Genomic DNA, 72,089 nt, shown 5'->3' on the forward strand with positions numbered 1-72,089 from the left:
TCCTACACAACTCGTAATTTATCCTACACAACTAGTAATTTGTTTACATTTTAAATTAAGTTGTTTTTTTTTTTAATTTGGAAAAAGTATATATTTTGAAAAAGAGTTACAAATTTAATTTTGTTAGTTATTAAAGGGGAAGAATACAAATTAATGATTTATGTAATTTTACCAATATACCCTTATATTAAAATTAAATGTAAATATTAGATGAAGTAAAAATAAAGCATTTTTATTAGTTGAAACTTCTTCTTTTTTCTTTTTCTAAAAAATTCTTCTCATTTGAACACTCTATAAGAAAATAAATATTTAAAAGGAAATTAAAGCAACAAAAATACCATTGTGAACTCTTTTGAAATCCAACAGTTACCTTGTTACATGAATCCACATGGAGAGTCTCTGAACACATCACCTTTTAATTTTTGATAAAGGCAATTTGGAATAATACAAACTTACGTTATAAAAAAGTTATAATTGGTTATCATTGTAAGTTACATTATTAAATACAAGAACATTGTGATAAAAATAACATAAATTTTTTAGTTTAGTTTTAACATGCTGATCTTTCTTTTGTTCCTTGGTTTTAAGTTTTAAAATTTAGTTTTAAGTCACGCACCACATATCATTCACTTGGTTCGAACTAGGATTTCATCTATTTATATTTATATGACACCTTATATGAGATGCACATGTAATAAATTAAAAGATATGTATAAGAAATAAGAAAAGTATACACTCTTTTTTACTTTATACACTGACTTTAGAAAACAAATAAAAATTATAGAAAATTGTATAAATATATTAAAATAATGTATGTGCCGGTACCCTAATAAACGATAGCTTTCGACAAAACAATATCTGAACGCTCTAGAAATTCCCACCGCGTAGCGTGGGGAATCCCGCGCTAGTTATATATTATATATCAATATTAGTTATAAAACACGTAACATATATACTATTCTTATAAATGATTTATTCATTTTACTTTGAGTCAGGCGGGCCGTCGAGTCAGGGTTGGTTCAGGTCGGAACAAACCATCTTAAAAAATGATTATTTTCAGTTCTGTCAGGTTAAGTCTGTATCAGACTAGGTTCAGGTCAGAAAGGGTTATATTGGGCTACAAAATAGACTGTTTAGGAATTTTTGGTGGGTTATATTAGGTCGGGTTTAGTTATTTGGTTCGGGTAATTGGGTCGGGTTTGGGTGAAAAAGGTTGGCCCTACCCATCATGCCATACAGATTACCAAAAAAGAGGCCAAAGCTAATTACTTGGGATTGTTTTGACATCTCAATATTGTGTATTTTAAACATATTTTTAGGTGAAAAACTTGCAATCTCAAGTGGATATGTTGCAAAACAGAGTTAGAGAGGCTCAACAATAAGTAAGAGAAGAAATGACAAGAGGAAGTGCAATGAAAAATAGCCGAGCTACTGAAAAATTTGGTTATCCAGGTAATCCTTCACCGTTGTCTAGTTTAAATTTATCATCTCTTGTGGTTGAACTTGTAGTTTGATAACTGTGTCGTATTTTTGTGGGGAACTTGTAATTTGACAGTGGTATCATATTTTGTGGGTAAGCTCGTAATTTGATAACGTGTTGTATTTTGTATTTAAACTTTTGAACATAATGTGATAATCGTATCTTAGCTTGTAGATTAATGTTTTAAACATGATTTTTATAAATTTTTCTGCATTTTTAGCAGAAAAAAATTGATTTTTTATAATCAAATTTGTTTTGGCGGAAAATAGTAGGAAACAAAGGTCGGAAAACTGTAGGAAAAATTTGGAAATGCTTGGTCGGAAAATAGTAGGAAAAATAGGTCGGAATTTGTCGGAAACATGTAGGAAATGATCATCGGAATGTTGTCGGAAAAATGTTGTTAGAAATTACTCGGAATTTTGTTGGAACTTTTAACATTGTTTTTTGTCGGCAATATGTAGGAAATAATCATCGGAATGTTGTCGGAAAATTTTACCGACTAGATTTTTCCGACAAAATCCACTTTGTCGGAAATTGGTCGGTAACACCGTTTTCCGACCAAAAGCTTAGTCGGAATTAGGCATGTTTTTAGTAGTGTGACCTGATGTTTACGATGAACTAGTTTGTTGGTAATACGGAATAAATACTTAAAAGGAAATTAAAGCAACGAAAAATACCGTTGTAAGCTCTTTTGAAATCCAACGGTGATTAGCAACCGCTTCTTATGCAAACAAGTTTTAATAAGCTTTGTCGTATATTAGTGGGTTGGTTTAGGTTACACAAAACCACATTAAGTCATACTCAATCATTTTAGTGTTAAAAACACGTGTATGATTTATTTTACTTTGATTGACCTTGTCATTTCTAGCTAGTTGGTAGTTGGTTTAGGTTAAAAAACCACATTATGTCATTAACAGTCATTTTGTGTTAAATGGCATGTGTATAGTAGCTATACACTAATTGGAATAGTCACATGTTAGTATCTTGTTTAGGTTACATGGGTTTGTGGGTTGAGGTACAGTATGTGAAATGAAACAATGTTAGCTTTGATTTATACAGCCTCCGTAAGAAAAAGTCTGCTACGATAACCCTTTTCTAATTTATAAATTAATTCAAAGTTGAATTTAGGAAGTTGTTACTTTGGCTAAGATCCATGTCATCACCTCTATAAATGGAACCCACCCGATCACCTCACATCCCAATTAACTCCATATTCTAAGTGTTTCAAACTTCCTAAATAATGGAGAACTCTCTACGCTCATGTTACATGGTTGCCTTTATGGTGCTCCTACTATTAGCCGGACACCTTCAACCGACTGAAGCGCAATCCGGATGCGATTCAGTGCAGCTCAGCTGGTGTTTGCAGTCCATTGTCTCAAACACGCCCCCGTCCCAAGACTGCTGCCGCAGGCTCAGGGGCCAGCAAGCTTGTCTTTGCCGCGAAATAAGGGACCCGACATTTGGTGGCTATCTTAGACATCCCGGTGCCAGGAGGGTAGCCACCGCATGTGGTGTAACATTCCCTAGATGTAACTGATCGAGTTCGTGACAGACGGTGGTATATTATGGCAGTTATGTGTTATGTGCGTGTAAACTACTTTTGTTGTTTCTTTGTTGTCATGCCTATGTAATTGTTTCCTTTCTGTTGTCTGGTTTTGTACGTCTTGTATTGATATGGTGATTTGACATGTACTAGCTGTTGTAAGTTGATTAGATAAAACTTTGAATATATGCTAGATGTGTTAAGACATTTGAATAGATGAAACTTTTGAATATATGCTGGATGTGTTAAGACATATTTAAAAAAAGTTAATATAACTAAAAAAAAAATACCTAACCACACAATCAAATTTTAAATTCTAAACATTGATTCCCTATTGGGGATGGTTTCTGGGAAGTTGTCATGTCGATATGTGACTAAACTGGCGTGTGTAGCGCGTTTGGTACTCGCAATGGGCCGCACCCATTGGTTCGGCCTCCGTTAAGTCGCCTACGTGTAGTTAAGGGGCATGAAAGTAGGGCTGTTCATAAAGCTCGCGACTCGTAGCTCGGCTCGTAGCTCGCTCGAAAGAAGCTCCAGAAAAACTAGCTAAAAAAACTCAATTGAGATGATGTGAACCAAGCTGGCTCATTTTGTAACCAAGCCCAGCTCGAGCTAAGCTCGGCTCGGCCCATGGTTTGGCTCGTTGGCTCGTTCTTAGGCTCGTTTAACTCTGACGTAAAGCTCAAGCCAAGTTTAACCGCCTGAATTAATTTCGAGCTTGAGCTCGACCCCACCCTGGCTCGACTCGACTCGACTCGTTTACAACCCTACATGAAAGTATACCCCATAGCCTAATACTAATAAAAAACTCTACTTAATGTCACATAAGACATTCTCATACTAAGGCTGGAGGGTGTGGGAGGGGCTTTATCAACGCCACGTCACACAGGGACTTTAAGGCCTCTCCCCTTAACTTGAAGGGTGTGGGATAAAGCCCCTTCAAGTTATAGCCCCTCCCCCCCCTTTAACCAATCCTTCATTGATAAAGCCCCCTTGCCTCCGTTACCATGTTGGTGAAACCACCTATGGCGCCCCTAGTTGAATTGGTGGGTGTGGGTCGATGGCGCCGGGTGACGCTATAGGGGCTGAGGTGGCCCTGGTGACGCCTCCATACCCTCCGACCTAATAAATGAGTCTAGTTAATGCCATATGACATTCTTTCCTTCCATTCTTTATTATTATTATTATTATTAATTAATTAATTAATTAATACAAAACAATGAAAAATTCCTTAACAACTTAATACTAATAAATATTTTATTCTTTAGTTAGATATTAATCATTAACTTTTGATTTATCTATAATATATAATTAGTTATTAGTAACAATTCTACTTAGGGGTGTTCAAGATTGGATATCCGATTTTCGGATTTCCCAAACGGATATCCGAATTCATAAAAGAATTCAAAAAATTCGTTTCGTGCATAGATTGAAACTTCGATTTTCTAAATTTTCAACGTTAGAAACAAAGAACTTTTATAAATCCACATCCAAATCCGATTATTTACTATTTTTATTATATTTCAAGCTAAACATAATACTCATATAGTATATATATTTAAAAAATATATTAGTTTTCGGATATCGGATAATCCGATTATCCAAAAATTTTAGAAATCAATATCTGATTCGGAATCTGAAAATTCGGATTATCCGGTTTTCGGATATCTGAACTTTCGGATATCCGAATTTTTGGATATTTCACATACAAATTTTTGAATATTTCGGATTCGGATCTGGATTTCTTTGAACACCCCTAATTATACTTATAATAAACAATTTAAAAAAAATGTCAATGTGATAACACATTCGTATTCTTTAAAAAGATTTTTTACTATATGCTTAAAACACAGAAAAGTGCCCGGATAGTCCATATGGTTTGCCCAGATTTCACCTATAGTCCCTACATTTTTAAAATTACAACTATAGTCCCCAAGTTTTGCAAATTTGTTCTCGGATGGTCCCTTGCATGGATGGGGGTTAGTTTTCTGAGTTAAGTGGGTGTGAAATGACAAGAATGCCCTTATAAACCCAATCCCATCTCCACCCAAACCTACCTTTCTCCTCAGATCTTCATTTTCTCCATGTCCATTCTACCAAACCCTAAAATCCACACCCCATGTACACTTCAATCACCCACACCTGCTGCACACTTCAATCGTCGGCCGCTACAACACACCACTACACCCGCTGCACACTTTAATCACCCAAATCCGTAGCCTTTCATCCATCAACAACACCGAAGCCCTAGAGTTTAAAAAAAAGACAAACCTTATTAATTGCCTTTATGTATCCAATGATGATATCACTGGGATGCAGTCCCATCCTAATGAGTTCTTCTGCACTCTGGAAAAGCTCCCCGGCAAAAGAAACTACTAAGTTGGCCCCATCACCAATTTCCTCCTGCTGTGCTTTCCCTGCCAATACCAAAATGTTGGCCGCAGGACGCTGAACCTCAAGCTCGTTCACAATGGTTGCAGTATCGCTTGTCACAAATAGCTTGTCCAGATGGTTGATAACCATTTTATTTATGCCTAACACACAACAAATAAGTTATAAAATAAAACAAACACTTTGCAACAAACTTAGTTACAATACTGATGGAGAGTGTGAAACCCGTGCCTTAAAGTGTATTTTATTACGTGTTTTAATGTGTTTTACGTGATTATATGTATCGAATGTGTTAACTACGAAAGTTTATGGTTTTGCAGGTTAATCACGTAATTCGTTAAAGTTGGAGAGCTTAGTGATGAAGCCGAACCGGGAATGATAATCAAGTGAAATACATTAATCGGGAGTTGTTTGGGTCGAAGAGATAGCTATATGCAAGAAACACAAAGGAATAAAGTCTAGAGGCTTATGAGTAATTAAGGGAAAGTTGAAAGCAAGCTTTTAGTGGAGTCACAACAAGTAAACGTAGCCTACGGTCACATGTGTAACCTACGGCCAAGGAATAAAGAAAAGAATCACAAAGAAACAGAATGTTTCCTGCGTAGCTTACGGTACGTAACCGTAGCCTAAGGCATTTATAAAAAGGCAGCGAGCACATGCAGACTTATTGGATGATATTTAAAGACATAGTGGGCCGATTGAAACAAGACTTTTGTCACAACAAAAAAAATAGATATCATCATGGCGGATTAGAGATGGGCCGCATATGGATTTTTGGATTGGGCCGACATATATCTCGTGGACACTTTGGATTATCATCAACACTTGTGACGGCAAAAGAAAAAAAAATAGAATCATCACATCATCGACGGCAGGAGAGGAAGTCAGGGAGAGACATAGAGGGGCACGAAGATCAGTCAATCCACATGAGCGGCTAGTCTTTTATGGTTTCCTCCGGATGGAGGGTTTTTGTAAGTTAGGTAATACTATGTGTTTGCTATAGTCGTTTTAACTTGGTGATCTAAGCATTCGATGCTTTTCACCTTTGTTTTGATTTCTTGATTGTAACCAATTGCATTTATTTAAACCTTAATTTCTAAGCATTCAGTTCCCGAGAGTTCTAGTAATTGGGATATATTTGACATGGGGTTAGGGTTTGTAATTGTAATTGATAATCATTCGATAACCTCCCGTTATGTATTGACCGGAGTACTTAGTCGTTGATTATCACAATTAGTTAATCAGGTTTAACACCTATGTCTATGTAGGTAACGATTAAACGCATAGTTGAAGTTAACTGGAAAACCTGAAATCTGGAGGAACCATCTTCTCTCCTATTGATTTAAACTTCACTTTTAGTTTGTAATTTTTAGATAATCAATCAAACCCACAACAAAGTTTTACTTTTAGCATTAGTTAATTAATATTTAGCATCATAACACTTTCCACAATCCTCCTCTGGTTCGATATCCGACTTATCCTATCTACATAGTTTAGTTGGTTTTTGCATGTCCTTAACGACATACATCAAATACCATCATATTATACATACAATTCGTGCAAATAATCTTATCTTACAGATTACAATAAGCTTACCCTTTTGCTTTCTTTTCCAATTGGACTAATGCATCTACATTCAATAGTGGTGGTGGTACAACGGTGAGGGGCTTTTGAGTGGAAGGTGAAAAATGGATGGTGTGTAACAAAGGTGAAAGGTGACGGTGGAAGGATGGTGGGGAACGACGGAGGAGGTCAGAGATGGGTGGTGATATGAGGGAAGGTGTGGAAGGAGGTTGGATGTTGAAGGTTGCATTGAAGAAGAGGTGGGGGTGGGGCCATAAGGCTTTTGGGAAAATTACCAATCTAGCCAGGAATTTAGGTTGACCACCAAATTAGCCAGCTCATGCCTCCTTGGAGTAGGGCATCCACCATTTAATGCCTCCGCCAGTGGTTGCTTCACACGTGGCAAAAATAATTTGATAGGTCAGCCGCCGACGCATCCAGTCCAAAAAGTAGGCTGATGCGTCCGGCTTAGCTGCATCACGATGCAAATGGCTGGCTCGGCTCTGTCTCGTTGAGTGGCTCGTTGGAGGAGCTTTTAGACGCGAAGTGGGGCATTGGGATCTGTTCGATGCATGGTGGCGCATGGGGGCATCGGTTTCTGTGATTTTCTTTTTCTTTTTTTATAACAAATTCATTTACATTTTTTTTATTTACATTCCTCCCTACTATATATATAATGAAAAAAATCAGATATATTTCAAAATTTTCTCTCCAAACCAACTGATTTATAAAAGTCTTTATAAAATGCTTATGTCAATGTATCCGCCATTTGATACTCTCCAAATAAAAATGAAGATGTTTAACAGTGTTGAAGATGACGTTTTCCTGAGCTTTAGAAGTGCTAGTGTTTATGGGTGACGGGACCTGCCACTAGTGCCAGAAGTGATCGTCGTTGCCATTTATTGTAGGGGGTTTAACGAAGAAATGCGAAGAACTCACCTACAACGGGAACGTTGGATCACTTCGTGTTATCGGATTTCCTCGTCCACGTCCTCTACCGCTCCTCCAAAGCCACCAAATTATTCAAAAACAAAGAGGAATTGGAGACCGAACTTTGTGGAGGAGTTGGATCACTTCGTGTTATTGCTTAAAAAAATATATTTTTTATTATTTTTTTTCGTTTATTTTGGTTTACTTTGTAATTTATTTTAATTCTGTAATTTATTTTCTTGGTTTTTTTGGTTTGTTTTTTTATTAGGTTTATTTGTTTAGTAAATAAAAAGTTGTACGTTTTTTTTTATTTAACATTATTATCCATATGTCCATCTATATATTTAAAATTTTGTAACTAGTATATCACTTTAGAAGAGATGGGTGGTGGTGAATTTGAAGAATTTGAACCCTCGGGTTATTGCAACCCACCACCATGCTACCCTTCATTGCCACCAACCTACCGTGACCCGCCAGTAGCCTGCCGTTCACCGCCAGCACGCTGCCGTGCACCGCCAGCAGGCTGCCGTGCACCGCCACAACCCCACTGTACACCGCCAGCAAACCACTATACACCGCCACCAGGCTGCCGTGCAATGCCACCAGGCTACCGTGCACTGCCACCACCCCGTTTAAATCCTAATTTATTCAACCCGCCGCCTGTGAAAACCGATGATGAGTGGGACGGTATCACCGATGAAGAAGCAAGCTTTGCTTACGATTGTGCCATGGCAGAACTCCAGTTTTCGTGTTTGCGAGTTGGTGGTAGTCAGTCAAACTACATGGATTGTGGGAAGCCCAAGAAAAGTGACCAGCGTTTAAATTAGGAAAATAGTTATTAATGGTATAATGTATGTTAATGTTATTATGTAATATTTTATGAAAAAGTAGTCCAAATTTAAAGTGAATAAAAAACAAATTTTATATTTTATATACATTTCAGTAATTTCTTATGAATACACATAAATATAAGAATCTGTTTTTTTTTTTAAAAACATGCAAATATTTTGTAAATTTTAGATATTAAAATGTTAATATGTTATTAAAGAAATTCATATTTTAGGTGATTTGTTATAAAAGAGAAATGAAAAACCAATTAAATTATATTTTGTGATTTTGTTATTTTTGTAGTATTAATTAAATTATATTTATAATGGAATTATTACATAAAGAACAAAAAGTAAAACGATCATGAAGATAAATTAAAAAGGCCAAATTTTGTTAAAAATTACATATTAAACTACGTTAGGACGTGGTAAACAACGCCAGAAATACAAATTATCTGCCATGAACCTTCTATATGACTTCCTTTTTTGATTGATATCACCGGTGAGATTTATCGGTTTATCCGTAACGAGATGCTCCATCAGCATGCATAGATACGCAGCTTCGTTTCCAGTCAAAGAGGAGTTTGACACGACAAAGTCATCATTCATTTCAAATGAAATGATTGTAGGTCCCTCGGAGGATGAGGTCAAACCTTAACCTTGTTATGTGAAACACACTAGTAAGTGCGGAATCCAAGCTAGAGTGCAAACCGAGATGAAACAAGCACAAACACAAGACACACAATATTCACCGATTAACACCACTTGTATTAATGCGTATGAAAGGTTCGGTTACAAGCTCTATGTCTACAAATCTGTTTTGCAAACTCTCTAAGTGTGTGTGTGTGTTCTCACAGAAGTGTCTCTGTCTATCTTTCTTGCTTGTCTAAACTGAAGTGAACACATTACACGGGTATATACCCAACACAGATAGTCTGGTCGAAGGATCAGATAGATTGATCGAAGGATCATCTATCGACCTGAAACCTGTCGAAGGATCTACATATACCTCGAAGGATGATCTATCGAGGTCCATCAACATCCATCGAAGGTTCATCTTTCGAGCTCATCGAAGGATCTAAACTATCCTTCGATGAGTCATCCTTCGACACAGACATATGATTATCATGCACTAACTGTTTGGCCAAGTCAAACCAGGAGGATGGTTGACTTGGTCAAACTTACAAGACTAACAAAGGACATCGTTTTATATCGTGACAACATACAGACAAAGTACAGACACAAGTGCACCAACAAACTCCCCCTTGGCTGTAGCTTTGTCTCGATCTTTGTTTCTTCAAGTCTCTGACGTCCTTTCAAGTCTTCAATGTCGGAGGATCTTCAAAGTCTTCACGTCTTGAAAGCAGAAAGTGTATCAACAAACTACCCGTATCATGTAGGAAGTGTGTTGACAAACTCCCCCTTAACATAAGCTCCCCCTTGAGTTATGCTCGTGAATGACTTGATCTTCAATGCTTAAGATCCTTGTGGTGTTGATGATGGTCAGCGGCAACTCGATCATCTTCATCATTTGAGTGCCTTCACGTCGTGTCTTCATTCTGAAGCTTGTCATCGACCATGTTCTCCTTGCCTTTAGAATCTGCACATGCAAGAAATCTAAACGCGTAATGAGAACAACTGCTTGGAATATAGTTAGTATAAACAAATGACACACGAATGACCATGTCACAATCAAACACCGTCCGACAGCTTGAAAGTTTAATAAATTTGTCAATTTTAGTTTCTAACTTTCAAAACTTGCAAATTTCGACCGTTTATGAAGATATAGTCAATTCGGTTTTCAGTTAGGTTTCAGGTAACGAAGACTTGAGATCCAACATCGTACGATCGAAAATAAAGAAGAAATAAAGTCTTTTTGGCTTTTATAAAGTTTATATTAAAACACACCTAAAATCTTTTTGATATTTTTGAAATTTTCAAATATAAAGACTGAAAGCAGTAAATAAATATATACAGACATTCTTTTTGCGAGTTTCGAGGGTAAGAGAATCATATCAGTGTACGGTCATGCCAAAACGCTCTTGTTGTTCAGTTAGTTGACGGGTGGTCCTTTGGACAACCCTTAAGCATGTTAAAAGACGAAATAGTCCTCCACTTAATCGTGTAATTATCTTGAATTAGATAACTACGGTGCTTATGTTTCAGGTGCGGTTTAGGAGCTAAAAGATGGATTAAACGCAGCTTGGGAGGCTTTGGTGATGAACGGGTCAAGAGTGGAACAAAAGATGAAAGAAAGAAGAACATTCAGGTCATCACCGTAAATTACGGTCCCACCGTAATCTATGGTGGACCTGAAAAACAAATGGTTCTCACCGTAGCACAGTTTATTCCCACCGTAACACTTTGTTGTTCACCGTAAATTATGGTGGTGCCGTAATTTACGGTGGAGTCTGCGAGAAAAACTTGTAACTGCCACTATTAAGTTGGTTTTGGGGTGTCTTTTCATTATCTATCATCATTGGACGGTTGTGGATGAACATTGGGGCGAATTTTGGCTACTTGCTTGGTTTTGTGAACATTTCTTATCATTCGGTTTGTATTTTCGATTCGTATGAACACTAGTTTGATTATGATGATGATTCACCGAGCCATGTCCGGCTAAACTCTTCGGTGATCATCTTAGGTGAATGTTTCTTGAACTTTTGTGTGTTTAATTTCTGAATTTCTAGAATGATAACTTGCGTTGCTTGAATGTCATGGTGTATGTTTGATTGTTTGTAGTTTGTTAATCAATATTGCAATTTCTAGTCTTAATCGTACGTTCTTGGTGCCGTTGGCAATCGAGATATCACGGGAAGGGTTAGGGTTGGTTATTGATTAATTGGTCATCGGGAAACAACCTCGCGTTTATATAATCCGAGTACTTTGTTCCCTTTTATCACTTCAATCATCTATACACGAGTTATGTCTATGTAACTCTTTCTAGTTGAATTACACACAATTGTTTAAAGAAACTGAAACCTAAGGTGATCATTGTTCTCTCCTAATTTGTTTTACAACCAACTTTGATTTGAATTAGTTTTTAATTTACTTTTCTAAAACAACAATCCAAACTTTTGAATTTTAATTTTCTGCAATTTAGTCTAATAATTAGTTTAAGTACAAAGCTATACATTCAACACATCTTCCACATACTCCCTGAGTTCGATACCCTACTACCACTATCTATAGTTGTTTGGGGATTAAATTTGCGTGACCCACGACATCACGTCAAATTTTGGCGCCGTTGCCGGGGAGTAGTGCGCAACGTGTGTTAGTTTAATAGTTTTGTTTTAATTTTCGGGTTTACGTTGGTTGTGTTTAGTGTGCAGGTACTTCAGGTGTATGCATACTAGAGGCTCTCACAGGTCATCACCGCTATCGTTTGATCCGGAAATTGAAAGAACGCTAAGACAAAACCGAGTTTTAGTGCGAGAAAACAAAATCATTGGTTCACCCACTTCACCCATCACACCGAGAAACATAATGGCTGATTCTCAAATTCCACCTACAACCAGTCAATCATCCTCATCTTTTATACCTACTTCCACCCAACCATCACCAAACACTACATTACCTAATACCACCGCTGAATTTACACCATCCAATGTCACCCAACCAATCACCACTCAAACTGAGCCTACTGTCACCTACAATCCATCCACCACAATCCCACCATTATCTCACTTCTTTCCCCCAACTACGGGTCAATCATCATCCACCTTCACAATTGCACCCAATTCAACTATCGTGCATACTACTTCATCTTTTAGACCACAACAACAACAATCGGGCTTCCAGTATTCGACCATCCCATTTGGGCAGACCTCGGGAATTCAAGGAGATGGTTATGATGAGGGATTTGAAGATTATGAGGGCTATGAAGATGATGGATACGGTTATGGAGGTTATGGTGATCAAGGGGAGTTTGGGTATTTGCAAAGTCAATCTCAAGGGATGGCAAGTGTTGGTGGAATGCCACAACAACAAATTATACCACAACACATTCGGCCTGACCACAAGGGCCACCAATACAACAACCTATTCCATTGCAACAAGTTCGGCCACAACATGTACAACCACAATTTCAAAGGCCGATTCAATACCCACCGATGCCCCAACAACCAATTGCACCACAAGGGCCTATACCAAGACCAATGGGTCCTATTCGTCCAAGGGGTCGATTGGGTGTTCCAAGAAGGCATCTTAGGGAACAAGCAAGGGGAATAGAGGCACATTTCAGGCCGATCATTACTCAAAACCCTTCACCGGTGGTTATCCCTCACAACAACCAAGGGAGAACTTTTGAAGTAAGAACAAACTCGTTGCAAAGTTTACCGAAGTACAAAGGGTTAGCAACGGAGGAGCCGTATTTCCATTTAGAGGCCTATGACTCAATTTGCAATACTTTTGGGAGTCAAGGTTTTTCGGCCAATGAAGTCAAGTTGGTCTTATTTCAGTTTTCTTTGGAGGATAAGGCAAAGAAGTGGTTCTACACTTTGCCTTCGGCATCTATTTACACTTGGGGGGAAATGCAACAAACTTTCTTAGACGAATTCTATACCGCCCAAAAGACCAATGATGCTAGAAAGGGGTTGAGGAGCTTCCAACAACAACATGGTGAGATGTTCCATGAAGCGTTTGAACGATTCAATATGATGATTAAAAATTGCCCTCACCATGGGATTGAATTGTGGGAGTTGATGAATGCCTTTCATGAGGGGTTGAGTGCCGAAGACGCACGTGATTTGATGTCTATCACCGGTGGGACTTTTGGAACAAACTATGAGAATGAAGATTGGGAGTTCTTGGAAAGCATGGCAACTACGTCAAAGAGGAAAGCTCAAGCTTCAAGAAGAGCCCGACCGACCACTACCTGACCGCAAGTGCACGCCATAGATGATGGTAATGTTCAAACCACTAACCAAATATATGATGTTTGTGCTTTGTGTAATGAAATAGGTCATGCGGCTGAAAATTGCCAAGGGATGTTGGACGGGCAATACGAGGAAGTCCATGCGGTTCAAGGTCAAGGTCAAGGAGGAGGTGGTAGGAACTACAACAACATGAATTCTAATACCTACCACTCCGGATTGAGGAACCATCCGAACTTTAGATATGGGAACCCTTCAAATCAAGCAAACCCAAATTTTCAAGGTAGCCAAGGTAATTTTGGTTCACGCCAATCTTACAATAATCAAGGTGGATACCGAGGCGGAAATAACCAAGGTTATCAAAAGCAATACCAAACGGGTCAAGAACAAGGGGGGTCTTCGGGTGGAAACGAGGTGATGGAGATGCTAAAGAGCATGCAAATGGAGATGCAAAAACGGAACCAACTTGATGAAGTGCGAATGCAAAAAGATGAGGTTCGTGATAAAAGCATCCAATCACTAACAACCCAAATGGGTCAATTAGCAACCGATGTGGCGGAATTGAAGAAAGGAAAGGGTCAACTTCCAAGCGACACTAAGGTAAACCCTTCACATGGTTCGTCACGAGGTAATGTTAACATTAATCATGTTAGTGTTTTAAGAAGTGGTAAAGAATTTAAAGCCAATTTGTCACCCGAATTGGTTGAGGGGGTGGTTGAGGATATCACGGGAATTGAAAGTGATGATGAACTTTCACCAGTTAAACCAAAAGAAACAATTGTTAAAAAACCGGGTTTGGGTGAAAGTGAAAAGAATGAAAAAGTTGAGGGTGAACCGAGTCAAGTTCCATTTCCATCGGCCCTACTTGACCCGGGAAAGAAAAATTTTATTGTGTCGAGAGGTCCTCAAAAAGAGGAGATGTGGGATATGTTCAAACAAGTAAAAATAAATCTCCCACTCCTCGATGCAATAAAACAAGTCCCCGCTTATGCAAAATTCTTAAAAGAATTATGTACACAAAAAAGGCAAAACAAGAAGAAAGTGCCTAAGCGGGTGGATTTGACCGGGCAAGTAAGTGCGGTGTTGAATGGAGAGCTTCCTCCTAAGCTCCAAGATCCGGGTACGCCATTGATTAATGTACAAGTTGGTAATTTTCAAATGGCTAAGGCGTTGCTAGATCTTGGAGCCGGAGTTAGCATTTTACCGGGGGGCTTATACGACCAATATGACTTTGGTCCATTAGCAAGGGTGGAGACGACGGTTGTTTTGGCCGATTTGTCTCATAAGTTGCCTCGGGGTATGGTTCAAAATGTTATTGTAAAAATTGATGAGTTTTATTACCCGGTGGACTTCTTAGTCTTGGATTACTCATTGGCGGACCCTAAGCAACAACAAAATATAATTTTGGGTCGGCCATTTTTAAGCACCGCACATGCTATTATTGATTGTAGATTTGGTACAGTTGATATGACGTTTGGAAATCGAAAAATGCGTTTGAATGTTTTTACTAACAATTCTAATGCTAACGGTGTTGATGAGTGTTTCATGGCAGACATAGTAGATGGATGCAACCCGCATGAGTATGAGGAGGATGGTTTGGATATTTGCCTGTGTGACTTTTCTGAACAGGTACATGCTTATGCACTACGGGTTGAAGAGGAAGCACAAGATGCTATGGCAATGAAAGAAGGTAGACCACCATGGACCCATCAATTCGAGGGTTTACCGGTGGAGATCGATTCGGGTACAAAACCATCATTGGAGGAAGCACCAAAGTTGGAGCTCAAGGACTTGCCTAACCATTTGAAGTATGTATTCCTAGGGGATAATGACACTTTACCGGTCATTATTGCCTCTAATTTGGAGTTGGCACAAGAGCAAGCATTGATGGAGGTTTTAAAAGCGAACAAGGGTGCTATTGGATGGACGATTGCCGACCTCAAAGGAATTAGTCCATCCATTGTCATGCATAAAATCATCACAACCGAAGATGCCAAACCGACACGAGAAGCTCAAAGGCGGTTGAACCCGAATCTAAGGGAGGTAGTTAAAAAGGAGGTAATTAAATGGTTGGATGCGGGAATCATCTATCCGATTTCGGATAGCGCTTGGGTAAGTCCCACCCAAGTTGTGCCTAAGAAGGCCGGCATTCAAGTAGTCAAGGATGAAAGTGGTGAACAAATTGCCACCCGACCGGTTACCGGGTGGCGGGTGTGTATTGACTACCGAAAATTGAATGCAGCCACTTCTAAGGACCATTTCCCGCTACCTTTTATTGACCAAATTATTGAAAAACTGTCGGGTCAAAAATATTATTGCTTCTTAGATGGGTATTCGGGTTATAATCAAATCGCCATACACCCGGATGACCAACACAAGACCACCTTCACATGTCCATATGGCACCTTTGCGTTTAGGCGAATGCCATTTGGCTTGTGTAATGCTCCGGCAACATTCCAACGATGTATGATGAGTATTTTCTCGGACATGGTTGGAGAGTCGCTCGAAGTATTCATGGATGATTTCTCCATTTTTGGCACTACTTTTGATAATTGTCTCAACGAATTGCAAAAGGTTTTGAAAAGGTGCGTTGAGAAAAATTTAGTGCTAAGTTGGGAGAAAAGTCATTTCATGGTGCAAGAGGGCATTGTGTTGGGGCATGTGATTTCGGAAAGGGGGATGGAGGTGGATAAGGCAAAGATACGGGTAATATCATCTTTGCCACCTCCTAAAAATGTTAAGGGTGTAAGGTCATTCTTGGGACACACGGGTTTTTATCGACGTTTCATTAAGGGTTTTAGTGTTATCACCAAACCCTTATGCAATTTGTTATTAAGAGATGTCCCGTTTGATTTTACTAACGAGTGTATGCAAGCTTTCACTGTTTTGAAGGAACACTTGGTCAAGGCGCCTATCTTGCAACCACCCGATTGGTCAAAGCCGTTCGAGATAATGTGTGATGCGAGCGACACCACTATTGGTGCAGTTTTGGGTCAACGGGTTGACAAGAAACCGGTGGTTATTTACTATGCAAGCAAAACTTTATCCGAAGCGCAACTTAACTACACCACAACCGAGAAGGAATTACTAGCGGTGGTGTATGCTTTGGATAAGTTTCGCTCGTATATTTGGGGAAGCAAGGTAGTGGTTTATTCGGATCATAGTGCGGTCCGGTACTTGATGGAGAAAAAAGATGCGAAGCCGCGTTTGATTCGGTGGGTCTTATTATTACAAGAGTTTGATCTAGAGATCCGAGACAAGAAGGGAAGCGAGAATGTGGTAGCGGATCATTTGTCTCGGATTCCGGTGGAGGGGACCGGTGATGTGAGTGAAATTAATGAAAGTTTCCCCGATGAGCAACTTTTAGCCGTGTCCACTTTCGTTGCACCGTGGTACGCTCATTATGTCAACTATTTAGCCACGGGTGCCATTCCAACTCATTGGACCAAAAAGCGTCGACAACAATTCATGGTCCAAGTAAATCAATACATTTGGGATGAGCCGGATCTCTTCAAGATCGGACCGGATCAGGTTATACGGAGGTGTGTGCCCGAGACGGAAGTGTTGGAAATCTTAACGCATGCCCATTCGTCCGCTTGTGGGGGTCACTTTAGTGGGCATAAAACAGGCTATCGGGTACTTTCTTGTGGGTTTTATTGGCCCACTATTTTCAAGGATGCAATTGAGTTCGCCCGGAATTGTATAAATTGCCAAAAGATGGGTAGCATATCGAAAAGGGATGAGATGCCACTACAACCAATCTTGGTTGTAGAGATATTTGATGTATGGGGTATAGATTTTATGGGTCCGTTCCCGAATTCAAATGGTTTTCTTTACATTCTTGTGGCGGTGGATTATGTCTCGAAATGGATTGAGGCTATTGCTACACGAACGAACGACCATTCGGTTGTTTGTAAATTTGTTCAATCCAACATCTTCTCTCGCTTTGGAATCCCGCGGGTTATTATAAGTGATGGTGGTTCACATTTCAAGAACTTCAACTTCGGAAAATTATTGAAGAGGTATAGCGTGAACCACCGAGTCGCCACACCTTACCATCCGCAAACGAGTGGACAAGTCGAAGTGTCCAACCGTCAAATCAAGGAGATTCTCATGAAGACGGTAAGAACGGATAGAAAGGATTGGTCGAGCAAGTTAGATGATGCTTTGTGGGCATACCGTACGGCCTACAAGACTCCGATTGGCACAACACCTTACCGGATGGTGTATGGTAAGGGTTGTCACTTGCCAATGGAGTTGGCGCATCGGGCACATTGGGCGATCAAGACAGTCAACGCGGATTACGATGAGGCGGGTAAATTGAGAAAGTTGCAATTGAGCGAGATAGAAGAGATTCGAGATGAGGCGTACGAATGTGCATCGGCTTATAAGGATAAGCTAAAGAAAGTACATGATGCGAAATTGCGCAAGAAAACGTTCGAAGTGGGGCAGAAAGTTTGGTTGTACAACTCACGATTGAAGATGTTCGCGGGCAAGCTTAAAAGAAAATGGATGGGTCCGTATGTTATTCGAAGAGTTGGGCGATTTGGTGATGTAGACATCCAAGACGAGCAAACATTGAAACAACAAACGGTGAACGGTCACCGCTTGAAGCCGTACTTGGAGGGAAATGACATCAACAACTTGGAGCTTGACAAAGCGGGCTACATCTTACGCCCGGTCGATGAGGAACAACCATGAGAGGCCCAGGTTTGGTGGTAGTGTACATAGTAGTATTTTGTTTTGTTTTGTTTTGTATAATTGCACAATTGCCATAGTTCCTCGAAGTCCGTGTTCGAAACAAGTGTGGGGATGTTCGGGTCACGAATTGCTCTTACATTGTGTTGAGGACAACACGGGATTTTTGAGGGGGTAGGGTAATTTTTACAAGTTTTTGAAAAAATTAAAAAGCATAAAAAAATCAAAAAAGTTAAAAAAATCTAAAAAGTTTTACATAAAAACTCGAATTTTGGAGACCAAAACTGCCCAGTATGCACCGTAAATTACGGTACGGCCGTAATTTACGGTGGTGGTTGAAATAAGTTGAGCTTTACGGTGATATTCTACTGAGTTACGTCAGAGAATTGTGGTTCAGTGTTTACCGTAAATTACGGTATGTAAATTACGGTCATACCGTAATTTACGGTGGAAGTTGGGATTATTGGGGTTTTACGGTGTAAGTCTACTGACTTACGGTGAAAATTGATGTTCAGGTCTCACCGTAATTTACGGTGAGACCGTAAATTACAGTACGCAGAATCTTGCTGTCGGTCGTTTGGGGTTCCGCATATATATAAAAAAAAATATAAAATATAATAAAACAAAACCTGGTCACGTGAATACTTCCCCATCCACCCATTCTCTTTCACTTTACCATCATTCCTTCCTTCTCTCAAGACCCACCACAACTTCCATAGTTCTTCTTCTTCCCAAACCTCCCATCCTCCATAACTTTCCAAATTCCTGTCCAAATCAAGTGAAATCTTGGTCTAACTTGACTAATTTTTCACAACCTTGTCGATTGTGAGGAGAGATTTCAAAGAAAACGCACTTTTGGGGTCCGAATTCGAAACCCTAGTTTGAGATAATTTGGGGGTTTTGGAGTTTTTGGGTTCACAAGCACTCTTCCATCTTTAAAGAAGGTATGAAAGCTTATGTTGTTATATTTTGGTGCTACATTGTGAAAAGTAAGGTGATTTAGGTTATTTGCTCTTGCCCACTTGCTTGTTGTTAAGATATGATTATGAAATTGATTATTGAACATGGTTTGTGGTTGTAGATGTAGGATATGTGGTTAAAGTAGTGAACTTTTGGGATGTTCTACATTGTAGAGACACCATGCCCAATTTTTGAAAAAATTCTTGATACACTTTTAGTTCACTAACATCTACAACCATGATAACAAGCAAGTGTGGGGATGATTTTGAAGAGAGGGTTTAATTTGGTGTTTACTTTTGTTGCTTGTCTCATGTGTGTAGGTAATGGCTAAGACAAAGGAACAAGCGGGATCAAGTTCATCATCATCAAAAGGCAAGGGCAAACAAAAGGAGCAACCACCAAGAAAGAGGCAATATATGGGTAGGGTTAGTGAAAGCGAAAGTGAAGGCGAAGAAGAGAGGGCGTTAGACCCGAGTGAAAAGCCGGTATGGAACTCGGGGTCTTTGGATGATCAACCCGAGATTTGGCAGCCAACACTTTACAATGATTGCATGAATAAGTTGAAAAACAAGGCAGCCGCGTTTATTTGTGAGAAAGAAGTTGATGAGCCCCAATTTGGCCAGTTCGGGGTGTTTGCTAAGTTTCGCGCTTTAGGTTGGGAAGGGGCGCTTAAATGCTTCGACAAAGACAAGAGTAACCTGTTTATGACAGAGATTCAAGAGTGGATGGCAACCTTACAATGTCACAATTTTAACAAGCCGTCACAGATGAAGTTGATTGGGAAGGTACATGGGGTACCGGTGGAGATGTCATTCGACACGTTGAAGAGGCTGGGGAAGTATGACAGTCTCCCGGCTAAGGAGTACATGATTCCCACACTTGATGACTTATTGCTTAAACCAGAAAAGCATGTGAGATGGAACGACATGTTGGCAGCATTGTTTTTGCCCGGTAGATACAGTGGTATTCTATACCGGAAGAACTTGAAGATTGAAGCTAAATTGCTACATACAATCTGCCTTCTCAATGTCATTTCAAGAAGGGGAGACAAAGAACAGGTGAGGTACCCAGAGATACCCGTTCTTTATTCGTTGATGCATGGGTCCCCACGCTTCCCGATACGTTACCTTATCATGCTCCACTTATGGATCTGCCGGAACAAATATGGAAGAGACATCGTCCCGTATTGCCGCATAATTACGGGTTTGATGAAACAACAGAAAGCGCTAACATCCGAAGACCGAGGTTTGACAAAAAGGCACCAGCCTTTTACATTGGATAGGTTGGGGAATGTTTGCACGTATACTCAGTCGGAACGTTATCATAAGTTGAAATAGGAAGGTCAACGGTGGAGGGCATTAAAATTGGGTGCAAGAGAGTTGTTACCGGGAGAGCCGGAAAGTGATGTAGAAATGGTTCCGAGTGGGGACGAGGATTATGCGGACGAGCCGCATGGTGGTGCAAATGTTGGTCTAGGGGGTTTTGGTGGAGGTCACTGTGGTATGTTCTACGACTATGCGCAGCAACCTTATGAGCCGGGGTGGGCCTATAGTGGTTCAATGAAAGAGGTGATCGAAAGTCAACGTCCGCCGGCATCTATTTTTGATACATGGTCGGGGTCGGAGAGGACGTTGTATGATCAAAACACGAGGAATAGTGCAAGCATAGAGCGGTCGTTAAAACATAGCTTCGATCGCCATGAGGCATGGAACCGTACCTTCGCATATTCTCGAGAGGTGGATACTAATAATAGATATCATGATGATCAAATGAGGCGGATGCATGTGGATTGGCATGCCGGAAGGCCGGTGGTTGAGGATCCACAACATGTGGATTATGCCTCATTGCCGCCTTATGATGGTAGCATTTCATATCCGACTCCACCACTCCACCATTCTCAATGGCTTGACCCAAGGCAACAGGAGGGAGCGCAACAACAAGCAGGGAGTAGCAGTGGCGCATTCGGATTTGGAGAGTGGAATGATATGATGTCATCCATCTTTGGACCTCCAGGACCGCGCTACTATTAATCAGGTGGTATTCCCTCTTGTGTATAGTTTGTACATATTTTTTGGTTTATGTTGGTTATGGTAGGGAGGATGGGTGGTGTTTGATTATGTGGTTGATTGTTGGGTTGGTGTTTGTTGGTGGTGTCGTGTTTAAAAAAGAAAAAAAAATATAAAAAGAAAAATACAAAAAGAAATTTGGGGTTTGAGAAAAAAAGCTTTTGTTGATGGTGATTGAGTTTAGTGATCAAAGCCTCCCAAAGCCATACATTGGGGTCAATGTATCCCAAGTGTGGGGATGGGGGGAAATTTTGAGGTTTTTGAAAAAATTTTGAGCCAAGCGAAATGATGTGAAATTTTGAACGCCCTAACTTAACCCCAAGTTGATGCACCGGCAACCCTTGATACCTTTTTCGTTCTTGGTGAGAGTTGTAGCCACACTTGTACATAAATAATTGTCTTTGATGAGAGTGGCTACATGTGGGGGTGCATTAGAACTTGTGCTTGAATGCGATTTGAATCCTTAGTTAAACATGAATGTAGAAAGGATAAGGGCATTAGGTAGCCTCGTCGTTGGTGTGAGCGAGTGTGGGACTTGGGGGGTTGGACCTCATAAGTATATATATGAGCATGGTAGTGAGAGGGGCGGGGGTTTGGACATTTAGTTGCCCATTTTGTGCCTGTGAAGCTTATCATTTGTTTCCCCTAGCTACTTCCTTAAAATTTACCCAAATTTGACCCGGTCGGATAGTGTTAGTGATAGTATTAGTAGTTTTGCTAGTTTGAAGTAGATATGGTTAATGCGTTATCGTATGGTTGTTTGTTTGAAAAAAAAAAAAGAGAAAAGCAATGAAAAGAAAAAAAAAGGGGCTTAATTGTCTTGTATATAATAGTGCGTTTGTTTGTTAGTTTGTTTTTGTTTGTAATAAAAAGACCGGGTCGAATTTTCGCTACTTCATATATATTCCATTTCCTACCTATACACCTAGCCGCGTTACAACCTTGAAGTCCCTTTGATTTGCATTCATGTTTGACCCATTTTAGGAGAATGATCGATTCAGGTACAAGCTTATGATTGTGCAATCACCCGTTTGCCTAGTGTGTGTCTAGCTTATCTTTGCTAGTTTCACTTGTAGCCGAGAGGAGAGAATTTGAGAGGGGTGCATTGCTTGGGTGTTAAAAAGGGGTTGGTAAAGAGATTGCATGCTTTGCTTGGTTTAATTTGATCACTTGTGTTGAAATCATTTTGATGAGTTGCTTGGGACAAGCAACGGTTAAGTGTGGGGATGTGACGGGTGGTCCTTTGGACAACCCTTAAGCATGTTAAAAGACGAAACAGTCCTCCACTTAATCGTGTAATTATCTTGAATTAGATAACTACGGTGCTTATGTTTCAGGTGCGGTTTAGGAGCTAAAAGATGGATTAAACGCAGCTTGGGAGGCTTTGGTGATGAACGGGTCAAGAGTGGAACAAAAGATGAAAGAAAGAAGAACATTCAGGTCATCACCGTAAATTACGGTCCCACCGTAATTTACGGTGGACCTGAAAAACAAATGGTTCCCACCGTAGCACAGTTTATTCCCACCGTAACACTTTGTTGTTCACCGTAAATTACGGTGATGCCGTAATTTACGGTGGAGTATGCGAGAAAAACTTGTAACTGCCACTATTAAGTTGGTTTTGGGGTGTCTTTTCATTATCTATCATCATTGGACGGTTGTGGATGAACATTGGGGCGAATTTTGGCTACTTGCTTGGTTTTGTGAACATTTCTTATCATTCGGTTTGTATTTTCGATTCGTATGAACACTAGTTTGATTATGATGATGATTCACCGAGCCATGTCCGGCTAAACTCTTCGGTGATCATCTTAGGTGAATGTTTCTTGAACTTTTGTGTGTTTAATTTCTGAATTTCTAGAATGATAACTTGCGTTGCTTGAATGTCATGGTGTATGTTTGATTGTTTGTAGTTTGTTAATCAATATTGCAATTTCTAGTCTTAATCGTACGTTCTTGGTGCCGTTGGCAATCGAGATATCACGGGAAGGGTTAGGGTTGGTTATTGATTAATTGGTCATCGGGAAACAACTTCGCGTTTATATAATCCGAGTACTTTGTTCCCTTTTATCACTTCAATCATCTATACACGAGTTATGTCTATGTAACTCTTTCTAGTTGAATTACACACAATTGTTTAAAGAAACTGAAACCTAAGGTGATCATTGTTCTCTCCTAATTTGTTTTACAACCAACTTTGATTTGAATTAGTTTTTAATTTACTTTTCTAAAACAACAATCCAAACTCTTGAATTTTAATTTTCTGCAATTTAGTCTAATAATTAGTTTAAGTACAAAGCTATACATTCAACACATCTTCCACATACTCCCTGAGTTCGATACCCTACTACCACTATCTATAGTTGTTTGGGGATTAAATTTGCGTGACCCACGACATCACGTCATTAGTTAACATTAAGATAAGCATCCTATAACAATTATCGGTATTGTTGTCCACTTAAGCTCAACTTATCAGATGTAATCATGGCGAGGGGATACGTTAAGGTATGATTTATACTTACCGACCGGTGTTCATCCACATCACGACACATTCCCGTATCAAGGTATGCACGAGGGTTCATCTTACCGGTGAGTATACCGATTATCATCTGTTTGACCGTATATGATGTGAGATTCTCACTTATTTTATTTGAAAACAAGCCCTATGTGATAGAATCACTTATTGATGAGAAACTTGATTTTCATATGCATGAGGGCACAAGAGCAAGTCCGTGAACAGGTCAGTACTTCCGTACAGCAGAGAGACGAACTTGACTCCCGGATAAATGTGATATTTTATCACTTATTTGTTTGGACATGTGATTGTTTATCACTTATTGAGGTCGAATGCAGTATGTACACGTATGTATAGTATCATGGAAGATCTAGACTTGCGTCCCCGTTATTTTTCGGTAAAAGAAACAACCATGATACCCAGATGATAAGCAGCATAAAGACCGAATATCTTAGAACCTCGGCAATCTATCAAACGAAATTTCGGTACTAAGACCATATGCCAATGAATGGTTCCCACCTGGTCTTCAGTCGGTTTAAGATTTATATCACCCTGCACACTTTAAAATGATTGTGAGCCTACCGATACATCTTATATAGAGCTGCTTATCGTTTTTCATTTAAGGTTTAAAGAGGTTTGGATAGACCACTGATGTACTATCATTTTCTCTTTTGCTCGCCAGGAAACTCATTTTTGTTTTTCTATTGTTTTTGTGTTTTTGAAATTTTTCGATGTTTTTGGATTTTCAGATTTTTGGATTTACTCCCCCTAAAATCAATAAACTAAGATAAAATTTAAAAACACAAAGGTATTTACAAAAATGATTTTCCGATGTTGGTTTACTCTTGCTTGACCTTGATGCCGTTTACCAATAATAAAAAGTCAAATCTTGATTTATCAAAGGCTTTGGTAAAAAGGTCGGCACGTTGGTCATCGGTGTGGACCTTAACAACATCGATTAGCCTTTTCTCAAAGCAATCACGTATGAAGTGATATTTGATTTCGATGTGTTTGGTCTTTGAGTGCTGCACAAGATTTCTAGTGATCTGTAAAGCAGCAGAATTATCAACGTAAATAGGAGTAGTTAGGAATTCAAAACCGTAGTCGCGTAATTGTTGTTGGATCCAAAGAACTTGGGAACAACAACTCGAGGCAGCAATGTATTCAGCTTCGCATGTAGATATAGCGACGCATGTCTGCTTCTTGCACTGCCATGTGACTAGGCGATTTCCTAAAAACTGACATCCAGCCGTTGTGGATTTGCCGTCGATTTTGCATCCGCCAAAATCAGAATCACTGAATGCGATCAAGTCAAAGTTATTATCCCTAGGGTACCATAGACCGGTGTCAGGGCAACCCTTCAAATAACGAAAAATCCTTTTTACAGCTGCAAGATGTGAGGCCTTCGGGTTGACTTGATATCTAGCAAGCAGGCACCTTGGGTACATTATGTCTGGTCTTGATGCTGTGAGGTACATAAGAGATCCGATCATTGCGCGATAGTATGAGGGACTAACAGCTTCACCCTTCAAGTCTGGAGTAATTCCGTGATTTAGTGGCAGTGGGGTACCAATGGGCGTTGCATCAGACATCTGGAACCGGCTCAAGATGTCACCAACATATTTAGTCTGATGGATGAATATCCCAGACTCAGTTTGTTGCACTTGTAGGCCCAAAAAGAAAGTCATTTCCCCCATAGCACTCATTTCGAATTTATCCTGCATAATGCGCTCGAAATTCCTACACAAGACATCATTAGTAGAACCAAAAATAATATCATCAACGTATACCTGTACCAGAAGAAGATCTCCATCTTGTTCTTTGATGAAAAGAGTACAGTCGATAAGACCTCTTCGAAAACCGTTCTCCAGCAGATAGTTAGATAAGGTTGCATACCAAGCTTGCGGTGCTTGATGTAGACCATAGAGAGCTTTGTTGAGCAACCAAACCCGACCGGGATGGATAGGATCTTCAAAACCTGGAGGCTGTTCGACGTACACCTCTTCTTCAACCACACTATGTAAGAATGCACTTTTCACGTCCATCTGATAAACCTTGAATCCTTTGAATGAGGCATAAGCCAGAAAGATCCGAATTGCTTCCAGACGTGCAACAGGTGCATAGACTTCGTTGTAGTCGATTCCTTCTATCTGACGAAAACCTTGAACGACTAAACGTGCTTTGTTCCGGATAACAACTCCGCGGTCATCCTTTTTGCATTTGAAAACCCAACGGGTACCAATCTTCTTGTAACCAGCAGGTTTCTCTACGAGTTTCCAGACACCAAGCTTCTGGAATTGTTGCAGTTCTTCCTGCATTGCTTCAACCCAAGAGTTATCTTTCATGGCTTCTTTCCAAGTTCTTGGCTCTTCCTGTGAGACATAACACGCGAAAGACCAATCGTTTTGTTGGCCGGATTCTCGAATAGCTGCATACAGGCTTGCATTGTTGTTGTTTCGCAACATGTTTCTTGTTTGAATGCCACTTTGCACATTTCCGATGATGTTTTGTTGAGGATGGGTATTATGAATCCTTGTTTCTGGATTATCTGGAACTGGAATATTTATACCCAGATTGTTGAAATTCAGATCAACAACTAAATCAATGCCCGGAATTGACGAAGAGGATGATGCAGTTGCTTCAGCTGTTCTATGGGTATCCACTGGAGGAGTACCCTCTGAAGTACCATGTACTGCTGTTGTTGGAGCTTCTTGATCTGCATCTAGAAATTCATCATCCTCTGAAGATTCGTTCAATTCGGTTGCATCATGAAAATCCTCATTTTCGAGAGTATTATTGTTCACCGAAGATGGTTCTTGATTGACAAGAATTGGACGCACCACCGGTGAAACTGTTGCATTGTCACTCTCGAAAAACATCCTTGCCGCAGCACTTTCTTCAACGGCTTCAACATTGATCGAATTGAAAAAGTCATCGTACTCAAACATCCAAGGCTGACCACGACATTTGACTGGCGAAGTGTGCCTTTGTACTCTGACCTTAGACCATTCCTCGAACCTTTTAGTCTCTAGATTCCAGACTCGCAAGTTAGGGGTGGCATACCCAAGAAAGTATCCGTCAATTGCTTTTGCCCCAAACTTTCCATTAGGATCGATGATTGTACATGGAGCTCCAAACGGTTCAAGATAAGACAAATCTGGTTTCCGTTTTTGAAGAAGCTCAAAGCAGGTCTTGTTGTGCCTTTTGACTGTAAGGACTCGGTTCAATGTGTAACATGCAGAGGCCACAGCTTCAGTCCAGAATGGAATGGGCAACTGCGACTCTACCAACATAGTCCTAGCAGTCTCGATCAATGTGCGGTTCTTACGTTCAGCGACGCCATTCTGTTGAGGAGTATAAGCTGCACTAAACTCATGAAGAATACCCTTTGAAGTGCAAAACTCCGCCATGGCATGATTTTTAAATTCAGTACCATTGTCGCTACGTATCCGCCTAACCTTCAATTTATACAAATTCTCAATCTGAATGATCAAGTTTTTGATAATACCAAAGGTTTCACTCTTGTGTGCCATGAACGCCACCCAAGAAAATCTTGAATAGTCATCAGTAATCACGAGACAGTATTGATCATTCCGAATACTCTTGTGCTTGACAGGACCGAACAAGTCCATGTGCAAACGTTCAAGAGGAACTGCCACCGTGTTGATCTTCTTAGTAGGGTGTCGTTTCTTCGTTTGTTTTCCTTTCTGGCACGAAACACAGACGTCTTGAAGATGGAAGTTTTTAAGAGGAACACCATTCACCAATTCATTTGAAACCAAATGATTCATTTTGCGTAAGTGAATGTGACCCATTCGTCTGTGCCAAGAGATAGAGTCTTTTTCTGTGGCTTTGGAAACGAAACAAGTTGCTTGTGCAGACGTAGTAATAGCTTGGCTCATATCAAGGACGTACAAATCATTTATCCTTGGAGCTGACAAGAGAATCCATTCTTTTGGAATTTTGAAGCCGGGTTTCAGCACATAACATCCATTAGCGTCAAAGTGTACTGAGAATTGCTTGTCACAAATTTGAGAAACACTAAGAAGATTGTGATCAAGTTGTTGCACAAAGTTGATCTTGTCAAAGCTGACAATCCCGTTGGATATAATTCCTTCACCCGTAATATAACCTCCCTTATCTCCAGCAAATGCAACATAACATCCTCTAATAGATTTGACGTCGTAGAGAAGCTTCATGTCGCCTGTCATGTGCCTGAATGCCCCACTATCAACAATCCAATGACTACTGATAGTTCCTCCTGGAACACCCTGCACATGAACTTAATTGATTAGTTGGAGATGGGGACCCAAGCCATTGTGGTCTTGGGTCTTCCATTTTCATCAATAACAATAACTTCTTGTCTTTGATGATTGGTAAATTGTGATGGTCCCCCTAATTCAGTAACCGTTTTTGGTTTCCAGGTCTGTTTTGTTTTACCAGTGTTATTCTTTAAAATTTTAACTTCATGGTTGTCTGAAGTTTTTGAATTTTCTGGTTTGACAGAAACAGATGTTTTGTTAACCACATCGGTTTTAATCGCCTTTTCAATTTTCTTGACCTGTTGGCGTTTCTGTTTCTTTTCCCTTTCTTTTACAAGGCGGGGATCTTGTTTTACCGAAACAGTTTGCCTGCGGTCAGTTTGGTCACGGGGAACATCAACTTTGCCTTTTTGTTTATGAAGATATGGACAGTTTCGAATTATATGTCCAATTGTTCCACATTCAAAACATGATCTTCGTTCAAAAAACCCCGAAGTATCATGTGATCGTCTTGCCGATGATGCTGAACTTTGTGATCCCGAGGTACTAGGTTTTGAACTACTTGGTTCATTTCTTTTCTGTACAGTTGCTTTCTTAACAAAATCTAAGTTAGATTTGTTTTCAAACGTTTCGATTTTGTCCGTTCCCGTCGATTTCACAAAGTTTACATTTTTGTTCTTCTTTTGATTCGGCTTCTTTTGAGCTTGAGCCGGTGATTTTCCTTTTGGCTTGGTGTGATTTTGTTGTTTTTGCACTGTTGGATGTTTCTTATTGCCATATTGTTTTCGAATTTCGGCCTTTGGAATAGGAGGACACTGTGTAACTGTAACACGTGGTCCTGTCTTTCCTAAAAACTTACTTGTCGAATTTTCAAAGACTTTACTTATTAAAGATTGATTAACATTCTTAATAGGAAAATCTTTGTCAGAGTAGATTTTATCATCACCAACAAGAGTGTACAGTAAGTTCACACTCTTCGACTCTTTTTCAGACGAGGACTCGATTGCAACAGTCTTAGCGGTTTTTGCAGGAGGATCACATAGAATGTGATTCTCAAGAGGTATGTCCTCTTCTTTGATTTCCGCATCAGACTTTGCTGGGGCAGCATCATCAGATTCATCATCAGAAGAATCAGCATCCTCAGTAATGACTGGAGGATCCTGATTCAGTTCAGCAGAAGACACACATGCATCTGCTGATACATCTGAATCTGATGATACTTCTTTCTTGTATCTGAGCCCTGTAGCAAACTCTTTTACATCTAGAGGAACCGATGGTTCAAAGAACACTCTATCCTCCTCGTCAGGCATTGCATCATAATTGTGTCTCACTGGTGGTGGACATTTCTTGTAACCTATGCATGTGACATCCCGTTTCTCTTTCTGAACATCAATGATGTGATCCAACACATAGCTAGAGCTCAAATAACTGTCTAGCTTAAGTTGGATCGCCTCACTTTCGGTTTTCACACAAGCCATCTCTTTTTGCATAGTCTCAAGGCGAGATATATACAAATTAATGTCAGTTTGTTTTCTGGAAACCATTTTAGTTAGCTCGGTTTTATCTTTCTTTAATTTTTCAATTACCGATTTATACTCCTTTTCATGATTTTCATAAAACATATTGGCTTCAGTGCATTTTGAGAGATCCACGGTCAGCTTTTGATTGTGGATGAATGTCACATCATACTTCTCTTGCAAAGCCTCGTGTTTGCTTTGCAATTCACACCACTTGGCGTTCAAAGAAACATGTTTGTCTTGCAAGTCAAACAAACTAGCTTGTAAAGCATCATGTTTGCCTTGCAACTCAGACATATTTGCCTCTAAATCAGCACATTTAACATGCAAACTATCACAATTATCACAATTAATAGCAGTGGGTTCATCGACACATACCTGACTTGATGAACTGTCGACATTAGCCATAAAGGTTGAATGGAGAGAAGACGAAGAATAAGCAGCTTGATCCACCAAGATAGATCTTCTCTGAGTTCCTGCTGTAGCTTCCTCCAAAAGCTCATCAATATCTGCATCGACTGACGCATTTGATGTCTCACCCACATGATCATCGCCTGAACTTGAGGATTCTTCATCTGAACTCCTGCTATATCCCGAAGAGTCTTCATCCCCAGAAGATTCACCACCACTGGCGGAAGATTCTCCACCACTGGTGTGAACTACATCCTTAACCACTTCAGCAAAACATGTTGTTCCATCTGGAGCATCACCCCTCAACTGGATTGACCAGTCGCAACCTTCATCCACTTGAACCACAAGTGCCCGGTTGGCATTTGATGTTCCAGCTTGGCTCTGGTTGTTGACAGGTATTAATGTACGCTCATTGTTCCTGTTCTGGTTCTGCTGGTTGCCTTGGTTTCTGAAGGGATTCTGGTTCCCATGCTGTGCTGGCTTTGTACATTCCCTTTTAAAGTGACCCCGTTCACCACAATTGAAGCACTTTACTGCCTGTTTATCGAACCCATACTTGGTGTCTTTCTTGCTTTCCAAGCTGGTTCTGCCAGTACTTTCCATGAAATCCTTTGCCCTTCTCACAGCACTAGCAAAGGCCCACTTGATATCCATCAAGTCCATCTCTTCCTTATCAATCTGCCGATAGTCTTCTTGTGTCAGATTAATGTTGCCAATCTGACCTTCCACTAACCCACAGTACGCGCTCACTATAGTGTTAAGCAGCTCCATGTGTTCCCTTGCTACTTCTACACTGACCTTAGAGAGGCTTGAAGTGTCGAGCTGTACTGTATTTGGTTTTGATTGCTGACCAGCAGATGATGTCCCTCCATAACACGCTTGTTGTTGAGCAGGAGGAGGAGGAGGTGGTTGTATTGGATTTCCATACATGTCTGTGGTGGGAGCTGGCTTAACAGGAACTTGTACTGGATTGCCATACATATCTGTGCTTGTGACAAACGCCGTTTGAAGTGGAGCATGTGGACCGGTTCTTGCAGATGAAGAATTGGAAGTTCCATAATACATTTCTGGATTTTGTGGCACTGGAACTCTTTTTGCCTTTAATGTTTCCTCCTGATCCTTGTTTTCTAAAAGTTGCACGAAGTCGTTGATGTTTGTAGTTCTCAAAACTCCGTTATACTTCAAGATTTCCAAGAAACTATTCCATTGGGGAGGCAATGCATCAGCAAACTTCTTCACCACCTCTGCTGTAGTTGTCGCTACTCCAAAATTGTTCAACTCTGTAAGCAAGTGATAAAACCGGCTTGTCATGTCTCCCAAAGACTCCTTATCCATGCACGTGAAACCGTCAAATTCTTTCTTGAGAAGATCATGACGCAATTGGCGTGTTGCTTCATTCCCTACTCCTCTGGTTTTCAACCCGTCCCACAACTTCTTCGTTGTCTTGAAACTGACAAACTGGTGGTAGATATCTTTGCTTGACGCCTGAGTGAGAATGGCGTATGCTTTCTTTTCCAGATCATACGTTTTCTTTTGATCTTCAGGAAGATCGGCAAACGTAGCAGTATCTGAAGCAGCAACCTCTATAGCTTGATCGAAATCTGTAGTGAAACGTATCCACAGTTCGGTATTTTGACCAAGTACGTATGTACGAAATCTATCAACCCAGCCCGGATACTCGTTTAAGTGCATCAACTTTGGAGGTCGATTCAAACTTCCGGTTTCGCTTTCGCTCAATAAAATACTTTGAATGCTCGGAGTTTGATTTGATACTAATGCCCATTGACCTGACGATATGGCATTTGCTTGCGAAGATGTCGACACCGGAGACTCGGCCCATGAAGGAGATAGACTTGTATTTGTGTACTTTCCACTATCTGGAGCCGGTGTACCCCACCATGAGGGAGTGGAACCTGTACTTGTGTATTTTCCACTATCTGGAGCCGGAGTTCCCCACCAACTCGAATTCATGTTGGATAAGAAAAATGAAGTCTATATGAATATCTCGAAAGGTGACAGACAGCCGAAGGATCCCTTAATCGAAAGACAAGACAACACAAACTTGTTAAATTTAAACAGACAAGAATCGAAAGATAATACTTGTTCGAAGGATCAACAGTGTTCGAAAGATCACTGTTGAATTTCGAACAATGACTTCGAAAGATTCTCCAAGACGAAGGATCCTTATCTTTCGAATAATAACTGTAGCTCGAACAATATATCCTTCGGAAAGATTCCTTGGCTCGAAAGATAAATCACAGACTTCGAAGGATGTTCGAAGGATCAATATCTGTCGAACCTCCTTTGATCGAAAGATGATCTTTCGACTTCGAAGGATATCTTTCGATGTGAACTGACATAGCTGACACAAAGATGACAGGTTGGTGAAAAAGGTGATTGGTTGGTAGACAACTTTCGGTAGAAAGGTATGTTCAGACCATACCTTTTCACCAAAACCAATTTGACCAATAAAATATGCTTAAAATGGAAAGTCCTTATCCAGAAACCGGTCACCGGAGTAAGCCGGAATTTTGGCCGGAAATCACCAAGTTTCTTAAAAACAAGTTTTAAGTTACCCAACCCGTTCTTTAACACACCCGGTTAGTTTAGAACACGTTTTTACGTTAAGAAATGCGAGAAAAACACTAAAAACGGGTGCTAAACCATGTGTCCAAACACTCCAAAGTCTTGTATAAACTCGGTTTTACCAAGGAAAAGAGCCAAAGCTCTGATACCACTTGTAGGTCCCTCGGAGGATGACGTCAAACCTTAACCTTGTTATGTGAAACACACTAGCAAGTGCGGAATCCAAGCTAGAGTGCAAACCAAGATGAAACAAGCACAAAAACAAGACACACAATATTCACCGATTAACACCACTTGTATTAATGCGTATGAAAGGTTCGGTTACAAGCTCTATGTCTACAAATTTGTTTTGCAAACTCTCTAAGTGTGTGTGTGTGTTCTCACAGAAGTGTCTCTGTCTATCTTTCTTGCTTGTCTAAACTGAAGTGAACACATTACACGGGTATATATACCCAACACAGATAGTCTGGTCGAAGGATCAGATAGATTGATCGAAGGATCATCTATCGACCTGAAACCTGTCGAAGGATCTACATATACCTCGAAGGATGATCTATCGAGGTCCATCAACATCCATCGAAGGTTCATCTTTCGAGCTCATCGAAGGATCTAAACTATCCTTCGATGAGTCATCCTTCGACACAGACATATGATTATCATGCACTAACTGTTTGGCCAAGTCAAACCAGGAGGATGGTTGACTTGGTCAAACTTACAAGACTAACAAAGGACATCGTTTTATATCGTGACAACATACAGACAAAGTACAGACACAAGTGCACCAACAATGATTTTTTCTGGCTTTCCAGTCTTTTTCCAATACCGTAGATTAACTAATACTGCTCCAAAGTATACGCATATTTTTGTTAGCCTAGGGATGACAACCTGTCTGTATTTTTCGCCTGCACAAATGTCTTGACCCGGGAACATTACCAGCTGTTGGGTTGCCAGCTCGAGACGTAGCATTAGCCACTCTTTATTTTCTAGCGGGATCGGGAAAAAAACATAATCAATGTCAAAAAAGGAAGGAAACGGGCTTAATTTACCGTTACAGTAAGTAGACGCGTTTTTCGTAACCGATTCCAATAAACAATCATAAAACTTTGGTGGTAGTATTGTCCAACGTAGATTTAACAAGGAGTTTTTTGAATTTTTCTACTTCTCCAAAGCATCAGTCTTCCAACCCACGCTTCGATATGCTGTAAAAACTGTAGTGTTAGTAAAAAAGTTTTTAACAAAAATATAGTTTACGCAAAATTGTTCATATAATTTACTGTGTCGGTGAGATAGCCGTTGAAACGAAATCCCAATAAGGTTCCCCAAAAGTTTTTGTCAAGCTACACTGATCTATTAAAAACGGTTGAATAACAGAACGGTGCATCGCCTCTGTTGTAGAATTCGAGCACATCTTTCGACCAATTTTCTGTTTCATCGTCTGGTATCGCCCATCTACCGCGGTTGTGCTGATGTAGGCTATGTCTATTATGTAGACAGTCTTCACCTCCCATTTTTTGGGGGTTGGATGATGTTCTGCTTTCTGCTGCAGTCACCGGCTTCCTCCATCGATTAAGGATCCAACTTGAGGATTTTTTGGCAGGTTGAGAGCAGTATTCTTCATCAGCTAATTCTTTTCCCCGCCGTTCGGACATGGTTTTTTTTAGAATTTACCGAACCACAGAATTTTTATGTGTTTTGGCACTTGGAATAAAAGTTAATTATATAAAAAAAATTTGCATTAGAAAAAAAAAAAACAAAAAACAACATAAAGGAGATGGGGCATCCAAACGCATCCTATGCGTCAGAGACGCCTAGAAAGTGCCAATGAGTATTTAATTGATTTATTGAAATCAAAGTTACTTTAGAGGCATCCAATGCAGCGACACTTTCATCGAGGGGTCCATAGACGCATCCGGTGTTAGGCGTCTCCCATTGCAGGGACCACCACATGCGGTGGTTACACTGTTCCTAGGTTGCTGCTTCCGAAGCGGGTAACAGGGACCACCATTGCCGGAGCTCCGAACCATCTCTCCTCAGTAAACCACACAATCCGACCCGATTCCGTTAGTCTCCGACCCGATCCGACCCGTTTTTTAACGGAAGCACGCGCAATGAATCAGAATTATTGGGAGGATGACTCGATCCCAAACTTTAACATCGAATTCACTGTAGAAGATATGGTTGCTATGCTGGACAACACTCGTCCGGATACCACTAAACTGGTAATTCTTAATCTTGATTTTTTATGTTAGTGTTATTGTTTTTTTAGTTTTTCTTGTAGTCTTTACCATTCATTATCCCACTGATGTAGGCTAAGGCTCCTAGAATTAGAGTTAGAGCAGCTTGGACGGTTCTAGATAGAATCAAGAAGAAAATGACGGGTAATTTAGAACATAGGCTAAGGCAGACGGTCTTTGGTCACTATTTGGATCTTGAGTCTGTCATTTGTGAAAGCCCACTTTTGCTTTGTGTTGCACGACATCAGATTCCCAGTGATAATCCTAGCAACGGAATAAGTTATGTGTTTGGGAATGATTTTATTCATTTTACTCCAATCCAATTTTGTCTTATCACCGGGTTTAGATTTGGGCAGATTACAAATACAATATTTAATGGGTCACCTAGTTCGTTCAGTTCAAGAAATTTCCCGGGGATACGCGATGTAAAGTTACCTCATTTAGAAGATGCATTTGATTCGGGCTGGTCACAACTCAGTGAAGACGATTGTCTTCGTATCTGTCTGTTGATGTTACTAGAGTTAGGTTTTAAAGGTACCCAACGGTTCGAATCAATTGACAAAATGGTTCTGAATTTGGTTGATGATTTAGAAGCATGGAACAACTTTCCGTGGGGTAGCTATCTTTGGCAGAGCACGTATGTGCATGTTTATGATTTGAGTCGTCGACACCAACAGGGTAATGCTGGGTTCTCGTTGCCTGGTTGCGTTTGGCCGTTCAAGGTATAAATTTTGAATTAATCTAATGCAATAGATTGCAACTACTTACTTAAAATAAAATAAATTAAATTTATGTATATGTGTAGATGTGGATTTATGAAGTATTTCCAGAATTTAAGGAGATGGTTTCATTTTTTAAAACCGAAGCAATTCCAAGATTTTAGGGTTGGGGGCCTGGAAAAAGGGTTACAACTGCCACCGTTGAACGCATTTTTCAATCTGCCCAAAAGGTAATTGCTGCTGTTTGTTATTTTATTTTCAGTTATATAGTAAGATTAGAATATAGTGATTGATAAAACTTTCCATTATTCAATTCTTAGAATGAACGTTATCGTCCGATTCAAACCATATTGCCCACCAGTCAGGAGATGCAGACTCAGTGGTACATATCGAGTGTTTAGTATTTAGATAGTATTCGTATAGCAAGTGAGGTACCCCGTAACATGCAGCCCAATTCTGATACGATGCACGACAGTGGTGATATTCCAAATGATGGCGTTGCTGACGGGTTTGAAGGTTATGCAACGTTGACCCCCATGGCCACCCAAACAGCAGCCACCCAAACAGCAAGAAAAAGAAGATCTGCAATTCATGATGGGGGAAATGTTTCAAATACGGATGAATTACAATCGGCTCTTGTTGAAAAATTTATATCAATATTGGACCTGAACAATGAGAAGCTAAGTTCGATAATTGATGCAAAGTTTGAGGCAAAGGTGAGGGTGAACTTAATTAAACCTTAAATAAATGTGTTTTATGTGATAGTGATGCTAATATGTCTATTTCTTATGCAGCTAATGAGTCTAAGTCTTCATCATGGTAGAGTTCATTCAGTCGGAAAGGTAATGTTGTATGGGATCCCATGTTGTATTGCTAGGATTTAAGCAATTCAATTACATAAACAATAATATATACTAATGTTCGTTATCACTTAAACTTGTGTCTGTAGCCGGAAGTAGACTCGTTTGTGAAGTTCAATGATGTTGGTGATAATGAAGTGGCAACTGTCAGCTTGCAACCGTGTGACGATCTTGTCTTTAATGATACAGAACAGTTAGTCCACGATGCCCCGACAGCCGCAGTGCGGCGATCAGAGAGGTTAGTAAAGCCCGGTCCGTCTATGCTATCACCTTTTGTTTTGTTCAAGAATGTGTCAAAGAGAAACAAGAACAAAGAAGATAGTACGTGTACGGATAAACAGATTCAAAAGATCCGAGATTGGTATATGATCGAACGTTCATTGGTAAACAAGACGGATTCAAGGACCCGGAAGCTTGGAAAAACGATGGCGGGTGAAGTTGGTCCACAATTTTGGTCTTCGTTGCTAGGTGACGACGGGTCCGGTTGGTTAAGTGATGATGTAAGAAATTATCAATTTTAATGCTTTCAAATTATTTATATTTTCAAGTCTGTTATTTAAAAAAACTTTCAAAACAGCATTTATACGGTTGGATGATTAAGATGTACGAGCAGAGGAACGACACCGATCGTTGGAGCATTCTACCACCCTATTTTCAATTGACCGTAATTCAGTGTGATGCACACCGGAGGATGGAGGGCTATTTCAATGGGTCCTTGATTCCTATTCCACCAATTTCCCAAGTTGACGAGGTAAATTATTTTTGAATGCCGAAGTATTTATATATATTTCATTTAAAAATAACGTGCATTGGATTTTGGGGGTGTTTATATAAATTATTTTTGATAGGTTTATGTTCCGTTGAATATAAAAAACGTGCATTGGATTTTGGGGGTGTTCCACCTTCGCAATCGGACGCTCACAATTTACGACAGGTTCGTCATATCGTATATATACTACCAATATAGTGCATTGAATTTCTTACAATTTACATATTCCTACATGCGTAGTTTATTCCAATGTCAAACATTGGTTCAAGACAGAACGGAAGTCATTTACCACATCAATTTTGCCTTCGACATATGGCTACGCATCAACGGGTACTATTCAGCCGATGAGCCAGTAAAGTTGTCGTTGCCGTTCAAAGTCGTTTACCCGAGCCAAGTTCCTCAACAATCAGGGAGTTTAGGAGATTGTGGTGTATGGGTTTGCATTTTGATGGAAAGGTTGATCAACAAGGAACCCATTTCTCGAGAAGAAAACACCGCAAAGGCAGCTTACCAAATGAGACAAAGGTTGGCTATCATGTTCTACGATAGCCTGTTACCGGAAAACTTTGATCTTGTCAGCACTTGCCAGTCATTTGAAAATGATGAGGATGAACAACTTCATGAAAAAGTTGTGGATCCATAAACAAGGTATTATGACATTGAACATTTTGCATTGGGCCGGCCCATTTGGGGCCCAATTCTGATTGGCCACATCCTATTTCCACTCAATTAAATTTGTTCGATTTAAAAAAAGGTGATTGGGCTGGCTCAAATCTGGTTATGCCCATTTACATTACAATATTTTGTTTATTGTTTCTATTTTTGTCTAGCCCATGCACCTGACCCATTATTACGGGATGGGCCGGCCCAGATCTGAATATCCCCTAGCTAATTTGGCTCATTAATGCTACTTTTTGCATATTCTCAAATTGTACACAATTATTTTTAAAAAAACACTTATGTTTAATGTAAAAAAAACAAAAAAAACTTGTTAACCAAAAAAAAAAAAGTTTTAATGCACTTTTTTTCTGGCCGGCCCAAATCTGGTTATGCCCATTTACATTACAATATTTTGTTTACGGCCCAAATCCAGCTGACCCATTATTACGGGTTGGGCCGGCCCAAATCTGATTATCCCCTTTTTGACCCATTACAATCCAGCTGACCCATTATTACGGGTTGGGCCGGCCCAAATCCAGACTATGCAAAAACTTGCTGACCCATTACAATAAAGCAATCTGATCTTGAACTTCTCTGTTATATGAGTCTTGACATAAAAAGCCCAAGCATGTATCGGCCCAATAATCTCAATATGACAAAAAGACTGAATTAAGACACAAACAATCTGATCATGACATAAAAAGCCCAAGCATGTATCGGCCCAACACATGTACAATCTTGAAACTTAGTTTATATTTTTAACAACTATTTTCGGACCAATTCAGAAGGGTGGCAGAATTATGTAAAAAAGAAAAAAAACTTTTTAACCAATAATTTTAATATAACCAAAAAGATTTAAACCACATAATATATATTGATATGACCAAAATGGTCCGTTGCATACATATCGTAAACATTAAAATTAAAACTTGTTAACCATAGTAGTACATAAAACCAAAATGGGTTAACAAACGGGTGATCTTAGACATAAGCGACGAAATATATGAAGATTTACAAGTAAATCTTCATAATCTCCCAAACAGAGACCCGATCGAAGTCTTCATAAAACGTCAACAGGTACTCTAGTTTTGCGTCCTCGATCACTTCTTGTTCGGTTACATTCTTTTTCTCGTCGGTTGCTGCCTTGATCGCTTCCTTCACCCTGCCATTGAACCTCGAACTAATGCACCTTAGGTAGGCCGCACGGAACTCCACCTCATTCACAGTTCGTTCAGTTTCGCCAACATGTCTACAAAACATGTGGAAAACGCTTAACCAAAAGGCGGCATCCATAGTAGCATGCCGTCCTAGGTGTCTCGTTTCAACGTATGACATCGCAACGGAGATGTCTTCAACCTCCGTCCATGAATCATCCATCTTCTTGAAGTTTTTGTGTAGAGTAAAGAAAGTGGAATGATGAAAATGGGAGGTAGCTTATGTATATATAGCCATGGATGTGTTAATTAAATGCAAAATAAGTATTAGTTAATTGTCATTCCATGTATTGAAACTTACAAATAATTAAATGATAATTTTGTATAACTTAAAAAATACCTTTTAATAATAATAAAAAAAACAGATTCAAAAACTTTATAAAAAGTTATTAAATTATTTTATTAATATTGAGTTTACCTATTTTTAACAAACGGTTTAAAAAAATTTATAATAATATATTAGTTATAAAAAAAAGAGGAGGTAGGTGGAAGTTATTATTGGTCTATAAATATGGACCATTGGTGGGATTTCTTCATACCACCACAAATTTTCACAATAATGTCGTCAAAAGAAAGGCGTCAATTAATCATTCCAGATTGTGTAGAGAACGCTGTTTGGCTTAATCGGGATGACCAATCTGTTTATTGGTCACAAAATGTTCTTGACTTCTACTACGGCGGTGATAGCCAATTTTGCTATTCAACTTATATGGGGCAGACGCCATTAGACAGAGAGTGGTGGGGTGGAGTACTAGGGTATTGTGGAGATGGATTTATGCATGAAACGGTAATTAGATTATTTTACTTAGTGTTATTAGTTATATTATTTATAATTTCTAAGTATGATACTTTAAAAAATAATTTTAGCATGTTCGTGCATGGTGTAACAAGCTAATACAAGATAGAGAAACAGAATATCGTCGAGGGACATCTACATCAAATACTTTTGGTTGGACCATTCTACCCCCAAATTTCATAGACCTTCTGGCGGAACAAGATAAAGATGCTTACGGATACGCTACTGGCAGTGTAGAACTTTACCCTGCCTTTTGGGACGTGGATACGGTAAAAAAATAATTACACTGTAAGAATGAGTGACATAGATATGTACTCACTAAATATTTACCGTATCTCCTTTTCAGGTTTACATACCTGTATCCCAAGACAAAGAAGGCTGGGTAATCTTGAAGATAGATATGCACTCACTAAAAATTACCGTTTATTTTACCAATAAATGTGATGCACTTAATTGCGGGGAAAGATTCTGCATTCACAGAAGGATACACCAAATTCTAGTAGAATTCGAGAGTCTCTTCTTATGGTTCCTCGGTCGTATACAGTATTGGGAAAATGCAGGAATAAGTGAGGCTGATGCGTTGGACTACACCGGGGATCTTGTCTGGCCTACATCGGAACATCGGGTTGGTCGGAATTCGGGTGTGATATTGTGTATGTTGCTGCAAAATCTTGTGCAAAACAGTGTACTTCCAAACTGGCAGGAACGAAACATGCAAGATGCATGTATGAGATATAGAAGATTTATGGCGGATCAACTCTATTCTGCACGTTTCATACCCCATTAATAATCTAATTAAAAAATAATTCCTAGTGAAATTATTGTGAGATAAATTAATCCCTAAATTAATTGAATCAAAATTTTTGTTAATTGTTTATTTAGTGAAATTATGTTCTTTTGTTTTTCAATTATAAATGACTTTTTTTGTTAATTACAAAACAATTAAAACAGAAAGTTAATATAAATAAAATAACGATTGTAATATATCTTAAATAGGATATACATTTGGCATAAATTTATACCAAAACTTCTTATTTAATCATCACCCAAGTTGTACGAGGGCCATGTATTTTGAAGTACATAATCCTGAAATTCTCCGGCTTCAACTTGGGCGGTTCTGGGTTCCGGCTTAGAGACGGTGCGAGAAGAAGTCTTTGTTTTGGGCGGTGCTAAACAGCTCGCACGTGAATGCCCATACGTTTTGCACTTACCGCAATATACGGGAGTTGGGTCCTCTCCTAGCGATAGGATTCGTTTGTTTTCTTTCGGACGTCCGGCTTGTCGTTTTGTAATAAGCGGTGGTTGCAGATTCACCAGTCCATTGGGTACTTCCCACTCTGATTTATCAGGGACTGGATTTATATATTCCACATACGTCGATTTATAAACTTCATTACTGTAAAATGACATCGCATAATGAGCACAATCTGGTTCACCTAAAAATCTAGATACCGCAATAACGTGCCCGCAAGGTAACCCAGATACTTGCCAAACCCGACAACTGCATGTTCCATTTGAGAAGTCAACTAAACCTCTCTTTCCACCGTCATCAACATCAAAACTGTCCTGGGAAATTCCAGCAACCACCCACGAACGAGAACCTTCCACTTTGCCTCGAATTTTTTTTTGAGCCCACGGTGTAAGCAAGTGTTCCCCTTGAATTCCCTCTTTCCGGCGATCATAGAACCATTTTTGGACAGACTGTATGAAAAATTCTATCAGTTGGGTTATTGGAATTTTTCGGGCATGGTTTGATAAAGCATTCATAGATTCAGCGCTATTAGATGTCATGTAATGATATCTTCTGGCTGGACAATGTGCTCTTGACCATTTGTCAAACCCAATTTCTATAAGAATGTTTCGTAATCTTGGAACAGCAGCACATAGCGCGTCGAATGATTCTTGAAAATCGGATATCCGGTAAGATTTGCACGTCTTCCACCAAAGACTCTCATATTCCTTTTTTTTTACGGTAATCGAAGGTTGACCATCAAATGACGACAACATAACCCGTGAAAGCTTCTTGGAAACACCACCCTTACGGCTAATTGTATAGAAGCTGCCCGGTCAGAAATGATTGCCAATTCTGGATGCTCGCCGATGCATTCTTTCAGTTTTGAAAGGAACCACGTCCACGACTCACCGTCCTCAGATTTACCAATTCCATAACCAATAGGAAAAATCTGATTGTTTCCGTCCATGCCCACAGCCAAAAACATTGTTCCCTTAAATTCACCCTTCAAGTGGGCAGCATCTATGATGATAAGCGGTCTTAAATTATGGACAAAGCTCCGAATCTGAAAGCAATACAATAATGTTAGACATATGTGGAAAAATTTATTTATTGATTTATTTTTTTATAGTCTTTCACTTACCACCGCACCTATGGCCACAAATAACATTTCAAAACGACTTTCAGAATCAGTGCGTATGTGTGTCACTGTTCCTGGATTAACCTTCTCCAAGTTATAACAATAGACGGGAAGTTCTGCAAAAGAACTTGACGAACTACCTTGCAAAAGTTGTAATGCGTTACATTTACCACGCCATGCTTGCATATACGTTAAATTGACTTTTTCTTTAATCCTAAAATCCTTTACAATTTCGGTCGAACGGTATATCCGTCCAGAATCTTTAAATTGTTCTACTAATAAGCTACCCACCACCATTGGGTTTGCTTGTCGCATATGTGGATATGTTTGCGTCTTAGAACATGTATGTTTGTTGTTAAAATGTTTTACGTAAAAAATATCACAAGATTCCCGACTCGCTGCCTTGAAATTCCACTGGCAATTCTCATCAATACAAGATACTTCGTAACGAGTTTTGGATGATCTGTCTACTTTATACGAAAAACTTTCGGAAAGACACAATTTTCCTAATTCTATTTTCATTTCCTGTTTGTTACGGAAAATATAACCTATGTAAAACTGGCTTTTATTTTCAAGGGGACAATTAACATTATCAGTAACTCCAGATTTATATGATGTGTTACATTCAACTTCAGGAAAAACATTTACGTTAAGATCAGGACATTTAAAAAAATTCGAAGAACCCACAGATGAACCAACTTGATCTTGCACCACATATAATTTAAATAACTCAAGAGGGTTTGTTTCCGCAATATTGGATAAAAAAGTAAGATCGGAATCATCAACTATATCAATGGGATCGTTAAAAGTTGACATTTTGTAAGATACACGTGTGATGTTTTGAAGACCTGTTGACTCACTAAGATTTTTTAAAAATGTGTTATAAGAAACTGTAGTAGAAGTTTCAAAACCACGTCTAACAAAATCTGCTTGGACCACATACTCTAGCCTCCCATCAACGACTTCCCACTTGCCACCACAGTAAACAACAAATTTGATTGCCATATCAATTGAGAGAAAAGAAAAATAGGAAGATGTATTTTCTAATCTAAAAATAGAAACGTGTATACATTTATAATAAAAGATAAAAAAAAACAGGAAGCTAATTTTTTTGGTCTAATGCGTCTCGTAGACTCCTCGGGTAGACGCATGAAAAGCTGACAAGTGGATGCTTCTAGACGCATTAATAAACGTGTTAGACGCCTAAATAAACGTGATAAGACGCATCCAGCGGCTGACACTGGAAGCGCTCGTAGACGCATACGAAGCAGCTCTTAGAGGCATACAAAAGCTGACAATGGAAGCGTCTCTTCGACGCATAGGAAGCAGCCTTTAGGGGCATCCAAAGGCTGACATGTAATCTTAGACGCATAGGAAGCAGCCTTTAGGGGCATCCAAAATCTGACAATGGAAGCGTCACTTAGACGCATAGGAAGCAGCCCTTAGAGGCATCCAAAAGCTGACATTGGAAGCGTCTCTTAGACGCATAGGAAGCAGCCCTTAGGGGCATCCAAAAGCTGACATTGGAAGCGTCTCTTAGACGCATCGGAAGCAGCCCTTCGGGGCATCCAAAAGCTGACATTGGAAGCGTCTCTTAGACGCATAGGAAGCAGCCCTTAGGGGCATCCAGCTCTGACAATGGAAGCGTCTCGTAGACGCATACGAAGCAGCCATTAGGGGCATCCAAAAGCTGACATTGGAAGCGTCTCGTTGACGCATACGAAGCGTCCGTAACAGACGCATAAAAACTAGTGCCCAGCCTGACGCTTCACACTAAGCCGGACGCAAGCTACAGTGGATGCGTCAGTTAGGCGCCTTCGAAGCAGCAGATGTTTTCAGACCCAATCATTGACACACGTGTCGCTTTAATATTTATTGACGCATCCTTAACACCTGCAGGCGCATAAGTGGCTCGAAATATGTGATGCCCTACTCCAAGGAGGCATGAGCTGGCTAATTTGTTGGTCAACCAATATTCCTTGCTAGATTGGTAATTTTCCCTTTATTTAATTATATTCTTTTATTTATTTATTAGTTTTTTAACAGTAAGGGGATTTTAGTCGTTTCATAGCCACCTAACACCAAAAACTAACCACCATCCACGCTAGGGACTATCCGAGAATGAATTTGCAAAACTTGGGGACTGTAGCTGTACTTTTAAAAATATAGGGACTATAGGTGAAATCAGGGCAAACCACCTGGACTCCTGCCACTTTTCTCTTTAAAACATCTATTAAATAAATTATTATTTTATATTATAATAATAAATATATAAAGAATAGGTTAATCCGATACTTGAAAACCGGTTTACTTCCATGCTTTGAAAATACTTTTAATGTTGATAGATCCTTGTAATACACGGGTTTAAGGACAAAATATCTTCATAATAATTACCAAAGGCTTGCCTGTTAGAATTATTAAACTTCATTTATGTTTTATATGTATTTAATCGAATTTATAAGTAGGTAAGATATCTATGATATGCACTCGAATAGTAGATGATAAGCTTATGTAATTTCCGGGATGATAAGCGGGTGAATATTTCGAATAACTGCCGGAGGCAGTTACCCGCCAAAATTCAACCGCCAAAACACTATGTATTTATTCATTATTGCCGGCAACTTTGACGGATATCAAGACATTCAAGTTCTGCTAGAATTGTCCATTATTCGTTCGATATTCATTGTCTTTCATTCATTGTTTTGCACCATGGAAATCCAATTCGGATCAGTCACAAACAAGAACCGAACCACATCTTATGACTCCGCTGCAAATATGACTTCTGATCCCCAACATTGCCAAACTAGATGTTTTAACTGCTGGCCTTAACTGTTTGATCAAAGTTTGATTAGAAGATACGGGTCAAAAGTGTAAATAGTTATTAGTCAGTTTAAGATGCAAATAGATTAAGTACACAAGTGCGAGGATTAGATTTGACTAAGCGAAAGATTGTAACCTACATATTTGATGGATCGATGTCTCCCTAGAGACGTACCTGTTCAGAATGGCGCCAACACCACAAATACATCAGACGCGACTCTTCACAATGAGACATGTCCATTCATCGCACCTCTTCAGTATGTATAAATATGATTAGGGTTTCAGTTTGTTTCTGCACCTTTAAAACAATCAGAATCAATTGTTCAGTTTATTAATATGATTGTGTATTAGGGTTAATCCCTCTCTTCTTGTTCTTTGTTCGATTGTTATTTTGTTCTTGATTGATGGGTTGAATTCATGGTCTCCTGGGATCGATACAACATACAAGAATGTAAAAATATTTCTAACTTGGAAAGTTCAGTGCTGTTTGTCTTGTAGAAAGTTCAAGGGTCAAAGTTGCGCTAGTAAAGTTGTACGAAACATGAAGATTGAAAGCTGGATTCTGTTTGAGCTGGATGTATGCAGTTTAGAAGTTCAAGGGCTAAAATGGAAGATGTAAGTATGAATATACATATAGTCTTCTCTTTCTAGACACACTTCGGTTTGTCCATCTCAAAACCCTAGAAGCTCTCTCTCATTTGAAAATCTATATCATTACAGTTGAAAATTTTCTAGTCAAACCCAAAAAAAAAAAAACATTATTCCTTATACAAGAATGATGGTTAGTTTTCAACCAAAAGCCAAGTATATATAATGACCCTGAAACAATATTAATAAGCCTATTAGACCGTAACTAATTACATCCACACATCATGCAAACTTATAGAGCATTGAACCTTAACTGCTTCCTAAACATTGCAGCTCATCATAATCGTATATATTCATTAACTAACATTATTATTAATACAAATTATCCTGATTAGGCTCACAAGTTCAGCCAAACTCGAATTTAAGATTGTTTGTTAAAGTTAAAGGAATAAAGGGACTACTCATAGATCGTTTAAACTTGGATCGATACAAACTTTTAGCTAGATGATCTTAAGTAGCTTGGGAACGACTCTAGTATGAACTCCAGAAGAAACGTTTTACACGATATTAAGAATGGATAACTATATATTATATGAATCATAAATTTTTTTAAGAGGGCATGGGCCGCCTTAAGTTGAAATTAAGAATTCATTTGTAATTAGTTCGACTAATATCCATGTCAGCAGATCATCATCTGTTCCCACTTCATCACCTCTATAAATGGAATCCACCCTACCTCACCTTCATCATATCCTCAAAATTTCAAACTTCCTAAAAGATGGAAAACTCTCTACGCTCATGTTTCACGGTGGCCTTTATGGTGCTTCTACTATCGGCTGGGCACCTTCAACCGACTGAAGCACAATCTAGATGTGATTCAGTGCAGCTCAGCTGGTGTTTGCAGTCCATTGTCTCAAACATTCCGCCGTCCCAAGAATGCTGCCGGAGACTCAGGACTCAGGAAGCTTGTCTTTGCCGCGAAACAAGGGACCCAACATTTGGTGGCTATCTTAGACATCCCGGTGCTAGGAGGGTAGCCACCGCATGTGGTGTAACATTCCCTAGATGTGACTGATCGAATTCGCGACCGACTGTGGTATATTACGGTAGTAGTTACGTGTTATGTGCGTGTAACGGTAGTATATCACTTTTGTTGTTGTTTGTTTTCGTGTCTTTGTAATTGTTTCCGTCCTGTTGTCTGGGTTGGTATGTTTTGTATTTATATATATATGTACAATTGTATGTTATGATTGTTATTATACATGTATGTACTATTGTATGTTGATATGATAATTAATAAATAATTTTTTGAGTGTGTCAAGAGTTTTTATGCATGTTGTGAGGTGTTAAGATATTTGAATGGATAAAAACTTAATTTTGTATAGAATTGTCATCTATGAAACGATTAGAGTTCAGCTTTTGTCTATTCAATTATTTGTATACCTTAATTAGTTGAGTATACTTATTTAGTGGTTATCTTAGGCTTCCCAGTCCCAAGAGGGTAGCCTCTGGATGTGGTGTAACATTAATTAGTGCGGCTAGTGACATATCGTCTTAAGAAGGATCAAAATTAAAAAAAAAGTGCATACAATAAACTTACGCATATAACTGATACGAACCAAATCGTTAACCAATTGATCCAAAAAAAATAAATAAGAAGCTTGAAAGAACTTGAAGATTTTATTAGAATAGATCAATTCATATTTTTGAATTCATTCATAATTAAAATAAATAACTAGGTGGCTTTATATAGCCTTCAATAAAGGAAATTACATAAGAAAATAATACTCCACTAACCCACTAAAACTCTTAATTAACTAACCACTAAACATGAAATAAAGAAAATAATAGAATTGCATGGGAACAAGTCATGGAGATCATGGGCACGTATCATTCCTCCCTGCTCAAACTCTCCTTGTCCGCAAGGAGAAACCGGTAGGAACTTGGCTACACGCCATAATTGTGGCCGCCACTCGGTCCACAAATTGGCAGTTGGAGAATCTGTAGCGAGGTGCCAGGGAGGCCACCATTCCATCAGCTCAATTGCTTCACTATGAAACTGACATATTTCTCCCAAACCCGACTCCACATTATCACATTCCATCACTTTTACAAGTTGAAGAGCATTAGGATATCTAACCACATTTAGCTTTGTAAAAGCATTTATCTCCTTTCTGCAGGCTGTCCTTGCCAACCCATGTACATGTCTCTTATCCATCATCACATCACCCTTCACGCCTATTAACAGAAATGGCCTAAACACATCTTTCTCCTTTTGGGAATCAAAGGTGTGAGTGTTATTTTTTAGGGAAGAATCTGAGTTGATCTTGCCAGCCATGAACGTTGGGTTAGAGGTCTTAGGAACCAGTGTGGGCGCAATCTCCAGTGATGGTGCGGGTGATGGTGCTAGTTGTGGTGGTACGATGATGGTAGCGGTTGCATGAGTTGTGACGGAAGCGAGTGGTGTGGTGGCGGAAACTGGTGGTGGTAGGCGAGGTCAGTTCTTGAGAAAATTGATTATCTGAACAATCATTGACTCAATATGAACCAACGACTCGTTCCATTTTTTAGCGTCCATTGATGTGGATCAAGGCTACTCTGATACCAATTGATACGAACCAAATCGTTAATCAATTGATCCAAAGAAAATAGATAAGAAGCTTGAAAGAACTTGAAGATTTTTAGAAAAGATCAATTCATATTTTTCATTCATAATTAAAATAAACAACTAGTTGGCTTTATATAGCCTTCAAGAAAGGAAATTATATAAGAAAATAATACTCCACTAACCCACTAACACTCTTAATTAACTAACCACTAAACATGAAATAAGGAAAATAATAGAATTGCATGGGAACATGTCATGGAGATCATAGGCACGTATCAATAACCACATGTGTGACATGTCACTAATATTGTTTAACCTTACATAAACATATAAAAATCAATATACAATTTACACACTTGAACCTACAATCCAGCAAGTCCATATGCAAATGCAACATAGATGATAGAACAATTGACATTCACAAACCAACAAGTCAGGTTCACAAAAATTAAAGCAACGAAAAATACGTTGTGAGCTCTTTTGAAATCCAACGGTGATTAGCAACCGCTTCTTATGCAAACCAGTTTTAATAAGCTTTGTCGTATGGGTTGGTTTAGGTTACACAAAACCACATTAAGTCATACTCGATCATTTTAGTGTTAAAAACACGCGTATGATTTATTTTACTTTGATTGACCTTGTCATTTCTAGCTAGTTGGTAGTTGGTTTAGGTTAAAAAACCACATTATGTCATTACCAGTCATTTTGTGTTAAATGGCATGTGTATATAGCTATACACTAATTGGAATAGTCACATGTTAGTGTCTTATTTAGGTTACATAAAATAGCATTAAGTCATAAGAAATCATTTCGGTTTGTGGGTTGAGGTACAGTATGTGAAATGAAACAGTGTTAGCTTTGATTATAATGATAAGTGCTTACTCTAATCAAACTGATCATATATAAAACATAATCAATTGAGGTACAGTATGTGAAATGAAACAATGTTAGCTTTGATTTATACAGCCTCCGTAAGAAAAAGTCTGCTATGATAACCCTTTTCTAATGTATAAATTAATTCAAAGTTGAATTTAGGAAGTTGTTACTTTGGCTAAGATCCATGTCATCACCTCTATAAATGGAACCCACCCGATCACCTCACATCCCATTCCCAATTAACTCCATATTCTCAGTATTTCAAACTTCCTAAATAATGGAGAACTCTCTACGCTCATGTTACATGGTTGCCTTTATGGTGCTCCTACTATCAGCCGGACACCTGCAACCGACTGAAGCGCAATCCGGATGCGATTCAGTGCAGCTAAGCTGGTGTTTGCAGTCCATTGTCTCAAACACGCCCCCGTCCCAAGACTGCTGCCGCAGGCTCAGGGGCCAACAAGCTTGTCTTTGCCGCGAAATAAGGGACCCGACATTTGGTGGCTATCTTAGACATCCCGGTGCCAGGAGGGTAGCCACGGCGTGTGGTGTAACATTCCCTAGATGTAACTGATCGAGTTTGCGACAGACGGTGGTATATTATGGCAGTTATGTGTTATGTGCGTGTAAACTACTTTTGTTGTTTCTTTGTTGTCATGCCTATGTAATTGTTTCCTTTCTGTTGTCTGGTTTTGTACGTCTTGTATTGATATGGTGATTTGACATGTACTAGCTGTTGTAAGTTGATTAGATAAAACTTTGAACATATGTTAGATGTGTTAAGACTTTTGAATAGATGAAACTTTGAATATATGCTAGATGTGTTAAGACATATTTAAAAATATTTAATATAACTAAAAAAAATACATAACCACACAATCAAATTTTAAATCCTAGGCATTGGTTCCCTATTGGGGATGGTTTGTGGGAAGTTGTCATGTCGATATGTGACTAAACTGGCGTGCGTAGCGCCTTTGGCACTCGCAATGGGCCGCACCCATTGGTTCGGCCTCCGTTAAGTCGCTACTGCCATTCATCATTTTATTGAAAAGTCAATAAAAGCCATGGCATTAATATCACTAAACTTATTGGAACTAATTTGCGATCGATATCACCCAAATATCCACGGAATTAAAGATTGCGTTCTAAAATGACACAGTTCCATGCGTTAGCATATCCTCGATGACATTCACCCAAGCCGTGGATAAGGCTATCTCTTCTGCTTCGGTCCAAAGTCTCCTTGCCATTTGGGAGTCTTAAAAATTTGTGTGAGAAAAGAATGCGAATGGTGTGGGTAAAAATGTTTATGTGATTGTATATTTACATTAGAAAGTTGATTTTTTTTTACTGCAACGGTCATATGACCTTTTCATACATCCATATCTTCCCCAATGATCGCTGTGCACTCACCGTTTTTCGGCGAAAAAAAAAAAAAACTTCCAAACCGGGGTGGTGTTCCCAGCTGGGGCTGTGGGTCATCGAACCTCCCCCGGATTCCACTCTTTTCTCCCTTACGGATTATATGCACGTAACGATGGTATACCACTTTTGGTGTGTATCTCTTGTAGAACCACTTTTGAGATGTAACTATTAGTCTGTTTTGATACATTGATACATTTTTGTATTTGTATATATAGTGATTTAAACAAACTTGATAATTTTTTTTTTGTTATAATTAGTATGTATGTACGCTTGTAGTTGTAGATGCAATTAAAAGAAAACTTGATGGCATGATATGCTTAAGAAGATGTAATGTAGCATTGGAGCAATGCCCTAGTCTTGAAGGGGTGTGCTCATAGCTAACACCAATTTAAACCCTAAACCCTTATCCAATAGATTAAAATCACTAGTTGTTATGGCAAATTAACATCACTGATATCCAAATAGTTACACTACTCTAGTTCTAAGAATTTTCATATAAGCAAATGTCACTACTAAAACTATCCTATACATACACACAAAATCCATATACAATTTACATACTTTGACCTACAATCAAACAAGTTATATATGTAATATACAACAAGTCACATTCACAAACCAATGGTCTATCAAGTCACGTTCACAAAATAAAATCCAACAAGACACTTTCATAGAACCAACAATCCAAGTCAAGCTACATGTAGGGATGAATCGATAACTGAAGAATGTCTTAATTTTGGGTTCGCTTGAGAGGGCAAAATGGTACTGCTAGATGGATACATTAGAGTGGTGGAGGGTGTGATGTAGTGATTGACATAGAGAGACAAAGTGGTAGCTCCGAGTGAAGGGTGCGATAGTGGCGTGAGAGCTCAAGGTCGAGAGAGAACATTTGGCTACAAGGGGTTGTTAGTTATTGTGAGTAATAGTGACGATCAGCGATTGACTAGCGACTACGAGAGAGAAATTATAAAAATGAAAATGAGCTAGTGACTGGTGGCCTAGCTTGTTTTTTTGGCTTAATGTTTCCGGCAGACTTTTTCATCGATAATAAGGGATACATGTTTAAAAGAAAATTAAAATAACAAAAAAAAAAAAAAACTCTCAGTGATATCTTCAGAAATTCATCGGTGATTAGCGACAGTGCCTTATGATAACAAGTTTTTAAAGGCTTTGTCTTGTGTTAGCGGGTTGGTTTAGGTTACAGAAAACCATATTAAGTCATAATCGACCATTTTAGTGTTAAAGAGACATATACGATTAATTGTACAGTGATTCGCATTAATGAGTCTTCTGATGGAAGGTGTGAAACACGAGGGTTAAGTGCGTTATCTTAAGTGTTTTAATGCGTTTTATGTGATTATATGCCTAGAATGTGTTAACTATGAAGGTTTGTAATTTTGCAGATTAAACGTGTAATATGGTGAAGTTAGGATGTTTGGAGATGGAGCGGAATGATCTCGGATGGGAATCAAGACACTCCACATTAGACAGGACGTGTTCGGGTCGATAAATAGTTTGAATATATAAGAAAAATTCGAATGAATGAAGTCGAGGGGCCATGTTGATTCGGTTGAATAAATTGTTGTGCATGTGATTATTTCATTCAAAGAATTAAATGTGGTGAAAAGCCTAATACATGGAAGGTTTATCGAAAATGCTGGATAAAGCTAAGGAGGTTGGGGTTTTTTCGGGGGTTACTCTTCCGGAGGATGGCCCGACGATTTCCCATTTGTTCTTCGCGGACGATGCATTGATTGTCGGGGAGTGGAATCCCGAGGGAGCTTTGAATGTTGTCAGACTTCTTAGGAGCTTCCATGCTTGCTCGGGTTTAAAAATAAACCTGGGTAAATCCAATCTTTATGGTATTGGGGTTGATAATGCGGAGGTAGGGGTGGTAGCCGAAGCGATAGGGTGTAAACAGGATGGTCTTCCTTTTAATTACTTAGGATTGAAGGTGGGGGCAAACATGAACCGCGTTAATAATTGGAAGATGGTGTATGATATTTTTGAGTCGAGACTAGCTCTATGGAAATCGGCCCTTTTGTCGATGGGTGGTAGAACTACGTTGATCCGCTCGGTCCTTCAAAGTATCCCGTGCTATTACTTCTCATTGTATAGAGCGCCGGTCAAAGTGATAAAAGATTTAGAAGGGATGATAAGAAAATTCCTTTGGGGCGGGTCAAGTGTGGGCAATAAAACCCACTGGGTTTCTTGGGATGTAGTAACGAGACCTAAGGATAAAGGGGGCATAGGGCTGAATAAGTTGAGTAATTCCAATATGGCGATGCTTATCAAGTGGGCGTGGAGATATAAAACGGAAAAGGACAGGTTATGGGTTTCGGTCATTGACGCGATTCATTCCAAAGGCTCGGGTTGGTCGTTTTTGCCAGTTAAAAAATCTGCAGGAGGGGTTTTTTAATAACCACTCATCATCACCATCGAGGGGGGACGACTTTGGGGGGCGTCACACAACCTTCAGCTCTAAAAATCATCACTCAACATCATCGATCATCACAATCCGCGCAAATACCGATTCGATCATGCGTTCATCTTCCTTTCAAGCTTTTGAGGATCGCACGAACGTCATGAGCGGCTAGTCGTCTCGTGACCGTCTCCGGGACTAGGGTTTATGTTTGAACATTAGGTTTGCTTATGTTTACAACTTTTTGGATTGAGAATTGATTAATCTTTCGGTTAGTTATTCTTATTGTTTTTGTTCGATTAAACAATATTTGATTGTCGTAATCATTCGTGTTCATCAATTATTTGGTTTGTTCATCAACAACCGGGATTAAATTCTAGGATGTCATTGTTTTAAACCTTTAATCATTGAACTTGATTATGTTTATGAAATCTGAAATTGGTAATTAACTGGATTACTATTCATTTGCATCAATCTTTCGGTTTCGATCGTGGATCATTGCAATCAAATATATTGTCCGTTAATTATTTATCAAAACAAGTTCTACAAATCATGTCTATGTGATTTCCGATTAGTAGTAACTAAGTAACCTGATTTTCTGCATAACCCGAAAACCCGGAGATTGGTCCCTTTTCTCATCATTGTTTACAACTCTAATTTATTTTGTTTTCACAATCATTCTAAAAACTGCAAAAAGCAATTAGGTTTTAATTTAGATAATAGTCGTAAACACCGAGCTTTCGTACTTTCCACTGATTCCCCGTGGATTCGACACCCTACTTGTCCTTTACTAGTAAAAGGTGAATAGGACACTATTACTTTATTTTTGACCGACCTTACGACATCGATCATCTTCTCATGTGTTAGTGGGTTAGTTAGGTTACACAAATCATATGTTTTCTTCTCACTAGTGTGTTTGGTGATTACTACCGATCAAGACTGACATGCCCAACCATTATCACATGTACCGTGTTTCCATCATAACACAATGTAGAAGATGTGACCGACACGCTACCATGTTTGTTTCCTACCTCGTGCACCAAGCTAGTGACCATCCATTACTGAAGTTCTAATCCCTCACATAGTAATTAGTTGTTAGATAGTTTAGTTATGAATTAGATAAGTTACCAGAGTGTGGGGACTAAAGAAGACAAGATGAAAGTTAATAACCAACACCCTAAAAGGATCGACACATTCCAGCTTGGGTCGCATCTGTTGGGATCGACGGCATCAAGAAAACATCACAGGAGACACACCTCCTCATATTCAATCTCATCCACATGATCAAGAGACATACCTATTCGCGAAGAGACACGTCTCTACACTCCCACCTTTTACTTTAGTATAAATAGGGTTTGTATGTTTCAATTGTAATCATCAAAATCATTTATACTTTCACATTTGATATAGTTGTTATTCATTCGATTGTTCGTAGTTTATCATTGTGTTCGTGTTCGTAAGGGTTCTCACCAACAATTACCGCCCACATGTATTTCTCACATATAGGTTTCACCAGAAAGGCTTGGTAACAAAGGATCTGTGAAGATTCAGGAACGCTCCTGCTTGAACCACGAAACCGTGTTGTCTATGGGAAAGGGATGTTTGTGATTATAAAACATATAAGCGTAGAAAAGCTCATAATAAATAATCTCTTTTAGCTGTAGTCTCTCATTTATCATCACAAAGTCACAACAATAATTGTTTAATCTGATAAACATATCATATACCTTCAATCATCAATCCTGTAATTACTCCTGTAACAATATGAGATGATGCCGATTAACAACTATTGACAACTTTTAGGGTTTTACAAGACAACAAAACTCCATAGTGGAGATTAATATTAATAGAGGAAGTGTTGGTGCACTTGTGTCTGTACTTTGTCTGTATTCGGTCACGATGTAAACGATGTCCTGATTAGTGTTGTAAGTTGACCAAGTCAACCATCCTCCGGTTTGACTTGGACAACAGTTTGTAAATGATGAAGGATGTTCTGTGTCGAAGGATAGCTCATCGAAGGATATTGTAGATCCTTCGATGACATCGAAAGATAGGCTTCGAATGATAGACCTCGAAAGGTGATCTTTCGAGGTCCCTGCTTATCCTTCGAATACTTTGTCTTCGATAGATGATCCTTCGGACCATCTATCGGATCCTTCGGACCAGACATCATGAGCTGGGTATAAATACCCATGCAGTGTGTTGAGTTCATTAGAGACAGAGACTTAGACAGATTCACACAGAGACTTTCGAGAGAGCTTGAGAGCATTCTGTCCAGAAAACACACACACACTTTGAGAGTTTGCAAGTTAGATTTGTAAACATTGTGCTTGTAACCGAAACCTTCATTTGCATTAATACATTGGTGTTAATCGGTGAACCCTTGTGTGTTGTGTTTATACTTGCTTAATCTCGGTTTGCTTGCTAGCTTGGATTCCGCACTCGCTAGTGGGTTAGTATAACAAGGTTTGAGGTTCGTCATCCTCCGACAAAGGGACCTACAGGAAGGGTAATGTGCAATATTGTTTAACGTGCGATACGTACGTATTAAATTATGCATGCTATAAAATTCAAATCCTAATCACGCATGAACAAACCACATAATCACCCATGAAGAAATCATATAATCACACATACATAATCAGCATGAACAAATCAGAAAATCACGCATGTTATATTGTGTTCATACGTGATTAGGGGTTTAAATTTTATAACATGCCTGATTTAATATCGTACGTATCACACGTTATTGACTATTGTTATTAAAACTTTTTCAATATCTATAAACTTCAAAAACTCTAATAATATTACCATATTTATAAAAAACATATAAAAAATGACCAGTTGATGTATTGTCTTTGAGTTGAAATAATGTTAGCATTTCTTTATATGGACACCGTAAGAAAAGTCTGATACAATATTTTTTAAATCATAAATTAATTCAAAGTTGAGTTGAATTTGGAACTTGTTATTTGTTAAAAATCATATCACTATACACACGTTCCCACCGTGCATCCCCTCTATAAATGGATCCCATCCAACCTCACATCCAGATTACAACCCTCCCAACTCCATTCATAGTTTCAAATAACTTCCAATCAATGGAAAACTCTCTACGCTCATGTTTCACAGTGGCCTTTATGGTGCTCCTACTATCAGCCGGACACCTACAACTGACTGAAGCGCAATCCGGATGCGATTCAGTGCAGCTCAGCTGGTGTTTGCAGTCCATTGTCTCAAACATACCCCCGTCCCAAGACTGCTGCCGCAGGCTCAGGGGTCAACAAGCTTGTCTTTGCCGCGAAACAAGGGACCCGACTTTTGGTGGCTATCTTAGACATCCCGGTGCCAGGAGGGTAGCCACCGCGTGTGGTGTAACATTCCCTAGATGTAACTAATCGAGTTCGAGTGGTATATTACGGTAGTTATGTGTTATGTGAGTGTATACCACTTTTCACTTTTGTTGTTTCTTTGCTGTGGTGCCTATGTAATTGTTTCATCCTGTTGTCTGGTTTGGCATGTTTTGTATTCCTATATTGTGATGTAATAAATACTTACTGTTATAAGTTGTTTTGCAGTGGGATCTAATAGTTTGGATATATGTAAGCTGTTTAAGACATTTGAATAAATAAAAAAATTATATAGATTGTCATCTATATAAAGATAGAATTCAACTTTGGTAATACAATTATTTATATATCTTAGTTGGTCTTTATTTTTGTACTAACAATATATTGTTTTTTAATATTCTGTAGAAACAATATTTAAAATGTCACATAATCTGAAAAATAGATATGTTAAGACATAACCTAAGTTGATTGTTATAGTAATAAACATAAAGTTATAAGTTCTTTTTATGCTTTATTAATTAACCGTAATAAAACTGAGTATAACTTAATTCAATCAATAGAAGTTAATAAAAATAGTTTTAAATTTAATAAGAAAATTAATTATAAATTAACAAATATATGATGAAAGACAATTGGTAGGGCTGATGGTTTGGTAATTTGGAGTCATATGCTCACAGGATAAAAACTATATTCATTTCATTTCGCTTATTGGGGACGGAGCACATCCATGATGGAGCTATGGGTACGGCGGGTTCAACAAGAACTCCGCGGTAACTCAACTCATCATTCAGATGGGGTGTTTACGGGTTCACGAATCCGTGCCTGATAAGCGGTGTTCTGAATGAGGTTTTAGGGAAAGAACACATGCATCACGATGTGGTTAGTTGTTTGTAGAAGGATGCATGGAGAATTTATTGGAAAATGGGAGGGGTTCAAGTGATGGGCTAGAACACCGCCGCAACTAATTTGATCTCGTAAGCGTTCAAGTAATAAAAAAGAGGTGTCACAATAAGAAAGATTGATAATGAGGGTTCATTTTCAAATGATGGAGATGAGTTCCCATCCCCCTTCTAGGTGACCATTAAAAAATTTATTTAATACCTTCCAACAAAACACACATACACACATTATGGTATCAAAGATATTATCCCCTGAACACATTAATAGTGTAATCTATTTAAAGGAGTCAATTGCAATCCCAACTAAGGAGTAGATTATGAGTTGTTTGGTGTAATTTAGATGTATGTAAGTGTTATCATTCAAAAATAAAAAAATAAAAAAAATAAAAGTCGGTTGACACTTTATATCTATAAAAGTGGATTGTAGACATACACGGATTTACTGTATCCTGAAGGGGAAACTATATGCCACGTGAAGCCCACAAACAAACCATAGAAAAACAAATTAATTCTATTTTGGCCCAAGTGAGAGTAATTTTGTGTAATTTGATTCACATTTCTTATAAGAAAGACCTAAAACATCATTTTAGTTTGAGCTTTGAATCGAAGCTTTTAGTTTGAATTGAAGACTTTTATAAAAAAATAATTAATTTTGTAAAATATATATAGTTTGACGTTAAGAGGCTCCACGATTATGTTTTTTAGCTATATTTATCATTTAAGTATATATTATTATAATGTTTAGGTTTCTAATCGGGCCCATTTTTATCAACCCTTATGCCAAAAAAAGGAACAGAAATTTCAATATATATGCCACTTGTTAACAATGACGGATTTAGAAAAAAATTTAGAGGTATCTCAACATTTTTTTACGGTGCATTCATACAATAATAAAAAAACATGATAAGTTGTCATAAACAAGATGACAAGTTGTAATAAATTAGTTAAGTAGATTGTAAGCATGTTGACAGTTTGATCTTATAACATATATTGTTTTTATCTAATTTTAAATTGGTTGAATAATCAACATATTCATATAATTGATTTAAACATATAGGGTGGAGATACAATAGGAAGTTTATTTGGCTAGGAAGGCTAGTAAGTGATCTTGACCATCCATTAAGTTAATCAAGGGCTAAGATTAAATCAGGGAAATTGAAAGGAAGAAAAGAGGCGCAGTGAGTTTGTTCAAGGGCATTCTAGTCAATCCAAGCCAATAGTTTCTCTCTCCTCAAATTCCCCCCATTTTTTTAAACGTTAATAACTCTTTCATACGACATTATTTTTTTTTATAAAAATTGCAACAAAAAAACGAGCGTTTTTTTATCTTTAAAACGAGTATACTATTGCTATATTTAAAAAAAAAAAATTTAAAACCCAGTTGCGTAAAACGCGATAGAAAAACCACCAGTTACGTAAAACGCAATGAAAAAAAAAACCTAAAAAATGACATTTTTCTAAAACGCAATGCATCAAAAACACAAAGAAATGACTTATTTGTAAAATGCAATGGTTAGAAAACACAAAGAAATGTCTTATTTGTAAAACGTAATAGCCAGAAAACACATAAAAAAATGTTTTACCTAAAACGCAATGCACAAAAAACACATAAAAAGGTGTTTTACCTAAAACGCAATGGTCAGAAAACACAAAGAAATGTTTTATTTGTAAAACGCAATGCCAGAAAACACTTAAAAATGTCTGTTTTCTAAAACGCAATGACCTAGAAAAACAAAAGAAAGTGTTCTCTGTAAAACGCAATGGACTGAAAACACCTAAAAATGTGTTTTACCTAAAACGCAATGACTAAAAACACTTCAAAAATGTGTTTTACCTAAAACGCAATGACTAAAGATACTTAAAAATGTGTTTTTTTTCTAAAACGCAATGGACACATAAAACTGTTTGTGAACTGTTTGTGAATTGTCTGTGAACTGTCTGAATTGTCTACGAATTACTGTATTCGAAATGAGCCAATTTCTGGAAAATTAATTTTTCTGATGCGTTTTTAGTACAGCAATTCGAAATGAGCCAATTTCTGGCAGCTCAACCCCAGCCAGGGGCTCTGCCCCTTGGACCCCGCCAGGGGCTGCCGCCCCTGGGACCCCGCTACCAGGGGCTGCCGCCCCCGGACCCCGCCAAGATCATAAAACGCAACGACTAAATAAAAACCCAGATCGTGAAAATGAAATTAAAGAATTTCTTACATGGATCAAAGCCCGGTTTCTTCATCAATTGACGAAATTTGAATGATAGAAACACTTATCAGCGATTGAATCGAACAAATCGAGTGATTATCTTCAAAATTACCAGAAAAAACGAGATTTTGAATGAAATTAAACTGGGTTTTCTTCGAAAAAAGCTGAAGAACACGTTGATCGGGTTTTGAATCATTGATTGGTGATGAAAATCGCACTATAGTGTAGTGATTATTGAGATAGAAAGTGAAGAAATGGTTGAATATGGTGGGTTTGAAAATGGTGGGTTTTGAAGTTACTGGGTTTTGAAAGAGGAAGAAGAAGAAGTTGGATTGACTAAAATACCCTTTTTCTTTATTTTGAATGTTGCCACATGTCATAATTCTATGGCTTCCTATCCTTTCTAGCCAAAATTAACTTCCTATTTGATCTTTTCCCTAAACATATAATCTCTACTTCAAAACCTATTTTTTAAAAGCGTCAATTATGAAACTCATGATAACACAAACCTAGTTATTTTTGTTTGAAGTTGTTGTTTTATCATAAACTTATCACCCCTAACTAAATTTTCATCAATAACATACCATTGTATATCCGTGTTTTCATTGACATGGCCACTCGTGTCCTTAATTAGCCAATGCGGTTGCTCTAACATCATTCATGATCAGATATAATTTTATATCTAGCAATTTAAAAATTATTATAAATATGTAATTTTCAACTGTTAAAAACAAATGCCAATCATATGAATTCAAATTTGCAAATAAAAAAAAAGTTTGCAATGTTAATCAATGTCGTTTGTTTGTCTTGCGAAGAGTCGTTAATTTATTTCAAATATCAAAAGTTTCATGACGTGCCAAATCAATATTTGGTCACTTTTCTCGGCTTGGTGAAAGTTCTATTTGACTTTGTTCCATATTTTAAGGATTTATTTTCGGCTATATATCAAACACCCACGTCTTATTGCTAATTATTTTATGCATGGCATTGTCCACAGACTAAAAATAACTAAAAAATCTCCTAATTTTAATATATTGATATTACATCGTTGAATAAATGATATGTTACACATAGTTGATAACGAAGATCTAAAAATTTTTTTTGACAAACATTATTAACCTATAAATAAGCAAGTTGAATATGCATACATGTGTTGTAACATGTGCTTAGGGAGTTTTTCAAAAAAAAAAAAAAAACTAGAATATTCCTTTCTAACCCTAAAGTTTTAATCTTTAACAATTTAAGTTTAAAGTTTAATCTTTGTTTCCTTTTTAACCCTAAAGTTTTAATCTTGGACAATTTAAGTTTAAAGTTTTAATCTTTGGTAATTTAACCCTTTTGATTAATTTGATTTTTCACTTCTAATTCAAAAGTTTCTATCTTATACGATTTAACCCCTTTAATTAATTTGATTTTTCACTTCTAATTCAAAAGTTTCCATCTTTTGCACTTTAACCACTTTGATTTTTTTTTACTTATGTGTGGTAATCTTGGCTTTGGGGGTTTTTCAAACAAAAAAATGGTTATGCATATGGTGTTAAAACCTTGGCTTTTGGGGGTTTTTAAAAAAAAATGATTTTTTTACTTTTCACCCAAAAGTATTTCATAAATTACTTTTAACCCAAAACTATTTTTTTTTACTTTTAACACAAAACTTTTTATATTTTGCAATCTATCCTCACAATTTTTTTTACTTTCAACTTTGGTCCTTTATAGTTTTTGTTTTCCGCAAATTTTTCGCTTTATTCTTCGTTCTAAATTTTGTGACTTAACACATCGGAACGTGCGTCTTTGGCTTAACGTTTTTATGTTTCGTTCTAAATTTCACGAGTTAACACGACACAACGTGCGTGTGTGGGTGAACGTTTTTACATCGTCTATTTTTTCCCGTTTGACAGGTTCAACATAAGGTGGCGTCTTAAATCGGCTTAGTTATAACTAAAGAATCCCCGCCGCATTGCGGCGGGCCGTAATTCTAGTTTTTTAAATTAAGAAATAAAATATAGAGTTAATTGCTTGGATGGTCCCTATGCTTTGTCAATTTTTCACCTTTAGTCCATATATTTTCAAAATAGTATGTATGTTTCTTGTGGTTTGCTCACTGGTTACTCGGATGCTCCCCTGGATGGATGGACGGAAGTTAACTTTTCTGGTTAAGTGCATGTGAAATGACCAAACTACCCTTATTTATTAAAAACCAATAACTAAACCATTAAATGAAATCAAGTGGGACCCACTTGCAAAATTAAATAAAAATTAGAAAAAAAATTATATGAATCACCTCACCCATCAACCCCTTCTCTCCATCTTTCCAATTGAAACAACTCAGGCACTTTCACTGGCGACTGTCGTCGGCCATAACCTCTGCCAAACCACCACCACAACTACCGACCATATAATATTCTCCTCGAAGCTCTCGAAACCCAAACCACTACCCCTGTCACTTTCACCTCTGTTACAATCATAAAACTTAAAATAACCTTTAAACTAAGTTCATAAATCCGTGTTATGTGATCACTGATAACAAACAGAATCATAGGGCTTTTGTTCATCGTGTCAAGACGAGTGGACTAATGGTAAAATACCTCGAAAAGCTGATGTTAGTGGCCTTGGACAGTACTTCCAACGGCGGCAGGGGCGGTAGGTTTGAACTATTTTTTATTTTCCTAGGATTTTTCGATTTGATCTTCCATCGTTGATGTGTAGAATACGAAACATAGCGAAATTGTCAAAATAGGTTGACGAAGAAACATGAGAATGGGGAAGTCGACGACGACGAAAGATTAGATGAAGATTGTTATCGAGCAGAGAATAAGAATTGGAAAGGAATAATGCTTGATTTTATTGATTTCTTATTCTTACATTGATACAAAGGACCTTTATAAATACAAGGTAAAATGAGAAATAAAAAAACATTGAGGCTGGCATCAAGGCTGTAATAGCTGTGGATATTCGATAAACAGGGAAATGATGTAGAGTTGACTCCTCCATGATTTATTATAATATATATTCTTTTTTTAACACTCCCCTCAAGTTTAGTATTGGGGTTCCCGATGCTCAACTTGCCCAAACAATCATTAAAGATTCGCCTATTTACTGCCTTTGTTAGTATATCTACTAACTAGTGTTTGGAGTGAACAAAGGGCAACTCAACGATTCCCCCTTCCAATTTCTCTTTGATGAAGTGCCTATCAACCTCCACATGTTTCGTTCTATCATGCTGGACCGGATTCTCGGAAATTTGAATTCAGCTTCATTGTCACACATAATTTTGCTGGGTTTTGATGGGGGAAAGCCGACTTCTGTTAAAAGCTTTCGAATCCATAAGATTTCTGCCAAACTCGAGCTATTCCTCTAAACTCTGCTTCAGCACTTGACATAGCAACAACTTTCTGTTTTTTGCTTCTCCACGTGACAAGATTTCCACATATCAAGGTGAAGTAACCAGACGTTGATCTTCGATCCCCTTTATCTCCGGCCCAATCTGCATCAGTATACACTTCGACATTCAAGTGTCCATTTGGTTGGAACAAGACCACATGACCGACGGTACATTTGAGATACCTAATAATCCTCAAGACTGCTTCCATGTGGGCGACTTGTGGTTGATGCATGAATTGACTAACTACACCAACTGCATATGTTATATCTGGTCGAGTATGAGAGAGATATATTAGCTTCCCTACCAATCGCTGATATCTTTCTTTATCAGCTAGTTTGGCTTTGAGTTCCATTTGAAGTTTCTGATTTGCTATCATCGGGGTCTCTGCAGGTTTGCAATCAATCATTCCCGTTTCTGCCAAAAAATCGAGAACATACCTTTTTTGGTTGATGAAGATTCCTTGCTTGGATTTCAACACTTCTGTGCCAAGGAAGTGTTTCAGCCTTCCCAAGTACTTCATTTAAAATTCGGTGAACAAGTTCTCCCTTAGAAGAGCAATTTCTTCTCTATCATCTCCAGTGATGATCATGTCATCGACATAGATGATCAAACACGTAATACGCCCATGTCTCTGTTTGAGAAAGTGCGTGTGATCTGAGTTACTTTGCTTATATCCATACTTTTTCATAGCAAGCGTAAATCTACCATACCATGCCCGGGGAGATTGTTTCAACCCGTACAAAGATTTTTTTAGGCGACATACTTCTCTGTCTTTGAAAGATCCTGTAACCCTGTAGGTGCATCCATGTACACTTCTTCCTTTAACTCTCCATGGAGAAAGGCATTCTATACATCAAACTAATGAAGAGGCCATTCTTTATTTGTCTCCTATGAAGCACGGGACGCCAAGTATCATCGAGTACCCGTCCCCCGGGACGTTTTGGGGACGGAAACGCCTGGGACATTCCCCAAACGTTTTCGGGAAAGTGGAGACGACCGTATGGCGTTTCGAGGACGTTTCCGATTATATCCGGCGAAAAAATCCGACTCCTGTGATGCTTTCTACCGGAAACGATGAAGAAGAAGATAATAGAAGAAGAAGATGAAGATAGCGGCTGGTTTCTATATGTTTTAGGCTTTAGGGTTACATAAATTTATGTATTTTGACATTTAACCCCTCTATCTTTCACTAGTTTTCATTTATTCCTAAAACTTGTAAAATTTACATAAAAAATGTAAAATTAGTGAGTACATGATAACATCTAACCCCCATCATTTTCACTAGTTTACATTTGGTTCATAAGTTTATAAATTTATACATAAAAAATATAATTTTTTATATCTTTTTGTCGTACTTTCGCCGTACCCGTATCTTGGATTTTTGAGTTTTGTCGTTCTCCGTACCCGTATCGTCCCATACCCCAGTCCCGTACCCGTTTCCGTGCTACATAGTTTGTCGCTATAGAAAAAAGAACTCTGATGATGTCAATCTTGGCGACTGGTGAGAAGGTCTGCATAGTACATTCCACCACAAAAACGATCATTGCTTATCTAAACCAGTGTGTTACACGTGTTTGAGACGGGAACAATATATTAATTAATCTAGTACTCATTTTCCCAAATAATATATCATACAAAACCAACGACAATGTATATAGAATCAAATAATTTCTTTTTATGTTGATTTGTCCTTCAATTTTATATAAAAGTAATATGTTATTGAAATTTAGTATTTGTTAATAAGATATATCTTATATAAGCAATATATTACTGAAATTTTGTTAATAATATAAGAAGCAAATTTTTGTTAATAATGTTTTATATAAGCAATATGTTACTGAAATTTTGTTAATAATATAAAGAAGCAAAAGTGTAGAATTATTATAACTTTATGCAAAACAAAATATGATGCGTGAGTTATAGATTCATGTATTACAGATATACATGAATATCAAATCCTGATCATACGTGTGTGTATAAAATCATAAAATAACACATAAAAAATATTAATTTCATGACTTTCTCCTATAGAAACAAAAGAGGTACAGCATGTGAATATACATAACGTATCAGCATCAGCTTTTCTTTATATAACAAAAGTCTTCTAAATCATAAACTAATTCAAAAGATTAACGCGTGGGCCGCCTTATGTTGAATTTAACAACAAAATAGTTAGGCTAAAAAAACATATCTATCAACACTTGTTCCCATTATAAATGAAACCCTTCCTGACTCACAACTCCATCATATTCTCAAAATTTCAAACAATGGAAAACTCTCTACGCTCATGTTTCACGGTGGCCTTTATGGTGCTCCTACTATCGGCCGGGCAGCTACAACAGACCGAAGCGCAATCTAGATGCGATTCAGTGCAGCTCAGCTGGTGTTTGCAGTCCATTGTCTCGAACATGCCCCCGTCCCAAGACTGCTGCCGCAGGCTCAGGGGTCAACAAGCTTGTCTTTGCCGCGAAACAAGGGACCCGACTTTTGGTGGCTATCTTAGACATCCCGGTGCCAGGAGGGTAGCCACCGCGTGTGGTGTAACATTCCCTAGATGTAACTGAGTGTGGTGGCTGATGGTGGTGTATCACGGTAGTTATATATGGGTTGTTTGCTACGTTGTTGATTATAATACATACCACTTTTGGTCTTTTGTTTGTTGTCTGTGATTTGGTACGTTTTGTGTTAATTTATATTATATGACTTGTGATTTAAAATAAAGTAATTGATCTTTTACAATCTGTGGGATGTTGTAACAAGTTTATTTTAGTGATTTCAATAAATTAACCCTATTTATAAATCTTTGTAATAATATGTATATGTATATGTATGTATGTATTTTCTGTTGTTAAGTTGAAATTAACAGGTATTGCAACACCTAATAATTATTTAATTATTTTCTTTAATAAACTATTTAAATAGTAATAGTATTTAGAACATTATATATATAAATAATAGAGGTAAATGCCATTTTAGTCCCTATGGTTTGAGCCATTTTGGTAGTTTAGTTCAAATGTTTCATTTTTTGCTTGTGGGTCTAAAAATGTTTCACCATTGTCATTTTAATCCACTGAGTTAACTTCATACATTTATTCTGTTAACTAAAGGGTAATTCAGTCATTTTACATGTAATTCTGTTAACTAGAAGAGTAATTCGGCAATATAAAATGACCGAATTGCCCTTCTCATTAACAAAAAATGGATGAAATTAACCAAGTGTATTAAAATGGCAACGATGAAATTTTTTTGGACTCACATACTAAAAATAAAATCTTTGAACTAAACTCTTAAAATGGCTCAAAACATAAGGACTAAAATGACATTTAACTCTAAATAATATCTAAAGATCACATATTTTGAGAAAACGAAAATAAATGACTAAAAGAGAACTTTCAGATGAATTGTTACACTACGATTCATAAAGTTATAAATAATTTTAATGTTTTATTAATAGTAAAAAAATAGGTGTAATTTTCTATTTAATTAATTATGTAAATTTAATAAACGAAATATAATTAACGTATAATGTTATTAAATTATTATTTTTTGGTCAATGCATGGAGCACCGGTGGTTTGTTTTCTGTTCACACCGAGAAAACATTATGCATTATCTATACCCGGTTGAAAGATTAAATACGTAACTTGTATATTTATTTATTCATATGAAACACGGATAAAACTTTATTCCTTATCTATATCCGGTTTAAAGATTAAATACATACCTTATATATCTATTTATTCATATGAAAGGTATTCACTTCAACTCAAAACATCAAAACACACCGTCGTATCGTGTAATTCGAATATCTCGAGTTAACAAGTTCCAATAAATGGGTTACATAGACTATAGACGTTTAACTTCACAAAACATATATGTTAAATTTATTTCTAAACGAGTTGATAGATCGACATTTTTATTTTGATGAGTTAAACATGTTAGTCTAAATACACAAGAATTATTAAACAAGTTAGTTATGAAACTTCTAAAGACACGAAAACGTAATTATTTTTTTATGTAGAGTTCGTGTTTGGGTGTTTATCAATGACATTGTCATTTGTGACGTCCAATTCATTTTTTTTTCACGGCATTTTTTATGTCTATCAATTTTTAAATTACATAAAATATGTAGATCTCAATTATTTCAAAAAATTAATATACCAACCACTATTTCTAATTTGCGAATAAAAAAAATTACATTGTCAAATAGTGTCGTTTGTTTGTCTTCCAAAATCATTGTTTTTTTCAAATATCAAAAGTCTCATGACGTGCAAAATCAATATGTTTGGTATTTTGCGCTTGGTGAAAGTTCTATTTGACTTGGTCTGCATGTTTTTAGGATATATTTTCGGCAATCTATCACACACCCACGTCTTATTACTTATTTTATACATACTAGGTTAGTAACCCGTGTATTACACGGGTTGAACAACAAAAATGATAAAATTAAGAAAATTGCAACACATGTTGAATAGTCATAGCAATAACAAACATAAACTAAAAATATTAAATTTTTGGAATGTAAAACAAAATTATGAAATTAGATACAACTCAAAATTGGCATAAATAAAAACTTCTATTAAAAAATCAATAAGATAAAAAAGTAAAGGTAACCCCTATAACTTACAAATCTCGAAAGACTTCTTGAGTTTGTAGCTTTCGAGTAACACATCAAGGTAACTGATGAGAGTAACTTTATTCAAAGCCATTGAAATGTAGATGTTAAAAAAAAGTGAATTAATGAAGCACGTTTAAAATTATTATTGGCCCAATATAGTCTCATGTCATAATTACAACTCATCATAATATGATAAACAACAGACGAAACATAATAATCAAAAGAATAATCTATTTGCGAAGCCATAACTATATAATTTTAAATTTTATGCTTTATTAGTTGCTAGTGAAGGACAGATGATTTTCATGTATGTGACTGTTGTATCTTTGGCTTCTTTACTCTATTGCTAACCATATGTAGGAGTTAAAGAGAGACAGGCTTTCATTATAAAGCCCAGACGCCAATATGGTTATAGTTAAATTTTGAGCATCTACACCAAAATTGATGATTTAAACAGCACCGCTAGCATTATTATTTTATTACATTATGCAGATACTCAGCCATACATGATTTAATATTCTTTGAACTAACTAACAGTGATAACATATCAATGGTATAATATTTTTGCTTAAAAAATACCAATGACACTTACTCAAAATAAGAAATTATATGCTTGAAATCGTTGTCACGATTTTAATGATTTCGTTTCATCTCTGTTTTCATAGATATATAAATTAAAAACCACATCAATGAAAAACAACCCAGAATTTGAACAACATATCAAGCACAGTAGTAACATTAAACCTAAAAACAACATCAATGAAAAACAACCCATAACTGAACAATACATTAATCATATCATTCTTCATCAATTTCTTAAAATCAGTTACCTCACCAACATTAGTGACATAAAATCAGAAACTTACCACAGCACAAATAAAAAAATGAAAGCTGGCTGATACAATAAAATAAAAAAACACTAACCTGAAATGTAAGCCGATACTCGTAATTTAGAGAAGTCGTATGCAGTAGATGATAAGATAATAACACAGATCACATATATATAGCTCTATTACTGGGATTGAAAGCAAAAATAATGGGGATTTGAAATTGAAATCTAATCTCTATCTATAAACCAAAGCGATGAAAAATAGGAACAGTTAATCCGACGTCATTGAGCGCGCGGGAGATTTAATTAACGAATCAGAAATATTGTAAAGGGATTGTTTACCCTAACTCTCCGATTAAGAGCATTCACATCCATTCCACTATATTTTTACCCTAAATTACACTAAAAAACACTATATTTTCTCTCTCCTTTTCGATTAAATAATATTATTTTATACCTTTATCATTACCTTTTCTCTCTCCTCCACTCACAACCACTTTCAAAATATATTAAAAAACTATAGGGGGTGAACAGTGTTCCCCCAAATATACAGATGAACAGTAACATTTTCTCTCTCCTCCACTCACAACCATTTTTTATACTCTTTATATTATAAAAACTCCACACTTAGACTTTGATGGAATGGATGTGAATGCTCTAAAAAGCATATGAAAGGGAAACACAAAAAACCGGCAGATTCGTAATTGTGGGCGGTTCGTCGGTTCGCCGATTTGTGCGGCTCAACCGGTGAGTTCGTTTTTTCTTTCATTTCCCCTAAAATCAGAAACTCCATCTATCTATTGTTCAATCAAGAGTCCACGATCAAACCTTTGATCCTCATTCAACCTGGATTCGATGTGAATTTTGTAAACAACTCAAACATGCAACAATCAGATCTAAAAATGAGAAGGGTAGGAAGAAGGGTAAAAATGAGTTTGAAACGGTGAAAAAATAAAAAGGAAACTGGAAAATGAAAAGTTAGCACATGCTTTTCTTTATTATTTACAAAGAAAAAAAATATTATTTATCTTTTTGTAATTATTTTTCTATTAATTTAGTTACAAAAAAATATATTATTTTATATTTGTTAACTTGTATGTTATTCTTTTTACGGAATTATTAGATTTAATAAAAAACATTAAATATCCATATATTCATTTTCGGTAACAATAGCTGCCAACAATGTACCTTACTTTTAGGAACTGATTTAATCAATGTTTAGATAATAATTAGATTATTAAATAAAAAAATGTGAAAATTCTATAAAATTTTCCCTCCAAATTTGTGGATTGTCAAGGGTGCCATGTGGCAACCCAAAATCTTTATTTATTAGAATAGGATAGATGGGTTTGTCCAAAGACTTTAAACGGTTGTCAAAAATCTCCTAATTTTTATATATTATTTATTTTGACTTTACTTTAATTACACGTTTTGTCTTAAAAAAAGGTCTGATTTAAGAACCTATAAAAATTTTAGAGTAAATTACGTTTTTGGCCCCTGTGGTTATATCACTTTTACTATATTAGTCTAAAATAAGAATTTTTAACATATCTGCCCCCATGGTTTTTATAACTAACCATTTAGGCCCTAAGTCTAGAGATCATGAGGGCCAAAATAGTTAGTTATAGAGACCATGGAGGCCAAAATGGTTAGACTTAGGGGCCAAAATGGTTAGTTATAGAGACTATAGGAGCAGATATGTTAAAAATTCTTATTTTGGGCTAATATAGTAAAAGTGATATAACCACAGGGGCCAAAAACGTAATTTACTCAAAATTTTATATACGAAAAAGAGAAAGTTGATGATCAGTATCAAATTAGATTTATACAAAACGATTTATGTTTTGTAAATAGTTTTTTCACTAAGATCACATAGGCAAAAAAAATTTTATACACAATGATATTTATCATCTACATCCTAGTAGATATAAATGAACAAGATTTAACATAGTTTGATAAAAGTACAAAGTTTAACAGCATCCAAGTGTATTATCACTTAATTTTACTTTATAAAAAAACACATTTTCTATAGAATACTAGAATAGTACCACAGTAGTGATTGATAGCATCCTAAACACAAGAATTAACATTTCTTTTTTCTTGAGATAGTTTTACAATACCAAAAAGTATTTGACGATAGTATATGTTTTTAATGGTGTTGGAAGCGTATTGATGGCATATGCAAATGTAAAGTGTTATAATGACAAATTTACGAAAGATGCCTTTCAAGAAAAACAAATATATGAAAGATGCTTTACTCATAAAAATTAAATGTACTATTAAAAAGATATTGTTGAAATTTTCGTTTACAAATAGTATACATCATACCAAGTTGTCTCACATGAATAGATAAGCAATAAAAATACAATGTTAGGTGGGAGAGATTATAGGAGCTTGACCCACAAAGATTGAAAAGTAAGCGCTAATAACCCTTAGGTAGACCACCAATAACATTAAGTTAGACAAGTTATAAGGATAGTATATTACTTTGAATTTATAATATTGTTTGTAAGTTGATTTTAGTGTTATTAAGATTAAACGTATGAACAAGATCTTTGAAGAATATGTTACTGATTTTTCACACAAGTGGTACGACTTTAAATCATATGCGTGCATCTTTTACCAATTTATCGGGTGTTCAGATTGATTTCTTATGATTTGAAAAAATTAAACTTCTATAGAAAAAAAACAAAAGCCCAAAATTATAGAAAGACCTAATTCTTAAATCTAGTTTTTGATCAGTTGGTAATAACTTATTGATCATCAATGAAAGGTTGCATAATGGAGAAAGTAAAAAGAGAAACAATTTTTTTAAGGCTCATGAGAAACAATTTTTCGTATCAATTAATTACTTTTTGATCATTAATAAACTACTAATCATTTGTATAATCTTTGACGTTTGAAGATTAGCTACTCAGAAAAATAAAACGGTGATGCAGAGGAATCGTCTGTCATGTAAAGCGGAGATGTAAGCTAACCTGGAAGTTGTAGCATGGATGTGTCATCAATGAAAGTCATTTGGGTTGTAGTACAACATGTCTCGTTAATTTTGTACTATACATTATAGATCCGGTAGTAGAGGGACAAATATTAACCTTATACTTAAGGACTAATCTTGAATTAACTAATATTTGTAGATCAGTTACCTTGTTCATTAAACCACTACTATGTTAAAATATCGATAATAAGGGAAACACACACAAACTCACATATTGTAAGCTAATATAGAAAATTATCTCCTGTAAAGGTTACTAAAAACTTTTATTGACGGTGATTTTATGAACACACGTCATATTGTCGCTTGATTCAACTTGATAAGCGGTTGTCGAGTAATACTTTTGTAGATCATGAGATAGGAAGAACTTTGATAAAATATGTTTTGTTCAATCACATTTGATGTACCATTCCTTATGTTTAGCAATGTTGAATTATCTTCATCTAAGGCTGCTGGTGTCTCTTCTCATGAAGAAATCCACAACCATTGTGTTACTTTCCTTAACAAAATACATATTTACTAGCTCCACATATCAATACATATCAAGTTTGAGGCAAACCAGTAGAAGCAGATTGAATCTGCAAAACTAACTAAACTTGTTTTCAAAAAGTTAGTGGAATGTAAACCTCTATTTAGAATACCTCCTTGTTGTTTAAGAATTTACTTAAAATGATACAACATGCTATGTATAGTTAAATAACTAACATTTATGCATCAATTTCACTTAACACTGGTACTCCATGACCTATATATCGTCATAGTCTGTCGGAGGGCGAAACTCTTACTTTATTTGCCATCTTGTGACTTTATAACCATTGGAGATTTATACATAAGAAA

The 72,089-nt window shown here is 37.6% G+C and overlaps 1 protein-coding gene, 1 long non-coding RNA gene and 1 other non-coding gene across 3 annotated transcripts; 1 reads left to right on the forward strand and 2 right to left on the reverse strand.

The window, feature by feature from the left end:
- Nucleotides 1–13,315: 13,315 nt before the first annotated feature.
- Nucleotides 13,316–13,421, reverse strand: LOC118484430. The gene has a single exon (XR_004873541.1). It is a non-coding gene; the product is annotated as a small nucleolar RNA R71 (small nucleolar RNA).
- A 27,489-nt stretch (nt 13,422–40,910) lies between these two features.
- Nucleotides 40,911–43,252, reverse strand: LOC118483959. Its single transcript, XM_035979779.1, has 3 exons — nt 42,251–43,252; nt 42,003–42,172; nt 40,911–41,919 (listed from the first exon to the last, which is right to left on the reverse strand). The coding sequence occupies exons 1-3, from the start codon at nt 43,250–43,252 to the stop codon at nt 40,911–40,913; spliced, it is 2,181 nt and encodes a 726-aa protein (XP_035835672.1).
- A 2,135-nt stretch (nt 43,253–45,387) lies between these two features.
- LOC118483866 lies at nt 45,388–46,972 on the forward strand. Its single transcript, XR_004871951.1, has 2 exons — nt 45,388–45,682; nt 46,342–46,972. It is a non-coding gene; the product is annotated as an uncharacterized LOC118483866 (long non-coding RNA).
- Nucleotides 46,973–72,089: the final 25,117 nt, after the last annotated feature.

Source organism: Helianthus annuus, chromosome 11 (genome assembly GCF_002127325.2).
Source record: "Helianthus annuus cultivar XRQ/B chromosome 11, HanXRQr2.0-SUNRISE, whole genome shotgun sequence".
Taxonomy (NCBI): domain Eukaryota; kingdom Viridiplantae; phylum Streptophyta; class Magnoliopsida; order Asterales; family Asteraceae; genus Helianthus; species Helianthus annuus.

Bases quoted from the DNA above. Each gene is read 5' to 3' on its own strand.
- LOC118483959 (XM_035979779.1), bottom strand. From the start codon at position 43,252: ATGGCAATCAAATTTGTTGTTTACTGTGGTGGCAAGTGGGAAGTCGTT. The intron at 42,173-42,250 runs GTAAGTGAAAGA...TATTGCTTTCAG, and splicing joins TTGTGGCCATAGGTGCGGTG to ATTCGGAGCTTTGTCCATAA. The intron at 41,920-42,002 runs GTTCCTTTCAAA...CTATACAATTAG, and splicing joins GACGGTGAGTCGTGGACGTG to CCGTAAGGGTGGTGTTTCCA.